Source organism: Pseudorca crassidens, chromosome 20, assembly GCF_039906515.1.
Source record: "Pseudorca crassidens isolate mPseCra1 chromosome 20, mPseCra1.hap1, whole genome shotgun sequence".
NCBI lineage: Eukaryota > Metazoa > Chordata > Mammalia > Artiodactyla > Delphinidae > Pseudorca > Pseudorca crassidens.
The window spans coordinates 20,111,071-20,183,159 of NC_090315.1; the positions used below are offsets into that span (position 1 = coordinate 20,111,071).

Consider the following 72,089-nt stretch of genomic DNA (forward strand, 5'->3'; position numbering starts at 1 on the left):
TTGGGGGATGGACAAGACCCAGTGGGGATGGAAGGAGGGTTGAGATGGTGTTGTACAGCACAAATGTGCAGAGGATGTGAGTGAGATCCGAGATCTTATGAAATGCTTTGTGGCCCAAGGCAGGAATGGGGTAGAGGTGCATTGGGTCAAGGAAGCACCAGTAAGCGTGGTGCAAACGTGGGTCCCAGAGGGATCTCCAGGATGAGAGTAAACCAGCTATATCTTCCCTGATGAATGAAAGGAGTCAATGGGACCCTGAACCAGGGAAGGGCTGAGTCAACTGGAGGTCCCAAGGGAGTAAATAAGAAATATATTGGTTTGGGGGAGGGGCAGAGGTGAACAGTGATGAGACTTTTGTGAGAAAAGAAGCAAAGTTTCTGAACCTCAGAGGAGAAATTATAGAATGACAAAGTCCAAGGATAAAGATCAATGCAGGATGAAAGAGAACTTTCCCCAGTGGATTAGGTGTTCCATGGAAAGAACAGCCAGCGGTGGGGACTCAACAGGGCAATCCTACTTCATACCCTCAAGTTTTCGAGCACCTTCAAACGAAGGTGATGAGAAACCCCCGCCTTCTAGTCATATATGTCAGTAGACCCCAGATGCTGCTGTTTGGAGCCTTATTGCTGCTTTCCAAAAAGTGACAGGGCCTGAAATTCATCCCTTATTTCTCTATCAAACTACATGGTGAATTTTCTAGTAAAAGATTCAAGGATCGTTTGAGGCCAATGGGATACTGTACATGCATATTTCATTAAAAAAATATAATGACATGACACAAGTCCCATATTCCAGTGTCATCATTTCTGCTTCGCTTGGGGTAGGAATTTCTTTCCCTGATATTTTCATTTTTATCATGTAAATGAATGAGTCACCCTGAACCTTGGTGTCACTCTCTTCTCTTTTTCTCTATTTCTAAATAGTCTTTTCCTCTGGTGCAGTAGAGGAAACACACAGGCACACAACATAGCCAGATGCATTCTGATTTCCTCTGTTCTACTGAAATCAGGTCTCTCCCACTATATGTCACATGATGATGGGGGAAGGATGTGCTAAAAGGATCAACCATTTGTGTGGGTCTCCTTCTCTATGACCCAGTAGAGCTGAATGCCTATGGCAAACCGATTGCTCTGTAGATTTGGTCCTGATTATTAAACACTGAATGTGAAAAGCTAAGCATATAGGAGGAAGAGTTATCCTCTAGTTTATGTGAAGTCAGCAGTGAAAATAAAAATTGTGGCATGTAGGTAGTTGTTTATTTGCTTTACCTTATAGTCCTACTGCAGAGCTTTATCTTCTGTGCCAAAGTTTTTCTCCCCCCCTAGTTATGACAATGGATTATTTCTGTAAGCAAGTGCTCTATCCATTATTAAATTGATTATTCAAATCTCATTTAAAAAAAGAAGCCAGATGGCAATTTTCCATTATTTGTTGCTACTGACAACCACCAGCCCTAAACTGAAAGATTTTCCTTTTTTTCTTTCTTCTACTGGCTAAACAGCCTGCTGAATTTTCATGCAGACCAAATGTAGATCCTATATTGGAAACAAATAGCCAATTACCAAACAAGATTGTCATTATTGATTATTTTAGAATCATCTTTGCATTGACAAAGCTGTTGTTCTTTTGATGATTCCATAATTAACTTATCTATATTCAGGCAGAATAACTGTGTTCCCTGTAGTCATTCGGATGTGAGCATTATTGTTGTTATTTAGTTGTCATGACAGCAAGAAACATGTTTTTACATGTCCAGCATCCTGGTTATTTTAAGATCCTAATAAGTATGCCTTGCTAATGAATCAGAATAATGGCGATCCTGCAAAATAATGATTTTTTAAATTCTAAGGGAGTCTTAAAATCTAAATGTGAGATAATTGCTTGTGCTCGTGATAATCATGAAGTATGTTCCTTTCACTACGCTCACTCACGTGCGTGCTCACACATGTGACCTCTCCCTCTTCTCTAGGTGAATGCGTTTGTGTATTTCTGTTTTGGAGTTAGCATCCTCTGTGGCGATGGGACTTCCTCTGAAGCACTTTTCAAAACCAGCATTTGTCAGATCATCTCATGGCTGGGGCCACGCTCAGTGTGTTAGTAGTCTTAGAAACCTACTGTGGGACTCCATCTCCAAATTCTTGAGTGGCTAATTTTTAACACTTTATTTTGGCGTGTGTCAATTTAACTGTTTAGATGTCTTCTGCATGTGTGCAAGTGGGATTTGTTTTAAGTAACTGAAACTAGGAAGATCATACTCTAATTGATTGGATTCTTGCAGGTTAACAGTTTTCCCTTTCATGACTCCAGTTTCACCCTATGTTTTGGGTTGGTTGATCTTGCCAAGAGAAATGACATTCTAGTTACATTAAAGAGACTGGCCTTCAGTATGAAATATATGGACACAAAAGTCCTTGGATGCATCCTCAGAAGATTAAAACCATGGCCTCTGTAAGTTCAAGAGGATTTTGGAAACTTTCCAATTCATAGCCAGCTAATTCCCTGAGTGGGGGGAGGAACTAATAAACATTTTGGCCAGTAGTGCTAAATTCAAATTCCAGCCAAAAGAATGAGAAAATTCTGCCCCCTTCTGCCTTCCTAAAATCAGGATTGTTTTGTCTCTTGGAGAATGCCTGATTGTTAGGGGAGGGCTGCGGAGGGAGATGGGCTGCCTCCTTTCCTAGTGGTTTCTGGAGAACTCTCATATAATTTAATAGCTAATAATGAGGTCCATACCGAAGGTACCCCATGGGCTACTTCACTCCACTCTCCAAAAATGAAACACCTCTTCAGCATCAAGAAACACTTCCTGGTAGAAAGAACATATTGTTCACCAGAAACATACTTTGGTTGTGCATTTCAGAATCTCTATTCTGGTAGTTGTAAGAAACAAAATTTTAACATATAAATGCTGTAATAGTAAAAATGTGTTAGCATACATGTTAAGTTTTTAATCAAACATTGCAAAAATGCATTAATCAGTATTTCATAGTTCATTACAGTCTGACTAATTTTGAAATCCCTCATGTAAATTGATTAAATGTCTTCTGCAGGCAGATAAATGGGCTTTTGTTTTAAGCAACCTTTACTGAGAAAACCATAATTCTCTGTGACTCAATTCTTTCACATTTGTGACTAGGCTAGCTGTAGATGATCTAGAATTTTCCTGTTTGCAACTGGACCTACAAGCCCATGGTAACATACTCTATGGCAGCGGTCCCCAACCTTTTTGTCACCAAGGACCGGTTTCGTGAAAGACAATTTTCCCACACACGGGGAGGGTGGGTGGTGGGATGGCTCAGGCGGTAACGTGAGTGATGGGGGGCAAGGGGGAGCGGCTGTAAACACAGATGGAGCTTTGCTCGCTCCCTCACCGCTCACCTCCTGCTGTGCGGCCCGGTTCCTAACAGGCTGCAGACTAATACTGGTCCAGTGCATGGCTTGGGGGTTGGGGACCCCTGCTCTATGGGCCTAAGTATCTAGTGAGTGTCTACTTGGTGCCCAAGATTGTGCCAAATGCCAAGAGAGAAGCGAGGGCAGCAGGAGACATGATTTTTTCCCTTATGGAGAGAGATGACTCATATGTGCACAAGTAAAAGCAAAAAATATACACACTTAATCAAGACTGGGCTGTGCAGCACAGCCTATAAGCTTTTTCTCCTTTCCAAAAATATAAACCAACTCGGGATAGCTTTAAAAAGAAAAAAGCAGGGTGGTTACTTATTGGCAGGATTTTGGAGGTATTTTCATGTTAGGTTACAGAGAGGGAAGGGGTATCTGGAACCAGAGATTCAAAGCTCTCAGGACTTCCTCTTTTTATCTTTGTCTCTCTGACCTGTTTCCCTCAGTGTCAGCCTCCCCACAAGGCTGGCAGCTCCTCCCAGTTAGTTCTGAGCTTGCCTTCCCAGTGGAAAAAAGTTTTCCCCACCACTTCCAGTTAGAAACTCCATAGGAATGACTCTGATTGGTTCAGCTAACTCACTTGGACCAATCAGTGTGACCTCTAGAAGGATTCTGATTGCTTCACCTGATTCACTTGGACCAGTCACTAAGGGCTCCCAAAGACTGTGATTGGTTTAGCTAGGTTCGTTTCCCCGCAACCTCAGACAACAGGGCTCGGAGAATAAATAAATCTAGGTCTCTTGCCAACTTCCTGGGCCATGATGGGAGCAATGGGAGTCAGATGTGCTGCTTGAAGAGGGGGACTTGGTCATATAATTATGAAGGGGGCTTCAGGGACAGGAGTGGTGAGAGCAATGGGGAATGTACATAGGTGGTCTGAGTATACCCATTTGGGGAGTGGTGGAAAGATCTGTCCCAGGAAGATAGTGTAGTCGGGTCAATACGAGATACAGGTGACAGGACTGTGTGTGGTCAAATATGGCTGGACTTAGAAGTCTTTCAGAGAACTTGCCCTTGAGTGGCCAGAAAATAGGGAAATATTGGCTATTACAGAGCAAAGGAACAGAAAGGTGATCTAGGCCAATTGGATGGATGGGGTAAGTGATGCAACTTGCTGGAGGCTGATTCTGGGACCAGGGAATGAAGTGAATAGAGATTGGTCCAAGAGTGGGAGTACGGTGGAAAAGAGAGGGTGGTGTGTTTATGTCAATCCCAGTCTCTCAATTTATCCCTCCCCGCAACCCCCCTGGTAACCATAAGATTGTTTTCTACATCTGTGACTCTGTTTCTGTTTTGTAAATAAATCCATTTGTACAATTTTTCTAGATTCCACATATAAGCGATATCATACTATATTTGTCCTTCTCTCTTTGACTTAACTTCACTCAGTATGACAATCTCTAAGTCCATTCACATTGCTTCAAATGGCATAATTTCATTCTTTTTATGGCTGGGTAATATTCCATTGTATATATGTACCACATCTTCCACACACTGGTATATATAAAGTAGATAACTAATGAGGACCTACTGTGTAGCACAGGAAACTCTTCTCAGTACTCTGTAATGACCTATATGGGAAAAGAATCTAAAAAAAGAGTGGATATATGTATAACTGATTCACTGTGCTGAACAGCAGAAACTAACACAACATAGTAAATCAACTATATTCCAATAAAAATTTAAAAATTTTTACATGACAATTGTATCTCAATAAAGTGGATAAAAAATAAAAAAAAAAAAAGAGAGAGGGGCTTCCCTGGTGGCGCAGTGGTTGAGAGTCCACCTGCTGATACAGGGGATGCGGGTTCGTGCCCCGGTCTGGGAAGATCCCACATGCCGCGGAGCGACTGGGCCCGTGAACCATGGCTGCTGAGCCTGTGCGTCCGGAGCCTGTGCTCCGCAAAGGGAGAGGCCACAACAGTGAGAGGTCCGCGTACGGCAAAAAAAAAAAAGAAAAAAAAAAAGAGAGGGTGGATTTAATGGCTTCCTCCCAGGAAGAGACAGCAGAGCTGGGTAGAAGACAAGGAGGGTGGGGATTGAATTTGAGACCTTTGAAGAATGGGGTGTTTGGGAAAGATCTATTAAGTGGGATACAATAATAAATAGTAACTATAATGATAGCTCACACGTTGAGGATTTTTATGTTCTAGGTACTGTTCTAAGTGTTCACATGCATTAACTTATTTGCTCGGCCCTAACTGGCGGTTAGTATTATCATGCCCATTTTGCAGATAATGAAAATAGGGTGTGAAGAAGCTAAGCTGTGTGCTTGCAATCACACAGGTGTAAGTGGTGGGGCTGGCTTGTGAGCCCAGCAGTCTGGCTTTACCATCTACTCAGAATGGGTTCAGTTGTTGCCAGGTTGAGCTTCAGGTGACATTGGCCCACCCCACTCATCGTGCCCTAGTCAGTAGGGAGAGGCTGGAAGAAGTTGAGGGGAGATTGGATTAGAAGAATGAACACAATCTGTGACTCACTGGCACTGAGACAGGAAAAGTCCAAAAGGATTCTGAGTCTCAAAATTGGAGAGCTTAGCAAAGACACCCTGATTCATCAAGGCTGACTTGTTTCCCCCCAAATGTGGCTTCATTTGAGTAAAAATCTTTGTCATGGTCTTGCTTTTTGGCAAAAGAAAGGCTAAGGAATGATTCCCAATGTAGAACCTGCATCCCTAGATCAGTGGGTTAAATACTTTGCAGTGGTAACAGAACGATGTTTTGGGATAATATTTTCATTAAAATAAAAATACATTAGAAGATTTGTAACTAGCACATGAAAATTATGAATTTGATAGAGCTCATTTCTTAGGGTGAGGATGGATTTTCTTTTTAAGTTAGGCAAATTTTTTTTAGTAAATTTAAGAACAGATGGTATGCAGACATGACAAAAATTTCCAAGATGGATTGAAAATGATAGTTTGGGGCCAAGGTCAGATTTCCACTGGCCTGGCCCCAGAGAGCAGGTCCCATCTTGCCTCTATTTATAATCAGACTCTTACCTTTCCACTTGTGCACATCCCTTCCTTTATGACAGCTACAGCTGACCCCTCACCATTCCTACACACCCCAGAGAACACCCTTATATTCATCCTTTCATCCTTGCTTTCCTGCCATCTGCACTGCCTCTGGATTCATTTCTTCTTATCAGAATCCTACCTTTCATTTCAGTATCCTATGGTTTTATTCACACATGGCAAGGGTGGCAAATGCAGAAGCCTACCAGAGCCATTCAGGTAATGTAAATTGAACGAAGTGGATCGGCTATAAGATTACAGGGTGTGGCAAGGATTCTGGGGAACTTGAGAGCAGATGCCTCACAAAAGGCAGTCAAATGTAATCTCTAAAAGGACTGGCTCTCCAGAGAGAATGCAAAGTCAGGCTAGATTTGCTTTTCAAGCTGTTCTTTGCTACTTCTATCTTATATTTATGGGGCATGCATTAAGTGTCAGACACAGGTGACAAAGGAGGTGCATTTACACCACGGGAGGGGTGAACACATGCTCCGTAGAGGTGTGTAAACTTTGTGAACACGGGCACCTGTGCCGTGGGATCATAGCACAGACAAGCTCTGCCCCCTCCTCCGTGAAGCCTTCCCTGATCGCCATTCTCTCCCTCTGCATTGGGGCTGATTTCTCTCTCCTTTATGCACCCAGGTCCCAGTGAAGAGGACCCTGGGGAGTAATAGCATCTTACCTAGTAGGAGAGGTCTCCAGGGGAATTTACAGCTCCCACATCACATGCTGAGACAGAGGGTATCTACCAGCTTGGATGTCAAGAAACGATCAGGGAGAATCAAGCCTCAGTTAGCTCTGAATCAACCCTCTGTTCAAGGCAAAACCCACCACAGGACTCTGCAAGGTGGCCCAGACCTGCCTGTGGAGCGCACCTACCAGCTGCCCAGGCTGGAGTTTCCTGGCTCTCCCCATCGGCTGGCCCTCTGTGATAACACCTGAAAGTAGTTGGTAACTCTTTTCCTGTGCCTGTCATCCTGGTCTGGGGCTGCTCCCACTCAGCAACTTAATTCACTCACCTGCCACGTCCCTGAAGGCAGCCATCCTGGGCCAGGTGCTGGAGGGAGATGAAGACCTCAGAGCCCCAACTCACAGGAGCTTGCAGCCTGGTGTGGGAAGCGGCTTCCACTCAGTGTGTACAATGAAGGGAAACATAATAGATGCTGTTCCCAGGGCGGGGTAGCAACAGACAAGAAAGGGGAAAACAAGGGCGGAAGGGGACAGAGAGAGAAGTCTTCCCAGAAGAAGCCTTCCAGGATCCAGGCTTTCCAGCAGGTAGGACTGTCCTCAGAGAGAGATCTGGGGAGAGAAACACCCCAGGGGCTCAGTGACCCCAGGCCTATGTTCCAGACCAAATTATAAAATGCAGTTGCAATGTATGTATGAAATTGAAAGTCTAATTATGAAATACAGTGTCGGATGTTCTCTTTAACATTTTATCCTTAATAAGACACCTTTTTTCAGCTGATAGTCTGGTAGTAGATGGTCTTTGAAGGCCCTCAAGGATCTTTTTTTAAAAATAAATTTATTTATTTATTTTTGGCTGTGTTGTGTCTTCGTTGCAGTGTGCTGGCTTCTCTTGTTGCAGAGCACCGGACTTCAGTAGTTGTAGCACATGGGCTTAGTTGCTCTGCGGCATGTGGGATCTTCCCGGACGAGGGCTCGAACCTGTGTCCCCTGCATTGGCAGGCGGATTCTCAACCACTGTGCCACCAGGGAAGCCCCCTCAAGGATCTTAAATGGTTCTGTTAGTCAGATAGAAAATAAAAACCAGTTTTAAGAAAAGGGCAAGGCAAGCTGTTTCTTTTACTGACTGATTTTGTGGCTGTTTTCACTCCTTTTGGTGAACATTATGGAAGTTTTGATGGATATTTTTTTCTTTTCATTCTTCACGAGGCTCAAGTAATTGGTGGGGTTTGAAGTGGCCGTCTTAAGTGACTTTTGTTCTTATCACCTGGATTGACTGACGTGATAGGTACCAGCAGGACAAGCCATCTCTGCAAGGGGCATGGGGAAGTGGTCGGTTTCCTTTGAACAAATCACAGGGACCCCTGGAGCTGGAATCTGCCCACAAAATGACCTCTGGTTTATTTTGTTTATTTTATTTTTATTTCTCTTTCAGATCCATCTGAGAAGAAAAAGCTCTATGTGGAGAACAGAGTGTCCCAGGATTACTTTTTTTCTTTTCCTTTCTTCAACTTTTCTGTCTGATCTCTTCATTGCCAAGTTCTGAGTCTATGGAAAAATTGATCCCATCCTCTGTGTGTCATTAATAAAATTATGATTTAAGTTTTGTCTCCAAGGATGTTATGATAGAGAAACCACAGATACATAGTTAAGCCCTTTCATCCTTTTGTCTGAAAGATAATGCTTATATCTGAGTAATTAGCTCATCATGTTATCTGATGAAGGAACAAGATGCAAAGGTGAGGCTTTTGTTTTTAATGATGTTAGGAATTTGTTTACCTGGATTCTTCCTCAGCAAGCAATGAGTCAGCCCTGGAACACATGCCTTCCACATTTAAAATATTAATAAATCTCGGGTGCCAAGTTGCTCTCACTGCGTGTCTAACATTTCCCTTATCCTGCCATCTAAGGGAAGATTTCATGCCATGCTTTAGTGCCAAGAGCATCTTCCGACCTAAATGGTAACCTCAGCAGAAAGGATGGCTCACAGGTTGGGTTTCGCATCTTGACAAATCAATAGCTCCAAACCCGCCACCCCTCTCTCTCACTCGGCTCAACATTCAGCTTCAAACCCACGGAGGCCATGTTCATTCCTGGGCTTGTCTGTGGGCTTATTTAATAAAGGAGACTTTCGATTAATTAGCTCCAGGGACTTACATCCAGGTGTGCTTGTATCAAGTTCATCTTCATGTTCAGAGGCAAGAATCAAACACGCGTGCGAATGGAGTGGGGGTGGGGAAGACTGAGTGAAGAGGCCAGATATTGTCCCTCTAGAGTGAGGTGAGGAAATGCTGACTGGAGAGGGGTCCCAGGGCATAGGCCTCAGAGCCCGGAGGATGAATGATGCCAGGCGTTGCTCCTGGCCAGAGGACTAAGTGCCCCAGCCTTCTCGTCCACCACCTTCTCCAATGGCGGCCTTCTCCTTTGTCTGGGATGTCAGAGCCCTGTAAAGGATGGGGCCTTATTTGGGAGGTTGTGATGGAGTATGAAGTGAATCCTGAATTGGTGGGGGTATTTCTACTTTCTGTGCTGAAGGAACACACAGCTATGGCCCCAGCAAAGGGCAGACGGGTGCATTCTGGGGTACAGTGTATGGTGAGCATTTGTTGATTCTGCCCATTCAGCCCCCAATATCCTTGTGACATTCTTGGGAGAAATGATACTCCGATTTCCTTTTAGAAAAAGACACTTCCTGTTCCCCCACTGTGGACAGCCTTAGTACGCCTGTCAATCAAAGTGCCATCCCACCCCGGCCAGGGGTCAGCGTGTGGTCCCAGCCTAGCCAGTCATATTCTCTCCTGGGACTTTGAATCTTGAACAAGGTGATGAAGGAACTGAAACAAAAAGATCGGTACAGATTGTTTCTAGAGGCCGCACTCGGACAGGATCATGGATTAACCCCCGCTACTAAGCCCCCAGATTTGCCTTGGTTCTGCCATTTGCTGACCCTGGTTTAACAGCCTTTCTTTTTGATTATGGAAGCTGAGGCTGCCCCACAGCATTCTAGGACACCCTCTTCTGTTTAAGAGTGGATTCCAGTCACTTACAACCAACCCTAACTAATACAAGTAGTTTAAGGGTCTGTGGCAGGCCTTCACGGAATATAACTTTTTATTTATTGGGGGAGGTGTTGTTAATACTAATCACACAGCAAAGGTTTCTTGTGATGGAGGACAGCTGGTTAAAGGGATTGGAACATGTGTGTTAAGCTGTGACAGAGACCATTTTCCTGATAATAAATATTACAATAATAATAGGTGATATGTGATTTCTTATTGTGTGGCAGTTGGTGCTAAGAACATGATACCAGTGACATTTTAACTCTGGCGTAATCTTATGTGGTCGGCAAGGTGAGCATCATCCTACTTTACATATGAGAAAATTGAGACCCAGATGGGAAGTCATTTGACCAAGGTCACCATAGAGCTGGTGGAGCTGAGACTTGAACCCGGGTTGGCTCTCTCCAAGGCTCTGGATCTCTGCTATTTCTTGTGCATTGATTCTCAAGTTCACCTCTATGTCCAGTCCAGTGGTTCTCAACTAGGAGTTATTCTGTTCCCCTGGGGGACATTTGTCCATGTCTGCAGACATTTTGTTCTCACACCTGGAGAGGAGGGTGCTCCTGGCATCTAGTGGGTGGAGACCAGGGAGGCTAGAAAGCATCCTACAACCCATAGGACAGCCCCTGACAACCAAGATTTTCCAGCTCCCAAGTATCAATAATGTTAAAGGCTGAGAAAGCATTCCTCTGCACAATTTGAGCCAACAAAAGCTGCAATTCTTGGACCAGAAATTGAGGCAGGTGAAACCCAAGAGGGAAAGAATTGTTTCCTTTGTAATCACTTGTCTCCGACTTGTTTGTCTTTCCTTTTCCTTTTTTTCCCTACCTGCTGTTTTGAGAAGGACACAACCATTTCCTCCTCCCTCATTCTGCCCCTTTCCTTTAGCCGTTAGCCACTTTAGAAATGTTTTTGCTGGCTTGGAGTCATCCAGCCTCTGCTTATTAATAATTTCCTTTGGCATCTGCTGCCGCCTTCATGTTAATGGCTCGGATCGGAGCGAGACCCACTGCGAGGAGGACCCCATCATGTTGGGCGTCTGCTCGTCCAAGGGGTTAACACCTTTTTTGCTTCCCAGAAAGTGGCCTAACTATGTGAAAGGGAGCTAAGTGCTCGAAGATCACACCACAGGGCTAAAGGCACCGAAGGAACCGTTATGATCTATCAGATAAATAAATATGCTTTTCCGAAATTGTCTAAAGCTTTATTTATAGAAGGGGCTCAAATGGCTTGGAAGGAATCTGCTTAAGAAGCTCTTAGCTCTTCTGGCAATCCTCACGAAGTCAAATGAAACACTTTAGCGTTGTTTTCTATGCCTTAATGATGCTGTGAGGAAAGCCAAGATGTCCCCACCCGCAGTGGGCGGGCACGTGAGGAGGAAGGATTGTGTCTTCCTGGGAGATAAGGAGCAAGATGGCCCTGGATTCTTCCCAGCCTGTGACATCTTCCCACCCCCAGGCCACAGCTCGTGCACCTGGGGGGAGAGGTGGGCACCTGCTGCTTGCAGGGAGCTGCCCTCTATCTCCTGGGAGGGAGCATGCAGCCTATAGGCCAAGGGCTGGTTTCGCCACCAGTAGACTCTAGTTGGCCAACTCATGCTTAAAATTGCTATCGGATTGGTTGCCAGCTCTAGGAGATTTCACACAAAAATCCTCATTTCTGGCTTTAATATTTTTTTTAGTAAAAGAGAATATTTGGCAGCACTGGTCCAACACAGCAACAGCTGCCCACTTTAGTCCCTCCATTCACAGCATCCTCACCCAATCCCCTGCACGGAATTCCCTGTCTGGCCCATGTAAGAACCCAAGTCCATGGTCCCTGTCCTGGAGAAGCAGCATTCTCTCTCTTTAGTCACCGTTTGAGAATAGTTAAGGAACAAAACCAAAAAAAAGGAAAGAAAAAAAGGAGGGGAGGGAGGGACCATGGGATTCTGGAAATGACAGAGCCATCGGGAAGGGCAGGGAGCTGGCCCTTGGGACTGTGTCCACAAGGATAGGAGGGGAGGAAGGAGGGTTCTGGGTGGCATTGGTGGGGCCAGGAAGGGGCATGAGGATGAAGGCGGGAAGGGAGGGATGAGTTTGGCCTGAGTGAGGAGAGGAGGACAGGCTGGATCAGAGGGTTCGTTTGGGAAAGGAAGGGGATTGTGGGCTTGAAGCCAGGAGCAGTGTGTTGACCTAGTGGTCCAGGCCACATGTCTCGTAGTCATATGCCCATCTGCATGTGTGATTTTGTGGGGGCCAGATTGGAGCAGAAAGGTTGGATGCAGGAAGTACCAGACTTCCTGTCAGACTTCTTTAGACAGTCAGCTGCTCCCATCTTTCCCTCTTTGATCCTTCAACCTCAACCCAAGATTAGGTCTTCTGCTTGGGAGCCCAGGACTCTGATGAACCCAAGTGCTGGATCAGGGTGGCATAGGAGAGGAATAACACACACTAAATGACCAGGGAGAGCCCTTGCTTGGTCCCGAGGCCCTGAAGCCTGGTGGCCCCAGCGTGGGCCATTTGGGGCTTAGGCCTTAGCCTTCTACCCTGGGTCTTCCAGGCCTCTGATTTCTGCTCTTCATGGCGGCCTTCATCTTTCTCTTCTTGGGCTGAGAAAAGACTTAGGGTCCTGTGTCTCCTGCTGCTGAAGCACTGCTCCAAAGCCAAGGGTCCCTGGAGAAGTGATTTCTATCTGGTGGCTTTACCTGCCCAGGAATGGCCAATGGAAAATTTGAGTAAGAGATAACCAGGATGTTCCCACTGACTCAATTGCAATCCCAGTCTTAATCTGCTATATACAAACGTGTATCAATTTAAAGCTCAGTTATGATTTTTTTGTGTAGGCATCACTCTGTTTGCTCAGGAATTAGACACCACATGAATGTAACCTTGTGGGATCTCCTATGGAGAGCCAGACGCTCCAGATACCAGGAGTTTGAGTCCAGCATGGATATGTTCCTTCTTCCATGTCTTCTTTTTTTTATGGCTTCTTTCATCTTTTTACAAAATTGGAGTATATTTGCTGTGCAATATTATTTAAGTTAAAGGTATACAATATAGTGATTCACATTTTTAAAGGTTATAATCCATTTATAGTTATTATAAAATATTGGCTGTATTCCCTGTGTTGTACAACGTATCCTTGTAGCTTATTTCATACCTAATAGTTTGTATCTGTTACTCCCCTACCCCTATATTGCCTCTTATTTCTCTTTCCCCACTGGTAACCACTAGTTTGTTCTCTATATCTGTGAGTCTGCTTCTTTTTTGCTATATTCACTAGTTTTTTTTATTTTTTAGATTCCACACATAAGTGATATATATAGTATTTGTCTTTCTCTGACTTATTTCACTTAGCATAATGCCGTCCAAGTCCATCAGTGTTGCTCCAAATGGCAAGATTTCATTCTTTTTTTATGGCTGAGTAGTATGACATTGTATACATACCACATCTTCTTTATCCATTCATCTTGATGGACACTTAGGTTGTTTCCATATCTTGCAATCATAAATGATGCTGTTATGAACATTGGGGTGTACGTATCTTTTTGAATTAGTGTTTTTGTTTATTTTCATATATATACCCAGAAGTGGAAATGCTGGGTTCTATTTTTAGTTTTTTGAGAAATCCTCCATACTATTTCCCACAGTGGCTGCCCCAATTTACAGTCCCACCAACAGAGTATGAGGGTTCCCTTTTCTCCACATCCTTGCCAACATTTGTTATTTGTAGACTTTTTGATGATAGTCATTCTGACAGGTGTGAGGTGATATCTCATTGTGGTTTTGATTTGCATTTCCTTGATGCTTAGCGATGTTGAGCATCTTTTCATGTGCCTGTTGGCCATCTGCATTTCCTCTTTGGAAAAATGTCTATTCAATTCTTCTGCCTATTTTAAAATCAGGTCATTTGTTTGATGTTGAGTTGTATGAGTTGTTTATATATGTTGGATATTAATCCCTTATTGATCGGTCATATCATTTGCAAATATTTTCTCCCATTGTTTGTCTTCTTGCCATTAGAAATTGTCTGTGTCTGATGCAACCACTTTCTTTCTTCTCTTCTTTTTTTAAATTAGCCAAACCACATGTGTGAGTCTTCATGGAAACAGTCATTTTCTTGGCAAACTTTGCTCCCGTAATGTGGGAATCCAGGGTAGGGCACTTGGAATCGATATGGAGAGGCAGAGGGGGAGTTTTTTCCCTGATGGTTCGTGCCATGGAACAGAGTTCAGTGTGATAAAAAGACCTTGCATGAACTGGGATCGGGTGGATAAGGGTCAAAAGGAAGCTCACCAACCTGCAAAACTGTTCATGATGGGGGGAAAACTCAGAGCCCTAGAACCCGCCTGGCCACGGAGATGCAGTCAATCCATCTGGCATATGAACAGGCTGGGCGTAGAATCTCATGTTTGAGGCTACAAGGAATACATGCATGATTTCAGAGACTATTTTTGACCAGGGCCATATAAATTTTATGTTACAGGATTTGAACAGATTAAAAACATTAAAAAAATGTTCTTCTTCTGCTTCTATTGTATTTTTACTTTATTGCTGGTGCTTCCTCCTTTGACTTGCTAACGGGAATGTATTTTTTCTTGGTACTGCCATTACCTCTTCCTGCTACTTTCCAGGTCACTAATTTTTCTGCTTAGAGTTCATTCTGTTTAGACCGATGTGCTGTCTCTTTTAATGAGGTTATTTCTGGGTTATTAGCCTTCCTGTTATATGATACCTTATGTGGAGGCCCTAATTGATGTAAATCAAACACAGCTTGCAGAAAGAAATCAAAGTCATTCTTCAGATATTTGGTGGCTCTCTGGGCATCTGAGGATTTCAGTATTTAAAGCTACTTTGTTGAGAAGAGGTTACACGTAGCTAATAAGACAAATAAATCCTTTCTTATTCGTAAATTAGCAGGTTCAAAGAAGTGGAAATTGAAGGAGAGTGTTGGCATTTTGGTTTGCTGAATAAGCTTTAGACAGAAATTAGACTGAAAAGTATTGAGTGGGAGGGGTTTCATTGTACAGTTCAATAACCTTGCCAACATATTTTTATTAAGGCATTCTTACATAAACCATTAAGCTTTAGGTTAATTTTTACAGATATTTTCTAGCTGTACATAACGAAGAGGGTTAGAATGAAGCAAAAGAAAGAATTTCCTTTAGAACTCTCAGAGATCTCCCAGCATAGCTGCATGCGGGAGGGATTTCTGGGGCTCTTTGGTTGTCAGACGGGCCTGTTGTTATGTTCACATTAGAAAGAGGAGGTTGCTATTTTCTCATTTTGCTCCTGGACATTAGCTCTGTCATGGGAGATTCTGACGTGCAGGCATATTATTTTTATCTCAAAAGAAAGAAAAATATGGTTTGCTCTCTTTCTTTCCTTAAGGTCTTGTTCATTCATTATGTTCCCTGCCTCAGGGAGAAATTGCTCTCTGCCTAGAAAGGTGTGGCCAGCATGGGACTCTTCAGAGGGAGAAGGTATTTCGCATTAGAAGCGAGGTTGGGTAGGAGAGGGGAAGTTGGGGGGATGGGGTAGTCCCCTGGAGGCCACATCCACTCAGGGAGGTCTTGGTGCAGAAGACGGTATTAGGAGGGTTGGGATCAGAGCCCCTGGGTTTAAAGCCAACTCTGTTCCTTAATAACCATGTGACACTAAAGAAGGGCTTTACTTGGTTATCAAGGCATAAGAAACTCAGAGGTGATTGGACCTGACCCAACTCTCTGGATACCCAAAGTCACCACTGCCTTAGCTCTCCTGAGACACACACACACACACACACACACACACTCACTCACACATACACACACACACACACACACACACACACACACACACACACACACGGCCCCTGGCTTGGCACAATGGTCATATCCCCTGCGTAGCTTTGTTTGGGGGAATCCATGAATGTGAATAAAAGCAACGTGTAAACTGCCAGACACCATATAAAATGTTTGCTGTGGGGTCTTTTTTTTTTTTAATTGGAGTATAGCTGACTTACAATGTTGTGTTACTTTCTGCTGTACAGCAAAGTGAATCAGTTATACATATTCATAAAGCCATTCTTTTCTACATTCTATTTCCATATAGGTGTGGGGTCTTGCTGACCACAGTCAAGGAAGTCTAAGGAGGGTCCAGCAGGATATCTCCATGGACTGCTGTAGCCCAGTGTCGGTGGGTGCTCCGTCACAGGGCACCTGGGGTTCACATTGGGGTTAAGGCCCTCGCGAGTTCTTTCCTGAAGCCCTGAACCTTGGTCTTTATTCTGCCTGAGAAGGTGGAGAGAGAGTGAAGAGGCCACAACACAATGGAGACGGGCGCTCCATCCTCGGGATCGTGGTTTTACCTAGGAAGAAGGCCACTAGGAGACACTGCTTAGCAGTGTTGGGGCCAGGGCCTGGGCTGTCCCCTTTCCTGCCATGATGTCACTGGGGTCAGCTGTGCCCATGAGTCCTGCCAGCCCCGGGGTGAGAGGGCCATCCAGTTTCAGACTGACTGGTCAGAGGGCCTACTAATTCTGTCTTAACTCTTTATTAAGATTGATAGTAAATTTCATCATAGGTCTTTTAAGTTTCCAGAAGAAACGCTCAGCATTTTTATCACAGAATCATGGAGGATGAGATGATTCAAAATCCTCTAGTATGGGGTTTCCCAAATTTCCTCCTAAAGGATTATCCACTTTACATATTTTGTTTAAATAAACTTCCTTTTAAATGTTTAAACTTAGTTTTAAAGGAAAATCTATACCAATTTGGTACCTGGAACTCCATCTCATTTGCCGTAAGAAGGGGAAAATTCTGAAATGGCTACGACGCCATTCCCATCAGCCTGCTTAACTGACCACAGAGGCTCCAGCCACACCCAGAGCCACTCACCCAAACAATACACACACCCACAATAGCACAGCCTGCCCAACACACACCCACCTCCCACACGTGCCCACACAATGCACAAACACAAAATAACACACAACACACATGACAAACACATGGTACATACAATAGATACAACACATGCACAGCACACAGCACACAATACATACACCATACACCCCACGCACACACACATTACATCCACAGCACACTCATACACCCACCATACGCAAATACACAGGCACTAATTCTGCTGCACACAGAACACACAACCACATAACATCTGCAACACTAACGTACAACACAGCAACATGTGACACACAACTCACAGCACATGCAATCTGCACACAGATTACACACACTCCACATTTTTATGAAAAAGAAATGTGGAAGGAAAACGCAAAATGTTAGCGGTAGTTTTCGTTAGGTGGTGGTATTCTGGGTGGTATTATCATTTTCTTTGTTGTTCATTTCTACACTGTCTAAATTTCATAGAAGCAGAGGGTATTGATTTGTGATTTTAAAGAAAGTCACCATTTTCTAATTCAGTGGTCTCTTCCTGTGGCAGCCCTGGCCCACAGGGATCAACGGCCTGATGCCCGTCATGCTGTGTTTCTGGCAGAGGAAGGTGCCAGTGACCTGAGGAGTCCAGAGATTCTGAGAGGGCATCACTCAGCCCTGGGTTCTCCATCTCCCCAGTCCCAAAACCAATTTGGCTCCAAGGATGACAGGGTAGGAGGGCCCAGGCTCTGGATCCCCGCAGGGTCTCCAGCTCACTCCCCCACCCTCCCCTAGCTCCTCTTTCCTACTGTTTCATTCCAGTTAAGCTGTTATTTTGTCCTCAGTACTCTGGTTTGACAGAATGAGCTGTTACTGACCTGATGTAGATTTCATTTCTACGCCTGGCTGCTGTCTCCATGCAACAGACTCCTGGCTGTGGGCAGGTACCTGACTGCAGACTCTATATTTCAGTAAATAATCAATTGTCATTGTGAATCAGGCACTGTGCTTGGCTCTAGGGTTGTGGAGGTAGATTCTGGCCCCCTTGTAAGAAAAGGGCAGGCTCTAAATTACTAAAATATATTCATTGGTTAAAATTGCAGAGGGCTGGGCTTCCCTGGCGGCGCAGTGGTTGAGAGTCCGCTTGCCGATGCAAGGGACACGGCTTCGCGCCCCGGTCAGGGAAGATCCCACATGCCGCAGAGCGACTGGGCCTGTGAGCCATGGCTGCTGAGCCTGTGCGTCCGGAGACTGTGCTCTGCAACGGGAGAGGCCACAACAGTGAGAGGCTCGCGTATCACACACACAAAAAAAATTGCGGAGGGCTGACTTGATATTCAGAGACTTAATATGAGCCACGATGACGCATAATATTCAAACAGAATTGCAATTGTGGATGGCAAATGTTTGTCTTCTGCATTCTCACACATCACCTCCACTAGGCAGGAGAACACAAAAGCCTAGATGTTCACATTCTGGGTTTACAACTTGCTCTTTTTTGTCTGTACTCCAACTAATTTCTTCTGGACTCCCATAGTCATGCTGCTCTGCCTTCTGATGGCAACTCAGGTTCCCTGAGAGGTAAGCTTTGCTTTAGTAATTTGAGAACTTCCGAGCTCCATGCAGCCCTTTTGAGGCAGTGGTGTTAGGCATGTGAAGGCCCAAGGAGTGAAGGCCCTGGGACATGTTGCAATTATGAGGTGAGAAACCAGGACAAGATACTTTAACACTAGGGTTTCCAAAATCTTTGCCATTTTCTCTCCCTGAGTGAGGCTTGAACATTGTGTCAGTCTCCATTGGGGTGGCAGGTACTGTGTGATGAATAAAACCAAGTTTCTTATTTTGTCTATGTTTCCCAGAACCCAAGGAGGTCTTGGCCATTAAGTATATGGTGGGTGTTGTTGATTTTGTAAATAAGCTATGAAGGTGTAATGACACACAAGGATGCACCCACCAGATGGACTTTAGGGATCCCAGGGAAGAGGAAGGGCATCTTTGGAGTGAGACCTTTAAACTGGAGCCTGAGGTTTAAGCTTGGGCTGAGAAAAGATGAGGTGAGAAAATATTTTATGCCAGCGGAGCCACAAGCATGGAAACCCTGAGGCAGGAGAGGATGGAAGATGTCTAGGACCACAAAGGAGCCCAGTGGTGACAAAAGAAAGAGCAAGGGAGATGATATTGGTTGAAATTGTAAACCTGGATTGGGATGAAAACCAGGTGGCCATATTAGGCTTTGGTGTTTATGAACAAGGCAACTTAACACATGAAAGATGTATTTTCAAAATGTATTCAGCAGTATGTAAGGCATTCAACAATATGAAAAATAATACAAGCCACACCAAAGAGATGTGCTCAACATCTCTTTGCCTGCAGATCAACTCTCTACCCTTCTCCACCTGACCTGTGCCCCAGAGGACTGACTCTTCTGGGCCTCCTTCTGGCTTCCTGTTGGGTTCAGAGATTAGAGGAAGCAATGTGTGAGGGTATGTTTATGCCTCTGGCTCCCGCCCTACAGCCAGGATTTTCCTGAATTCAGGTCCCTGGAACTGCTCCCCTGTCCTTGTCTCCTTAGCCCAGCTGGTGAGAAAAACCCTAAGAACACTGTGGTCTCCCAGAACCCTGTCCTCACCTTTGTAAACAGTCCCTTGATTTATCCCGTTGACTGTGCCTGCTGTTTCCTGCAGGTGCCCACCACCTGGCATCAGTGCATTTGTGTCTCTCCTCATTAAGTCCCCTTCTAATCTCAAGAGTAAACTCTGTACTTGATGCGGCGTGCTCATTCCTCTACTGGGTTTATACTCTTGGTCCACTATGTACAGCAGCCACTGTCAGCACTCTGCCCATATCCCCTTGCCCTTCCCATTTCAGTGTGGTGTTGGGATCAACTCCCACTTTCCAGCAGTAGCATTCTGCGTTTTGCCTAGACTTTCTCTGGCCATCAGAGTCTACTTTGTCCCCATTGTGGTTGGCCAGAATTACTGGGGAATTAATGCCTCTTCCCAGCAGCCCTCAAACAAAGGGGCAGGAATTGGTATATAAATACTCCATCCAGGTCCCTCATCCTTCTGGTGAGATATCCTGGGGCACTGAGTTTCTCTGCAGGATTCAGCTCCAGTTACCTTGATGGTAGCTGGCTTAATAGTGCACCCTTATTGGCTACCTTCCCTGCCTTCTCACTTCCCTTCTCTCCTATGGTGTTTGCTAGAATCAGCTCCCAATAACCTATCTGCACTTAAGCTCTCATCTCACACTACCCACTATGATAATATGTATGTGTCTCTAAGTAAATACCGTGGTATGCTTACTTTTTGGTTTCATAAAATTGATATTACACTATCTGAAATTTTTTATACCTTGCTTCTGCTCTACATAGTGTTTGTTAGATTCATCTATAATGGTATCAGTTTCTGTAATTCATTCATTTTCTTTTACTTTTCATTTTTTAAAAATTTTATTGAAGTATAGTTGATTTATAGTGTTGTGTTAGTTTCAGGTATACAGGTATAAAGTGATTCAGTTGTATATATACATACATATATATACATTCTTTTCATGTTCTTTTCCATTATGGTTTATCACAGGATATTGAATATAGTTCCCTGTTCTCTACAGTAGGACCTTGTTGTTTATCCATCCTATGTATAATAGTTTGCATTTGCTAACCCTTAACTCCTAATCCTTCCCTCCCCCACCCTCCCCATAATTCATTCATTTTTGCTGCCTCATAGTATTCCATTAGATGAATAGTCATTCTCCTTTGATGAAACTACAAACATTTTTTTTGCAACTATAAGCAATAGTTCTATGAACATTCTTATATTTATATTTCCTTATTGGCATATAGTTGATTTACAATGTTGTGTTTATTTCAGGTGTACAGCAAAGTGATTCAGGTATATATGCATATATATGTATATTCTTTTTCTTATAAATGTATATAAAAGTTTTTCTCAGCTAAAAACCTAGGAGTAGAAATTTGGGGTCGTGGGATATGTAAGTTTCAAATATCATTTTTTTCCAGAGTGGTCATTTTAATTCATAGGCATATTGTGATTCCTATTATTGCTCTATATCCTGCCAACACTTGATATTGTCAAACTTCTCAAAACTTTCCTATTTATGGGGAAGAAATTGGTGAATCATTATAGTTTTAAATTGCATTTCCCTGATTAACAAGAGGTAGAGTATCTTTTCATATTTTTATGGATCATTTTTATGAATGGCTGCTTTACATTTTTGATTTCTTCTTCTTTATTTTTTAAAATAATTATATATTCCAGATATAATAATTTGTTGACTAGATATGTTGCAAATATCTTCTCCCAGTCTATGGCTTATCTCCTCAGTTTTTAATAGTGTCTTTGAGTAAACAGAAGCATTACAAGATCTTAGGGGTGGAAGAAGTACTATGATGTGGCTGTGCTTTCATAAAGGTTTCCTTGGTGCTCTGGGATGAATAGACTGGGAAGGGGTTCAGACAAAGTGGATGGAGGAAAACCCATTGGACATCACTGGCTATAGCAAATAAGGAGGAAAAGTTGATGGTTTGAACTAAAGTGAAGACAATGAAAATGAGGAGAAATGAATACAACCAAGAGATAATTTGGAGTTGAATTCATGGAGTTTTATGGAGGTAAGAAAGAAGTAGGTGTTAAAAATTACTACCTAGAATTCAGATTCCAGCCAAGATGGGGTAACAGGGTCTGGACTTATGTTCCTGTCAGAATAAAAGGACAAAATCTACATCAAAAAATGGCATTGAATATTAGGCAATAAAAGACAAATATTCCTAAGAGAAAAAATGAACCCTATGCTTGCCCCAGCTCACTGCCTGGAAAGAGGTTCCAGGCCACAGTGTAGGCAAGAGGAACTTCACGGCAAAACAGACAAATATACAATTACAATCAGAGATTTCAACATCCTTCAATCATTAATTTTTTTGAAAGTTTTTTTTTTAAATGTGGACCATTTTTAAAGTCTTTATTGAATTTGTTACAATTTTGCTTCTGTTTTATGTTTTGGTTTTTTGCTGCAAGGCATGTGGGATCTTAGCTCCCTGACCAGGGATTGAACCCACACCCCCTACATTGGAAGGTGAAGTCCTAACCACTGGACTGCCAGGGAAGTCCCTCTCTCATTAATTGATAAAATAAGTTGAGTGAAAATCATCAAAGACATAGAAGACTTGAAAAACATTGTCCACCAACTTTACCAGATTGACATTTATAGAACATTGCATCCAAGAACAGTACATGTGACATTACCAAGATAGAACATATTCTGGACCATAAAAATGAACTCAGTAAATGTGAAAGGATCCAGATCATATAGAATATATGTTCTTTAACCACAGTGGAAGTAAATTAAAAATCAATAACAGACAAATATGTGAAAATCCCCAAATATTTGGAAAATAACAAACAACACACTCTAAACTGTTTGTCAAAATTTAAATAAAAATGGAAATTTGAAAGTATGTTGAACTGAATGATGAAAACACAGTATATTAATGTTTATGAGATGCTGATTAAAGCAGCATTTAGAGGGAAATTCATAGCACCAAACATCTATGTTATAAAAGAAGAAAGGTCTCAAATCAATGACCTCAGATTCCAAATTAAGAAACTAGAAAAAGAAGAGGAAATGTAACTAAGAAGAAATGAAATAATATAGATCAGAGTAGAAATCAATGAGTTAGAAAACAGAAAAAAAATACAAAAAAAATGAAACCAAAACAAGGTTCCTTGAGAAATTTAATACAATCAGCAAATCTCTAGCTATTCTGATCTGGACAAAAAGAGCAAAGGCAATAATTTCCAACATCGGGATTGAGAGTACAATTTCTACAGATATCAAGAAGATAGTAGGACAATATTATAAACTTTCATAACTTTATGAAACTAAATTAGCCAACTTAAATGAAATAAAAAAATTTCATAAAAGACACAAGCCACTAAAGATTTCTCAAGAAGAATTAGATAACTTGAATAGCCTTATATCTATTAGAGCAAATCAATTTTTAGTTAACTTTCCCACCAAGAAAACTCCCAGCCATGAAGTTTCACCTGTGAGTTCTGCCAAACATTTAAGGAAGAAATAATACCAGTTCTTCACAAACTCCTGCAGAAAATGGAAGAAAAGAGACTATTCTCCATCTCCTAGACCAGAATAACCCTGATACTAAGAATCAAAAACAGTATAAGAAAGTTGCAGTCCAATACTCCTCATGAACATAGATGCAAAGGTTCTTAACTTTACTTTTTTTTTAAAGCAAATCAAGTTCAACAAGTAAAAATGGTAATATATCATGAGGAGAGATTTGGGAGATAGCTGGGGATGGGGGGGAGTTGAGGGAGGGGTTTTCATAGTTGGAGACATTTGTCTAAATTCTTAATAGGAAGGAATCAGCACCCACAGAGCAATAATGAATCACACAATCTTTTCTAGATCATAATTTTTCAACTCTGGTCATGCATTTAAATTGCCTGGACAACTTTGAAAAAGTGCTGATGTCTCAGCCACTATCTTTATCCCCCAAATCTCCCTTCTGGAGCGAGGCTGGGACGTATTTTTTAAAAATAAAAGCTCACCAGGTGATTCAAATGTGTAGCCATTTCCTATAAGACAGGGACTGGGATCCCAAGCACAGCTGAAGCAGTTGGTCTTAGGTATGAGGAAAGCTGCTCACTCTAACAGGGAGGAAGGAAAGAAAATAGAAACAGTTGCAGGTAAGTTTGAGAGTTAGGTGGGGGAACACTGAGATGGGTCCTCTTGGTTGGTTTATATTTTTATGACTCTTTACACAAAGTGACTCTATAATTCTAGACTCACCAACCAAATATTGTCCGATAAGGAAAATGAGGGAGAATGAGAGTGAACGACTTATCCATGTTTACACAGTGATTGAGTTGGGATAGGTAACTAGATCTCCTGGATCCTGTGACACCATGGCATCACATGTCTAAAGGGACCTAGTCTCCACAACCCAATCAGATAAACAGCTGGGTTTAGGATGAGTTTGAGAAGGAGGCAGTTAGGAGTATGTTTGTCAGTCTCTGGAATTCTCTCCTTCAGCAAACTCCTAGGAGTTGGACCTTAATTCATTTCAAAGTAGCAAGGATTGATGAAGACTAACAGATCACCAGGAGACAAATAATGGCTGTAAACACACAAAGGACTTACCTGAGAGAACATAATCATTTTTTCTTATCACTATCTCTTTATATTGGCTTTACCATGAAATTAATAATTTGCATTCAACTCATTCTAGAGTTTGAGGATAGTGCAACTTCTGGGTCTAAGAAGATAGATTGATGTGTGCTGCCTACATGTTTGTCTTTTAGAATAAGGATGACAATTTCACTGAAATTCCAAAACAAGCAGAACATCATTGGTTGCATTTTACTTTTCTTGCTTAACAATTTAGAAATTGACTTCTGCAGCTTTTTAAAATTATTGATTAGCATGATTGGAGAACTTGTTTCAAAGAGAAACTTGATGTTACTGACCCAAGCCCAAATATGACTTTCCAGCTCTCTTTCATTTCAAGAATTTTTCATCTGTTGTCACAGTCAGGAAGATGGATGGGGTGTAGGAAACTGTGAAACCTCAGACCTAAAGGTAGTGAGTTTCTTTTTTTTTTTAAATAAATTTATTTATTTTTGCCTGCGTTGGGTCTTCGTTGCTGCCGAGGGCTTTCTCTAGTTGCTGCAAGTGGGGGCTGCTCTTCGTTGCGGTCCACGGTCGTCTCATTGCAGTGGCTTCTCTTGTTGCAGAGCACGGGCTCTAGGCAAGCGGGTTTCAGTAGCTGTGTCATGCGGGCTCAGTAGTTGTGGCACAAGGGGTTAATTGATCTGGGACATGAGGGATCTTCCCAGATGAGGGCTCGAGCCCGTGTTCCCTGCATTGGTAGGCAGATTCTTAACCACTGCGGCACCAGGGACGTCCCCAGGTAGTGAGTTTCCTGAGACATTTATAACTCTCTGCTTAGAGATTTCTCTGCCCAGAAGCCGTGGAGGTTGAGACTCCACAGAGGATTTTGACTAAGCTTGGGGGAAAGATGGGAGGGACTTTTGATGACCAAATATATTGAACAGTTTTAGCACTTGCTATTTCAAGTGTATGAACCAGCTAGCACTTACAAACAGGACAAAATCAAAATTTAATGAAAACTTAATAAACCTTCAAGCCAGAGAAGTCTTTAAACTATTCAGAAACAGGTATTTAAACTGTTGTATCTGCCTGCCTATGAAAGAAATGTGGTACTGCCATTCACCTGGGAACTATCTTCAGTAGTAAGTTTGGATGAGATTCCATCTGGTTTTCTTACCTATTCTTTTTATATGTGCCGTGTTGCAGGTGCAGGGGAATATGGATGGAGAAAAAAATGCACGTGGAACTATATTAGATTGGAGTTTGCCATTTCATTCTTTTGGCAGGTTAGCAGATGCAAAATGAGATTGTGGGGTCTTGGGGGGGGATTCATTTTGAGGACTACAACAAATGAGCAAGAGTTTGCCAAAAAGAGAGGATTATCAGTTAAGATTTTAAAACTTTTACTGAAGTACCATTAACGTACAGTGAAATGCATAGATCTTAATGTGAAGTTTGATCAGTTTTGAAGAAATGTGCATATCCATATGACAATATAGGGCATTCAACACACTCCAGAGTTGCTTCATGACCCTGCCCAGTAAATGTTGACTGCCTCTCTTCAGAGGCAACCACAGTTCTGATTTCTAACACCATCAATTAGTTTTATCAGTTTCATATAAGTGGAATCATGCAGTGTGCATTCTTTTTTTTTTTTTTTTTGTGATACGTGGGCCTCTCAGTTGTGGCCTCTCCCATTGCGGAGCACAGGCTCTGGACGCGCAGGCTCAGCGGCCATGGTTCACGGGCCCAGCCGCTCCGCGACATGTGGGATCTTCCCGGACCGGGGCACAAACCCGTGTCCCCTGCATCCGCAGGCGGACCCTCAACCACTGCGCCACCAGGGAAGCCCGCAGTGTGCATTCTTTTGCTCAGAAAAAAGTTTTGAGATTCTTCCATTGTTGCATGTATTAATATTTTATTCTTGCATTGCTGAGGAGTACATCACTGTATGAAAACACCACTATTTATTGGTCTATTCTATTGATGGGGGATATTTGGGTCTTTCTTCGTTTTCTCCTCCCTCCCTCCCACCCTCCCTTCTTTCCGCTCTTCCTCCCTTCCTTCCTGCCTCCCTCTCTCCTTCCATTCCTCCCTCCCTCACTTCCTCCCTCCCTCACTTCCTCCCTCCCTCCCTTATTTCCTTCCTTCATCCCTTCCTTTTTCCTCCTTCCCTCCCTCCCTTTCTCTCTCCCTCACATCCTCCCTCCTTCCCTCCCTTCTCTCCTCCCGTCTTCCCTCCCTCCCTCCCTTCCTCTCTTCCTCCTTCCCTCCCTCCCTCACTTCCTCCCTTGCTCCTTTCTTTCCTCTCTTCCTCTTCCCTCCCTTCCTTCTTCCCTCCTGCCCTCCCTCCCTTCCTCCCTCCCTCCCTTCCTCACTTCCTCCCTCCCTCCCTCCTTTCTTTCCTCTCTTCCTCCCTCCCTCCTCCCTCTCTCCCTTCCTCCCTCCCTTCTGTCCTTCCTTCCTTCCTCCCTCCCTTTCTCCCTTCCTCTCTTTCTTCCTTTCTTCTACTAACATTCTTGTGCAAGTATTTTTGTGAATATACATTTAAATTTCTCTTAGGTAAATACCAAGGAGTGGAATTTTGGGTCATGGTGTAGGTGTGTATGTAATTTCATAAGAAATTGCCAGAGTAGTTTCCGAAGTAGCTTTACCACTTTTACCATCATTAGTGTATGAGAGTTCCAGGTGCTCCATGTCCTCAACAACAGTTGGTGTGGTCATTCTTTTTTAATTCATCATTTTAAAGTTTGAAGTGGTATCTCATTAATGTTTTAGTATGCATGTCCCTAATGATAATGTTGAGCCCTTTGGTATGTGCATACTGGCCATTCATGTATCTTTGTGAAGTGTATGTTCAAGTCTTTTGCCCAGTAGTAATGGAGTGTTTTCTTATTATTGCATTGTAGGATTTCTTTGTATATTCTAAATGCAAGTCATTTGCCATATTTCTCCTTGTCTTTGCCTTGTGTATTCTTTTATTTATCAAGATCTATTGATGAGCAGTTTTAACTTTTGATGGAGCTAAATTTATCTATGTTTCTTTTATAATAGATGCTTCTGGGTTCTCACTAAGAAATCTTTACCGGCTCTGAGATCATGAAGGTATTCTCTTAACTTTTCTAATAGGAGATTTATAGTTTTAGCTTTAGGTTTAGACTACAGTTTACACTAAATTAATTATTGTCAGTGGTGTGAGGTAGGTCTTAAAGATCATCTTTTTTTTTCATACAGATATTGAGATGTTTCAGAACTTTTTGTTGAAAAGACTATTATTTTCCTATTGAATTACTTTGGTGCCTTTGTCAAACATCTGTTGACTCTTAGATGTGGATCTATTTCTAGACTTATTATTCTGTTTTATTGATTTTTTTGTTTTTCCTTATACAAAAACCACAGTGTTACTATTTCTTTGTAACAAGCATTAATAACTTTTGTTTTTCTTTCTCAAAATTGCTTTTGCTCTACTAGACCAATTTTTATATAATTTTTAGAATCAGCTTTACAGTTTGGATTCTTGTATATTTTTTGGCATGGAATTGAATGAAAAGATCAAAATGGGAAGAATTGGCATCTTGGAGGTATTGAGAATTTCAATCTAAAAAGTAGATTAGTTCATTGCTTATTTAGATTTAAAAAATTTTCTTTCAGTAGTTATATGTAGATTTTAGGGCAAATTTCTTGTACAACTTTTGATAAATTTATCTCTTAAGTATTATGTCTTTTTAATGCTATTTTAAAATTGTATAAGCTAATACTTTTATTGCTAATATGTAAAAATGCAATTGTATTTTGTATATTCACCTTGTATATATATTGTGATATTGCTAAATTCACTTATTATTTCAATTAATATTTTAGGGGGTAATTTTCTTAGGATTTTCTCTGTATATTACAATGTTATCTGTGAATATGTATAGCTTTATTACCTCTTTCCCATTTGTTATGCCTTTTCCTTTTTCCTTTGCCTTATTGAATTGTCTGGGGTTTCTAGTAAAATGAAAGCAGACATCCTTGGCTTATTCCTAATCTTAGTTGGAAATGTATGAGTTGTTCACCTCTAGGTGTGTTTTTGGCTGTAAGTTTTCAGCAGAACCCCATTAACAGATTGAGGAATTTTCCTACTATTTCTACTTTGCTGAAAAGAGGTTGTGTTGAATTTTATCAAAGGTTTTTGCTCTGGATCTATTAGATGATTATACAATATTTCTGCTTATTTTTTAATGTGGTAAATTGCAATTGATTTTCAAATGTAAAACCAGTCCTACATTTGGGGGAATAATATTACTTTTTTGAGATGTATTATGTTTGTAATATATTGTTGGATTAAATTTTATAATACTTTGAAAGGATTTTATCATTTATGTTGATGAGGGATATTGGTGTGTTCTGTTCTTTTATTATAATATCCTCTGATTTTGGTATGAGGATTATGCTGACTTTATAAAATAATATGTAAAATGTTCCCTTCTCCTCTACTTTTTGAAAGAATTTGTGAAAGTTTGATATTATTTATTCTATAAATATTTGAGAGAGCTCACCAGTAAAGCCATCTTATTATGGAGCTTTCTTTGTGGGGGATTTTCATTGGTGAAAGTAATTTCTTTAACAGATATAGGACTATTCATACTTTTACATTTCTTGGATGTGCTTGGATAGCTGCATGTTTCAAATATTTTTCCATTTCATCCAAATTTTTGAATTTTTGGCATAATATTCTTGTATTATCCTTTTAATGTCTGTAGGTGCCATAATAATGTCTCTTATTTATGATATTGGTAATTTGTGTTTCTGTTTTTCCCTTGATCAGTCTTTCTAGGAGTTTAGCAGTTTTATTTATCATTTCAAAGAAATGATTTACTTTACTGATTTCCTTTGATATCTTTAGTTCTTCTGTTTACTTTTGATTTAATTTATTCTTTTTCTAGACTTTTCAGTTGGAAATTAGGTCTATTGATTTTAAACCATTTCATTTTTCTAATATAAGCAATTAATTCTATAACATTGCCTCAAATGGTGCTTTAGTTGTATACTATAAATTTTAAAACATTGTGTTTTCATTATTATTCCTTTTAAAATATTTTACAATTTACATTGTGATTTTTTCTTTGATCCATGACATATTTAGAAGATTTTGTTTAATTTCCAAACACTGTGGATTTTTAAAAAAGATGTATTTCATATTTTCTAACTTTTAATTTAATTCTAATAATTCTATTATAGTCATAAAATTATTCTGTATTTCAAGGTATAACATTTATTGATTCTTCTTTAATCTCTCAACATATGGTCTATTTTGGTGAATTTTCTATACTCACGTGAAATAAATATGCATTTTGATTTTGAATTCAGTGTTTTATGCAGCTCTGTTAGGTTAAATTGGTTGGTAATATTCAAATATCACTTTTTCTTATTTATTTATTTAGTCTACTTCTTCTATCAACTACTGGAGAGAGAATTAAAGTCTACAGTTATAATTCTAAATTTGTCTGTTTCTCCCACTAGTTTGTCTATTTTTGCTTCATGTATTTTGAAGATCTGTTGTTATATGCACATTCACTCAGTATGTCTTCTTGATCAATTAACCCTTTGTCAGTAGGAAATGTTTCTCTTTTGAAATATTTTTATCTTGAAATCTTCTTTGTGTGATTATAATATAGCTGCATCGCCTTTCTCATTCTTGTTGTTTATATATCATTTTATCATCCTTTTACATATATCTTATCTGTGTCTTTATATTTAGACTGTTTCTTGTAGACAGTATATAATTTGGTCTTCATTTTTTAGTCTAATATTAATAGCATTTAATATTATTAGTAATATTGTTGGGTTTAAGTTTACCATCATATTGGTTCTCTATTTTCTTATTGTTCCTTTTTTTCTACTCTAAGACTAATTGAAAAATTTTAGTATTTCATTCTTTATCCTTTATTCATGTCTGAACTTCTTTGTTGGTTTTAGTAGTTACCCTCTCATTCTTCCTGCTGTTGTTGACATACATTTTACTTCTACATATATTGAAACTCCACAATACAATGTTATTTCCTTTCTTCCAACAGTCAAATGTTGTTTAGGAAATTAATAAATGAGGAAAATGTATTTAATATTTAGTCCATGTATTTGCCATGTCTAGGGCTCTTCATTCATGTAGGCTTAGGTTTCCATCTTGTATCAGTTCCTGTTAGCCTGAAGAAATTCCTTCACTTCTTGTGTAACAGGTCAACTGGTGATGATTTTCTTAGTGTTTTTTAACTTGAAATATTTTTATTTTATTTTCCATTTTGATTAGTATTTTCACTGGATATACAATTTTAGGTTGACAATTTTTTCCCTAGTTTTTAAAGATATTATTCCATTGTCTTCTGACTTTCAATATTTCTGATAAGAGGTAAACTGTCATTCTTATCTTTATTTCTCAGAATCTTTTTCTCTGTGGTTTCTTTAAAGATTTCTCTTTTTATCATGGATTTCTAGAAATTACCATATAATATTCATTGGTGTGACTTGCTTTTATTTTATCCTACTGGAAGATCATTGAGATTTTGTATCTGAGGTTTATTTTTTATTAGTTAATTTGAAAAATTCTCAGCCATTATCAAATATTTTTTTCTGTCTAATATTTTTCTCATCTTCCCCTGGTGCTCCAGTTCAACATATTTTAGAATACTTGATGTTGAATCACAAGTCACTGAGGCTCTTTTCATTACCCACGACAGCAATACCATACCCCATGTAATTACTGGGGTAAATTCAATGGATGCATAATATTGAATTGTAAAAACATGTAGTAATTTACTTATTGTGGTAGGTAGCTTCTGATGTAGATCCCCAAATATTTGCCTACTTGTATTCCCATTCTTATGTAATCCCTTCACCTTGAGTGTGGGCTGGATCTAGCACTTTGCTTCTAATGAATACAATACAGCAAAATCAATGAGAAGTCACTTCTGTGATTAGGTGACAAAAGACTCCTAGCACTCTCTTGCATTTGTTCTGCTTGTTCATTATAATGAAGCAAGTTGCCATATGGAGAAGCCCACAAGGCAATAAACTGAGGGTAGGCTCTGACCAAAAACCAAAGAGGAACTGAGGCCCTTTGTCCAAAAACCTGCAAGGAACTGAATCCTGCCAACAACTACATGAGTGACCTTGGGCATGGATCCTTTCCCAGTTGAAACTTCAGAGAAAGACCTCAGCCTCAGCTGCCATCTGAGAGCAGTCTTTCTCATTTAGATGATCCAAGTAAGCCATGGGCCGATATCAGAGACATTGTGATATAAGCTGTTGTTTTAAGTTACTAAGTTTTGGGGCAATTTGTTATACAGCAATGGATGACTAACACACTTTACCTGTCTACCATTTTTGGACATGTTCCCTCCTTTTATTTGCTGTTATAAATAATGCTGTACTAAATAGCCTTGGGCATATTACTTCATTTTCAGAAATGAATTTCCATAAGTGAAAATGATGAGTCAAAACACATGAGCAGTATGCACTCTGATAGTGCATATAATAAAATTTTGGAATGATACAGAGAAGATTAATATGGCCACTACTTAAGGATGATAAACAAAGTCATGATGTGTTCCATATTCTTTTTACAAATGATTAAAAGCAGTTCAATGAAGGAAGGATAGCCTTTTCAACAAATGGTGCTAGAATGAGGGGCCATCTATAGGCAAGAAAATGAAACTCAAACTAAACTTCACACCTTATACAAAAATTAGCTCAAAATTGATTATGGAGTTAAAACATAAAACCTTTAGGAAAAATAGAAAATAAAAATACTTTGGCATCTAGGACTAAGCAAAGAGTCTTTAGATTTGACACCAAAAGCACAATTTATAAAAGAAAAATTTGATAAATTGGACCTCATCTAATTTAAAAACTTTTCCTCTGTGAAAGTCCAGGTGAAGAAGAAAGAAAGAGAAGTAACAAACTGGGTGGAAATATTTGCAAACCACATAGCCAACAAAGGAGTAGTATCTCGAGTATATAAAGAACATGTAAAACTCAATAGTTAAGCAAAACAAACACTCAAATTAGAAAATATGCAAAAGACACAGACATTTCAATGAAGACGATATGCAGATGGCAGATAAGCACATGAAATGATGTTTAACATTAAGAGCCAGCAGGGAAATGCAAATTAAAACCATAATGAGATATCACTGTATACAGATCAGAATGGTGACAATAAAAAATAGTGACATTACCAAATGCTAGCAAGGATGTAGAGAAACTGGATCACTATTATTTTGTTGATGGGAATGTAAGATGGTATAGCCATTCTTGAACACAGTTCAGCAAGTTTCTTATAAAACTAAACATGAAATTGCCCTAGGAACCCCAAATTACCCTCTTGGGTATTTATCCCAGAGAAATTAAAACTATGTGCACACAAGCACCTGCATGTGAATGCTTGTAGTGGCTTTATTCATAATAGTCCCAAACTAGAACAGCTCAGATGTCTTCAGCAGGTGGAGGGTTTAATTGTGGTACATATATACAAGAAATATTACTCAGCAATGAAAATAAGAAAACTATTGATACATGCAGTCATTTGGATGGATATTCAGAAAATCACCTGAGCGAAGAAAAAATCCAATCTCTATATGTTACATACTACATATTTTATATATTGTTCTTCAAATGACAAAATGTTATAAATGCAGGAGTTAGGGACAAGAGATGGAGAATGGGAAGCAGGAGAGTATGATTTTAAAAGGGCAGTACAAGAAATTCTTGTGATGATGGAAGGTCCTGTATCTTGACTGTGGTGGTAGATATGCGAACATATACATGTGATTAAATTGTATAGAACTGAATATATAATAATACACAAATGAGTACAAGTAAAATTGGGGGCATCTGAATGATATGTGGACTGTATCAATGTCATGGTCTTGGTTGTAATATTATACTATAGTTTTGCAAGATGTTACCACTGGTGAAAACTAGGAAGAGGTACATGGGATCTCTCTGTATCAGTCCTTTCAACTGAATGCAAATCTATAATAATCTCAGTAAAATTTCAATTTTAAAATAGAGTGAGCATTTTTATAATTTTAAGTATATTGACAACTTTTACACCAAGAAAACACACTAATTCATAACTATACTCACCAGATAAATGAGCAAACAAAAAAATTCACTCTAATTGCAATTTTAAAAGGTCTTTCTAAATATCGTGTACTAAACAGGGAATCAAAGCTGAACCTGTACAGCATTTATAAACATTAAGTGTTAGAAATAAATGATTGAATCATTCAATTAAAGAGACTAGAAAATGAAAACAAAACAAAACAAAACAAGACAACTCTGATGGATGCAAAACTGACCACAAATTCCTCCTGTCCTGGCATCTAAGCTCTTAGGTGGTGTCCTCTCATAATGACTCTAGTCTTGGCCATGGGACTTGGGTTTAGCCAACAGGACAGTGGAAAACACACTACAGGCAGAGACTTGAAACATACATTCGGCCTCACTCTCTTGCTGTGATCACCATGGGAGGAAGCCAGGGCTGGGCTGCTGCAAGATGAGAGCCATGTGGCCCAGTCACCCTTGTCACCCTGGCCAACAGCCTGCCAGCTGCCAGAAGCCTGACCAAGGACACCTTAGAACTTCCAGCTACCAGCTGACTCACCAGCTGACCACAGATGCATGAGTGAGCCGAGCAGTGGTTAGCTGAGCCAGCCTGAACTGGAAGAACCACCCAGCCAACCCATAGAAGCAAAAGCTACATGAAACATGGTTGTTTTTAAGCCACTAAGTTTTGGTGCTGTGGCTTGTTATACAGCAAGAACCGTGGCCTAAAAACATAGGGTTAAGAAAAAGAGGCAGTTCTCACACAAAGTCACAAGTCATGTCACTGCTCTTCCATCATCCTTGCTAATGAAATAAAGTACTAGGCAAATGGTCTTTAAAGGTATGTATGGGGCTATGGGCTTCTAAGGTGCCCAGAGTCAGGCTGAGAGCAGGGAACCCCCCCCTAGACTGAGGTCTGCTTAGAAGCATGCCTCTTCTCTCTGTCGTAAGGGATAGCATTCATTCTGGTGGCTTCCATGTCAGTTTTCCCCACCAGGTAATGAGCCATTTCATCTGAAACCAGAAGAAACAATATGGGAGTGGTCGGAGGCCTTACAGCCTTCACTGGCTGTCAGGGCCTCTGCTCTCAAAGCCATGGCTACGTGGACACAGGCCAGATAATGGAAGCAGCCTGTGCGATGCGGAGTTGGGTTGAACCAAGAGTCAGCCCACAGACCTCAAGGCCAAGTGGCACACAGCAGGTCCTCAGCACATGTGTGGATGAAGGTCTGCACATGGTAACGATCACGGGCACATAAGGTGTGGTGATGCTATGGGCCTGGGATTATTCTGTGGGGGATTCTTCAAGTTTCTCTAGATCGAGAGTAAATGTGTGCAGAAGAACCCAGAATCATTTGCAGGTGGGCTTGCTGAGCTGGCTGGCTTAGTCTCAAACCATCTAGATGGAAGTCAAGGATTTCTGCAGGGACCCGTTCTTCCACAGGTGTTCCTGCAGCCTTGTAAACAAGACAGAAGGGACAGTATGAAGTAAAAAAAAAAAAAAAAACCCTTAAGGACAGACAAGATGGTCCAGAGGCAACACATCTGTTGCAGTGGGATTAGAGGCTGCCAGCAGTGTTTATTTGGCTTTGTGCAGCTGAGAGGCGGACCTGGTTGGAGGTTACAGAGCTTGCTTTCCGAGTGCCTGTAGCACTGGGACAATTAGAGACATGTCTGGTCCTGCAGGATCAGGAGCTATGCTGTGCCTTTCTGAGGGAGCTGGTGACCTCTCCTGGGCCTGTGATGATCACTGCCATTAGGGCACCATCATCCTTGCCTTCATGTCATCCATGAGCTTACGAGATGGGTGAAGGCCTCCAGAATCTGAAAAGATGATGATACATGCAAAATTCAAAATGAAATTTTCTTTTTGAAAAATTACATTTACATGTAAGTGGAAATGAACATGTCTTCTTTTTTGATTTTCCAGTCTAGAAGTTCTGGGTATATTCACTGAAGCTGGGTTTTCCTTCCAGGCTGGGCCCCAGCTCCGGGTTCCCTCTGCTTGCTGGGCCTGGCAGCCCTGCATGACCCAGCCATCTGTAAATGCAAGCTCCAGGGCACAGGACCTTGGCCTGCTTCATTGTTATACTGTCCCTGGCCCCCAAAGAGGTCTGGAAACCATAACCCTCAAGTTGTTCACTCACAGTAACTCACTGGTCAGGAAATCCAAATCCACACGATTTCTGGAGATTCCTCAAAGTGGTTAGTCTCTCTCTTTCAGGATTGTTGGATTCTTCAAAGATCTGCCTTTGTGCATCTCTGTGGCATGGGCACTAAGATGGATGACTCACATGGTGACTCACACTGTCAGCATTTGCCAATTTTTAGGTTTCTGAGTCCTATATTGACTTTGTGTTAAAAAACTTAGAAATTAGGATGGGCAATTGTAATAAGGAAGAAAGAAAGAAAGAAAGAAAGAAAGAAAGAAAGAAAGAAAGAAAGAAAGAAAGAAAGAAAGAAAGAAAGGGAAAGAAGAAAGGAGGGAGGAAAGAAAAAGAAAATGAAAGAAAGAAAAGGAAGGAAGGAAAAAAGTAAGGAAGGGAGAAAGAAAGAAAAAGAAAAAAGAAAGAAACGGAAAGAGGGAAGGAAGGAGGGAAGGAAAGAAAAAAGGAAGGAAGGAAGAAAGGAAGAAAGAGTAAGCAAACAAATAAAAGTCTACGGGGCAGGTTGGATGGACATGCTGCTGCTGCCTAGCCAGGGACCTGTGTGCAGTGCCCCACCCAGCCCAGGAACTGCACACCTTCCCTTTGCAAACCTTGGTCCTTCTACTTTCAAGCTTTGTTGTCAAACCTGAAGCGTGGCTTCATCTCACCATTCTCCTCCAGCTTCCAACCAACTGGATGGCACTTGGGGATCTGGTAAATTGTCCATTCATCTGCCCAGCTTCCCTCTGTTCCTCACATTCTGCATTTTCATGGGTGGCCATTTTCAGCCTGGGCGGCCACCGGCACAGGGAGCTTCAAGGAGGCTTGTCCCAAACCACAGTGTCTGTGAATGCTGGCATTGTCAAGATGATCCCTGTTACATATCTGCTCATGAGAAGAGGAGAGAAAGCACCTTCCCTTAGCTTTGGGTTGAATTAATTTTAGTTCCACGAGACTGCAAAAGTCCAGACCCATGATGCCTATCTAAAAATCTAACCATATCAAAAGAAAATCTTTGCTGTATAAATGAGATTAGCTATCTCCCAATTTTGGTATATAAATTGGTTCTCCATTTAGACTTCCTCCCCTGCAGTACTCCTTCATTACAAACCATCATCGCATCAGGATAACATTGGAAAAAAGAAAAGCAACACAACAAAATACTCAATTTCATTAATCTGTTTAGCAATACCAATATAATGAGGCATAATATTGATTTTCTTACTTAGGATTTAAAATCTCTACTTCTTTGCACAGAATTAAATGCTTCAAACTGATATTCCACCTCTTTACAGTCGCATCTTTAATTTAGTTGTTATAATTAGGCATTAACGGGTGTCAGTAGGATAGCCAGTTAGAGACCATTCTGTTCTGCTTGTCTTGACTATCACAGTTTAGATGTAAAGTAAATTAGAATGAAAGACTATACAGTCCAATTACAGATAAAAGCAGCAAACTGCACTGTTGTAATTAGATGCCAGGACTATTTTTCTTAGACTTTGTATCTCTGAAGGCCCTTCTTGTAGCTACTTGGCTGAAGGCACTGCTGAAAGACTTCAGGATGGATCTGAGTTGTTGCAGCCACATTGTTTCTTGCAAAACTTGAACTTCTGACTGGGTTTTCTTCCTGGGAACCTTTCTCAGCCAGAGCCCATGAGGACTTGCTAGAGTGTTTCTCCCTTGGGGCCAGGGGTCTGCATGCATCCCTGCCTTTCACTGCCTGGGAAGCTCAGGTAGTTGGATGAAACAAGTGCAAAGGTCAGTTTCTATGTGAATCTATCTGGCTGTTCCTACCCTCATCCTCCTATCCTTCCTCCTTTTCCCCTCCTCCTCTTCCTCATTGATGTTGAATCTTGGGTATCGCACTGCCTTTTGGGTCCAGAATGCTGGTTAAAACCATGCCTTTTGTGGAATTTTCTAGAAGTGAGTTAGGTGGTGCCTTCCTGTAAATGCTGCTTATTTTTGAAAACTGACCAAGGAGAGCTTGACGTGGCCACTGAAGAGTGACTTGGAGGTAGCATGACGCATTCATTCATTTCACAAACATTTATCAACTGCCCAGCCTGCCAGGCATGAGGCTAGACCATGGGCTCATGGACACACCTGCTGGAGTGGGGCTCAAGGTCTGATGAAGGTGGGGCAGCCATGGAGTAGATAATTGATGATATGATACAGCATTGTATCAATTGATTATGATACAGCATGAAAAGTGCTCGCTGGGCTGAAAGCTGTGCATTCTAGGGTCAGAGCAGGAACACCCATCCCCATGAGAGGTGAGAACTCCCTAGTCCCTTAGGCTGTGCTGCCTGACTTTTTTTGAAGGATTAGGGGGAATTATTTAGGTGGGTGGAGAAGTAGCAGGGAGGGACTTCCAAAAGGAATACATGTTTAAGTCAAAGGTACACAGGTGGTCTCAGATGGCTAGAGCGTGGTGGGCAATGCAGCTCTACAAAGTAGGCAGGGCCAGGCCATGAAGGATCTTGTGAACCTATAAGCCAAAGGAGGTAACTCAGGATCTGTCATGGGAAAAAGTCCACAAGGACCTCCCTGTCCTGGGATAGACTCCCCAGTTCTCAGTCCTATTGAATTCCTGGCACACACTGGCATCTCTGACCCCCATTGCCACATGGTCATTTTAACTTTACCCCTAGGCTCTCAGTGGAAAGACCCCCAGCCCCAGACCTTGGTGTGTGAGACTGTTAGGAGGGACACATACTGTCTTGATAGGGTGTACATGCTGAGGCGTGTCGGCAGCCAGGAGGGCTGGGAAGAGTGAGGACATCCTTTCATTGCAGGGGCATAAATGGTTACTGAGTACCCAGCTGATACTCCTCTAGAGGAGAGCCAAACCCAGTACCAGCAAACGTTTCTTACCCCTGAGGACCTCTGGATTCCGGGCCTGGTGATGAAATTTCTAGGACTCAGAGCCACCCAAGATGCGATGGGCTGAGGATCTGTGCACATCTTGTCATTGAACATGTTTTGCGACTGGCTGGATGACCCTTACCCAGGACCCAAATGGTAAAGGGAGGACATGGCCTAGAGTGGCCTCTGCTGGACCTCCTCACCACATGGGTACCTCACATCACTGGATGCATGTGCAGAAGCTACGGTTATTTCAATCCACCAAGCATTGACTGAGTCGGACACCAACGTCTACTGGGCGTGCGTACATGAGAGGTGCCTAATTTTCATCCTCCTGGAAATTCACATATCCTAATGCTTCCTGGTGTATTTTGTAAAGCATCCCTACATTAGAGTGAGGCAGCTGCTCTGGACCCTCCCCAGGCTGGACCTGCAGTAATCCATGCTTTTCTCAAAGCACCTCCCCAGCCATTCGACCTCTTATGAAATTCGCTGGTGCCTCTCCATGCAAATTCGGGCTGGAGGCACTTCTTCTCAGGTGGTGCGAGCAGGGGAATCCATGCTATTCATATTTAAGTCATGCAATTTCAAGTGCTCAGCAAATGAGAAGGAAGGCATCTGAAGAGTTTGAACTGTGTGACCTCACCACCAAACAGAGCTCAGGCTTGGGTGTGCGTCTGATCTTGCCTCACGTAGGTCTCAGGTGAATATGCCTCTGGGCACACCCTTGCTCCATGCTAAGTGGATATTAGGGTTTAAAGAGATGTGATTTATGCAATACGGCCCATAAACATAAACCAGGTACTGTAGCTTATCGTCTCCTGCAGAGGCAGGAATCAGTGCTCCCAAACTGATAACTACTTGAGAGATGAAATGTCACTTTCCAACTTGGTTCTTCACAATGGACCTCAAGGGTAATTCGACTATGTAGGATATTAGCTATGGGTAGTGACCTTGGGACTCAAATTCCATGAAAGAAGTAATTCTGCTTTAGTGAACTTCAGTGCACGTGGGATCTGGGTCATCGTGAGTCTGACCTCTGTGGGAACATCGGTCAACTCTGCGTGGCCTCTGTACTGGTTTTATCAAATGCTCGTCCTCCACGCTAAGATGGCCCTTCAGAGGAAAATGCCACATGATATCCAATCATGCTTTCTCCGGGAGACATTTTTAAAGTGAGCTGATCCCATCTAGGAGAGAAGGATTGAGTAAAATAAGGTCCCACCATGACCTCTTAGGGCACTAGGATGCACTAAGTCTCCTGACGTTTAGGTCACACTCTGTGCGCCACTAAGGAGGCATTTAGTTGTCTGGGTTGGCTCTGTGAAAACCTACAACCCCGCCCTTCAATATCAGTGCACATGTGCACACACACACAAAGACACATACAGACACATGAAGACACACACACACACACACACACACACACACTGGATATCTAACCAAAATCAAAACCAAAGAGGAAACCTTATTCCCTGCAAATGTTCTTGGAGACACCAGTTTTAATTTAGGAAGATTTTTTTTTTCCATGATGAATTAATTTCCTAGAGATCATTTAAGGTGTGATCCAAGCGTATATTTTCTTTTGCAAACAGATCTGACCTGTTACTAATTTTGCCTACAATTAGTTTGGTGTAATTACTGCCACTTACAATTTAGTCTGCTTTCACTAAAAAAAATTATTGTTCACGGGGTCATAAAACTCTTTAAAAATTGCTTAATTAAAAATGGAGCCTTGGGAATGTTGCACAAGATAAGCCCAGCCATTAAATCCAGGACTTCCTGGGTGCATGAGGTAGTAGGCTGTGCTGGAGGCTCTCCAGCACTGTGTGTGTGTGTGTGTGTGTGTGTGTGTGTGTGTGCACGTGTGCACATGTGTAGAGCAGCAGTGTTTGGGAGAGAAGCCCCTTTTATAGGTGTCGTCTTCAGCCCTGGGTGTGTGCTGTGTAGCCTGGCAGGGCCTGAGTCACCAACTCAAAACAGAGAATACTCAAGATGCTCTGTCTCCATCTCCTGTGTTTTTTCTGCTGAGTCAGAATGGACAGATCTAACCAGAATAAAGAAATAATGAGAGAGCGGTCTAGAGGAACTAATACTAGCCTTCAAGCCAATTTTGACATTCACAGAGAGATGCTGTCTGAGCTAGGCTGACTCTGCCACGTCCTCTTGATAGAGACCTCACAGTTAAGGTGTCCACAGCCTGGTAGGCTCATATCCCATGACAAGCCTCCTCCCATGAGCCATCCCTGATGGTGTGCAGTGACAGCTCACTCTTCATTATCTCAAAGGCACTCAGCCCCTCCCCCTTGCTCACTCTTCTCTTTCCCCTCATTACTGGGCTGGAGAAAAGTGAAACCAACAATCCTTGAAAGCTCTCCAACAACACACGTCTCTGAAGTCTGAAGAACGCACTAGCTGAGTTTGTTCCGACGTCCTGCGTGGGCACACGTGTTCTGATGTCCTGAGCATGCGCACACGTGTTCTGATGGCCTGGGCATGCGCACACATGCTCTGATATTCAGGTGCTCTCATGTTCTGGGTGTGCACGCCTGAGCCAGGAGAGTCTTGTAGAATTCCTTAAAATTAGAACAGAGCAAAGGGCAGAGAGTGAGGAGACCCTAAGGACGATAGATGACATGTGTGCGGAGAATGAGGATTCCAGTCTACAGCAGTACCTGGAGAGTCGGTCACAGCCGAGTCTTCGGAACTAGACGTCTAAGCGTGTGGCTGACAGAGACTGACTCCCCTGAGACTGAACCTGTGGCTCCGGCCCCCACGTATCAGAGCTGCAGCCCAGCTTTGCTTTTTCAGTGGAGAATGGACAGTTTCTGCGTGGAAGGTGAGAAATGGAATAAGGTGAGTGAGAAGTGGAATGTGAGACTCCAGAGGAGCCCCTATGTCCAAGAGCATAAACCCTGGCAGGATTAGGATGCTGGACATTTGGGAAGACAACTTTCCTCAATGTATCATCACATATTCCCAACAAGCACCAGCATTACCCGGAAGGAGATTAGCACCAGCATTACCCGGAAGGAGATTAAACTTGTGTAAGATATGGTCCTCAAAGTATGCTGTAGGTTCTCCACCTCTGAATTTAAATCTAGCAAAGATCTAAAGATCGTGTTAGCACCCTTCTCTAATGGCTTCCCATTACATTCAAAATAGAATTGTAACTCCTTGCAGACCCCATGAGGCCTTCCTGAGCCTTTCTGTCCCCTAGACTCATCTGCCCATCTCTGGGCAGCCACATCAGCCATCCCTTGAAGGAGCCCAGTCAGCCTTCTGCCTGGAGGCGTCCCCCAAACCTCTTCATGACTCCATTCCAGTAGGGGATTCTCAGAGAGGCCACCCTACTCACCTTCCCCATCACTTCCAGCTCCCTCACTTGCTTTCCTTTTCATCGTGGCATCTGGGGCCAGAGCTCGGATGGGACACTGCCACTTACCAGCTCTGTGATCTTGACCAAATCACCTAACTTCTCTGTGCCCCAATCTCTTCGTCTAAAATGAGAGATCATAGTACTGCCCGGTACCATGGATGTGAGGATTCAACAAGGCAACACCTGTAAAAAAGGGCTTAGAATGGCATTTGGCAGAGAAAAAACACTCAAGAAGTGTTGGCCGTTTTAATTTTTATGATTATATTGATATAATATTTAATTACATAATTTGTATAATATACATTTAATTTGTAATAATAATTATCAGTAGTCTATTATTCCTGGCGAACCAGCGCAGAAGCTTGCACACAGCTTAAGCTAGCGATTGAGCAGTAGGGTCCCAACGTGCGTTCCCTATCCTGCCAGCTAAACGACACACAATTACGTGTGAGTGCTGAGTATTGTCTTTTTATAAATGTATGGCCCACAACTTCGTTATCTCCTGCAGCACTTTTTAAAGGTAAGGTATACTTGGCAAAAGTAACTAACAATAGTGTGCCTAACTTAAGTCAAGAACCCCTTGTGTGACTGGCCCCCATTGTTCCAAAATTCTGGGTGAAATATGATTTTATTTGCTATGGAATTCACAAGGGCGTTGCGGAAGGACAATTTACCAGTCCGCAGAGCTGGTGACTTCATGCCCGATGCCCAGGATGCCACAGAGCCCTGGCACTTGAGAGAGGGTCATGATGAATGGACCTCTTTTGTTTATGTAACTTAAATCCGGGCATTCTCTCCAAGGTAGAGAAGGATTATCTTTAGGAAAAAAAAATAGTTCTTTATATGCAGTGTTCACTTCTCTTAAGGGAATAGGATCGTTTGGAAGTGGAATTTGTTTCCAGAAATTAGTGCTGAGACTCTGTTAAACTGAGTTCAATATTCTGTTTCAATCCTGATGTAAAATCCTAACTTAGAAAGAATATGTTTTATGAAATGAGACATGGATGACTCAAAGGATGCAATAAATTGAGTCAGTGATTCCACATTCATAAAGAAGCAAACAGTGTGGGGTTTTAAAGCCTTAGATAGCTTATCTTTGTTTAGAAATAAAATCAGGAGGTCTCAGAAGCATTCTGTTGGTTTGGGGAGGGCTGGAAAGAGGAATCTGAGTCCTGGGTTCACCTCTGGAAATTCCAGATTCATCCATTGGAACCCAGTGGGCCACAAGCAAGTCCTTGGTCCGGCGTTTCTGGGCATTGACATGGCCAGTGTTTTTTCAGCTTGTCCCTGTACACTAAACATGTACTGACCACCTACTATACATGGAGAACTGTTCCGTGTGCTGGGGAAACAGTGGTAAATGAGAGTCCTAGGTGTCTTCTAACAAATATTTCTTGACCACCTTCCAAGTGCCCAGGGCTCCTGTGTGGGGCCCAGGGATACAGCACTTCCCTCTGCTCATTCCCAGGTGGATGGACAACCAGTAAAAGCATAAATGATGTATAGTCACAAGTGACAGGTAACATGATGAAAATGAAGACAGACAAGGGCCTAGGAAGTGATGGGGGAAGGCAGGGAGGTCTCTCTGAGAATCCCCTCTGGAGACAGAGTCATGAAGAAGTGTGGGGACCCTCCAGGCAGAGGGTGGGTGGGCTCCTTTGAGGTGGCTGCTGTGGCTGGTGTGAGATGAGTGGCACAGAGATGGGTGGATGAGCCTAGGGGACAGGAAGGCTCAGATGGCAGTGGCTTCATGGGGTCTGCAAGAATTCTCTTTTGATTGTGATGGGAAGTCCTTTGAAAAGGGTACTAACATGATCTTTATTTAGATCGTTGCTAGATTTAAATTCACAGGCCAAACAGGTTGGGAGCCTACAGCATACTTTAGGGACCACTCCTGCAGATGGGGGCCAGGCAGGCAGGGGAATCAGGAAGGGGAAGGGGGTGGGACCCCACAGGGAGGGGGAGGGGCATCGGCAGACGCAAGCACTGGCCTGGCCTCGCTGCAGAAGGTGGACGTTCTCTTGCATCACAGAGGAGGGCAGCCCCAGAGAGAGAGTGCATCGGCACACACATGGCACCAAATGAGGCTTTCCTCAGACCATTATGGGCATTTATGTGTCTGATATTTTTTCAGCTTGTCCCTGGACGGCAACGTCACATGCTCAATTTCTAGTGCTCAACGAGGACTCTAGAAATCCTGCCTGCCCAAACCCACAGGGTGGCTGAGACCTTTGGATTTACCAGACAGCCACTGTGGTCTTCCCTTCCCTTCATGGGCAGGGCACACATGTCCAAGTCCAGTTGTGTTTCTCTGCATGTTGAAATCTGAGTTTTCACAGGCATCAGGAGAGCGACCATGGCTGCGTAACATGCCCCTTGGCTTATCTTCCCGCCTTTTCTGTACCCTGGGAGCCAGGGTGGCTCTGAGCAAGAGGAGCAGAAAGGGACCATGCCCTTGGCTCTGCCCCGTGTGCCCTCATCAGTAGGGCTGTGCTGCAAGGCTGGGCAGCCCCTGGTTTCCGAAAGCAACAGTGTGCTGGCACTTTTCCTGTTCCTTGGCCTTTAGCAGAGACCAGCCACTGTGGAGGTGCTCACTGGAGGCTTCCCAGCACCCTGCGCCCGTGTTATTATGGCAACTTCAGAGTAGTAAATAAAAGGAACAAACGAAATAAAAACACAAAATGAAAAAAATAATTAAAACAATAACTATTCCATTCATTCTGAGCACATCATCTGAGATTGCATTAGAAAAAACTACAATAAAAACATGCTTTTAATCTGATAGTAAAAAAGCCCAATAAAATAAAAATGAGCTCCATTAATGAAAATAATGGCTCTTACCCCAGCCAGTTAAAATGCTAAGCTTATGTGTTTTGGGGTTTGGGGGAGCTGAGGACTGTTTTTTTTCCCCACAGCTGGTGATAGATTTGCTTTTGTTACATACTGGAGATGCCCCCCCCCCCCCCCCCCCCGCTAATTAGTATTGCTTAATATAGAATCTTACCTTTTGTATGAAGCCCAAAGAAATTGTGTAGGAAGACAACCAATTCCTGGGGAAATGGGTAAAAGAACTGCTCTACTTAAGGTTTGGACTTCAGTTAGGAACTCAGATAGGTAGCTGTATGTGTATGTGTGTGCATGTGTGTGTGTGTTTCTCTTTCTCCCTCCTTCATTTGCTCTTAACCTCCTCCCCCCACCAACCCTCCTCCTCATTACTTCAGTTTGCTTTTGCCCCTTTTAGGGAATGACTTTAATTTACTTGCACATGACAGGTAAGTCCTACCTCAGACTCTTTTTTTTTTTTTTGCGATACACAGGCCTCTCACCGTTGTGGCCTCTCCCGTTGCAGAGCACAGGCTCCGGACACGCAGGCTCAGCGGCCATGGCTCACGGGCCCAGCCGCTCCGCGGCATGTGGGATCTTCCCGGACCGAGGCACGAACCCGTGTCCCCTGCATCGGCAGGTGGACTCTCAACCACTGCGCCACCAGGGAAGCCCCTCAGACTCTTTTTGGGTGAAATGGAGGTATAAATAGATAAGGTCACAATAATAGGAGACCTCAGCAAGACCCTTTTCCTTGCTAGAAAAATTGAGCAGCTTTGCTCAGGACTTCCTCCTGCGCCGTGCATCCCTGCATCTGGCATCCTGAATGGCCTTCCTTCTTCACAGTGGCCTTCTCCTGGGCTTTTCCCCGCGTTCCTCTCTAGCATGTATTATGGGCCGTAATTTGTAATTGCTTGTATGTTTATTTGCTTCATTTTGAATCTGTTGACTGTAGCTACAAAAGGAGAAATGACACCACTCACAGTCCGTGTCTTGACCTCTGAAGACTTTGCTGAGAGCCAACCTCACCAAACTCAGGAAGAAACTCATTCAAAGAAACTCTGTCCATTTAATCAACTCCTCTGCTGCCCTCCCAGGGCCCTGATGCTATTACTACAAGTACTTATTTGTTCAAATGAATATTAACATTGTAATTTAGTACCTAATTATGCTTCTCTAGTCATAACTGGAAATGTGGTATTAAAATTCTTACATGCTCTTTGGCTATCAGCATGTACTTTTGTCAATAATCTGGAATTGCCGGAGATTTCTTTCATGTACAATCTTTGTGCTCATATCTCTCCCTGTCTCTGATCCTCCCTCGTCGTTACAGATTTACTCTCTGCCGTGGCCGGCTGTGTTGAGCACTGTGGTCTTGCTTGAATAAAATAGGGCGTCTAGAGTTCAGCTCCTTCCTAAAGAAGTGTGTGCATAGATGCTGTTCAAATGGCTTCATCTTTTGTCTGATAATAGTACCAGCCACAGAGCATAGATTTTAGGATTCCACCACTGGGAAAACCATGCCTGCCACGCATAAGTGCTCAATAAATTTTGCCTAATTAATAATTCTCGTCTTGTCTCATAGTTCTAGGCTGGTAGCCCTCATTCCTGGCTGCACATAAGAAAACATGTATCTTTAAAAAATCATCATGCCTGGTCTCATGTCAGAATGGTGAAATCCATGCCTCTATGAATGGGGTTTCCAGATGGTTCCAACAGGCAGGGAGGATTGAGATCCCTGCTCCAGGCAGAGCCAACATATGAATGCTTTAAAGAGCCACTGTTCTCTCTATAATCAGTTCCAGTGTATAGCAGCCATCGACAGATGATCGAAAAATTAGTTTCTGCTTGGAACTGCTCTATGAACTGATTAGCCATATCCCTTTTAGTGGTGATGGAGAAAGGAATGTAGGCTTTATATTGGTAAAATTGTTTTTGAAAAGAGATTTATCTGTAAATATTTTAAAAGAATGTCCTAATAGGAATTATTTGCATCTGTAATGATATTTGTTGCTCTAACCTACAAGTGTTTTGTGCAAGTTCTCCCATAAGGCAGATCCCCCTGTTGGCAGGACTGGGTGTCCGTCTACCAGGATGCAGATGGCTCATAACCAATAACCCTGCTGTTAAGAACACCATCCAGGCCTTCTGTTTTGAAAACATCTATTTACAACTGGGAAAAAAAGAAACACAACAACTGGTATGTCTAAGTCACCCTCTTAAAAAACGTGCATTTTCTGACAATCATGTTTAGAGATCGATTTGCTGAGCAAAGAGGATCCATGTCCTTGAGAATCATGGGTAGCATGGACCTTCTGTAGGCAGACTTCTTGCCTTACCAAGAATCTTCACCCATGTCCTTGTATGCCCTAGATAGCCCTCTTACCAAGGCAGAGTGAAATTCCCGAAACACTGAACGCAGCCTTGTTATCTTCATCCAGGAGCTCTAGCATCAGTTCAAATCAGAAAAGTGGATTGGGTTAAAGGCATCCCATGCATGAACCTTTGTATAATTTGAGCTGATTCTGCCCAGGGCCACACATCAGGAACAGTTTTATTTCTTCCTCACCAATCTATATGCCATTTCTTGCCTTATTGCAGTGGCTGCAATTTCCAGTACCCAGTTGAATGAATGGTGAGGGTGGACATTCCTGCCTTTCTTCCCTGTCTTAGAGGGAAGAGGTTTCTTTTTTTTGGTAACATAAATGGTTGTTGAGTTTTATCAAATGCCTTTTTTTGCATCAGTTGATATGATCATGTGATTTTTTTCTTTAGCAAGTCGATATGGCAAATTACATTGATAGATTTTTGAATGTAGAACCTCTTGCATATCTGAAATAAATACAACTTAAATCCAACTTGATCATGTGTCTGATTCTTTCTTTTATAACGCTGGTTCATTTGCTAATATTTTGTTGAAGATTTCTGTGCTTCAAATCATAGGAAATAATGGTTTGTAATTGTCTTATTTTGTACTGTATTTGTGTAGTTCTAGTATCACGGTAAATAAAATAAGTTTGGGGGTACTTCTTCCTCTTCTATTTTCTGGAAAAGATTGTGTAAAATTTTGTTAATTCTTCTTTAAGTATTTGGTAGAATTTTCCTTTGAAACTGAGCATTTCTTTTTCAGAAAAATTGTAATGACAAATTCAGTCTGTTTAATGGTTAGAGGATTACTTAGGTTATCTATTTCTACTTGGTTTTGGTAGTTTGTGGTTTTAAAAGAATTGGTCCATTTCTTCCAATTTGATAAATTTCTGAGTGTAAAGTTGTTCATATATTCCATTCTTACTCTTTTAATGGCTGTGGGATCTGTTGTAATATCCCATTTCATCCCTCATACTGATGATTTGTGTCTTCTCTCTTTTTATCTTGGTCAGTCTTGATAGAGGTTTATCATTAAAAAAATTTTTTTAAAGAACAGCTTTTTGTTTTATTGATTTTTTTCTACTGTTTTCCTGTTTTCAGTTCATTGATTTCTGCTCTGATCTTTATTATTTCCTCCTCTTTGCTTGCTTTGTGTTTACTTTGCTTTTCCTTTTCTATTTTCTTGAGGCAGGAACTTAGATTACTGATTTGAGACTTTTCCTTTTTTCTAATGTATTTAGTGCTATAAATTTCTCTCTCAGCATTATTTTAGCTGCATACTACATATTTTGATATTTTATATATTAATTTTCATTCAGTTATATGTGTTTTAAATTTCTGTTGAGATTTCATATCTGACCCATGGAATATTTAAAAGTGTATTGTTTAATTTACAAGTGTGAGGTCAGGGGAGAATTTTGTTGGCTTCTTGAAAGAGAAAATTGCCAGTTTGGCTTCTGAGCAGGTAATATTATATGAGCCTTGTAGGGTTTTATATACCTTTGATAAATCTAGATAAATACAGAAATGCCTCTAATAGGAACATAAGGAAAACATTTGCTTCCTTTACTTCTTTGACACCTCTTAATTAGGAGCACTAGCAAATCTACTCATTTGGTCACACATTTCTTTCAAAGCATTTCTCATCGTATTTTGAGCACTATACTCTGTACTCATGTGCAGGATCTTCCTGGGCCCATGGTTCACAAATTCCATCACTCACCATGTCACTGTCCCTCCCATTCTGTGGCCTACCCTGTTTACATAAATTGCTGAAAACAGATCTTCTTATAGGGTATGGATTGTGCAAGTCATGAGATGTGGTGGTACTTAGCCAGTGACTTGGAGATGTAAATATGTGAGCTGCATCCACGACCAAACACAGACAGTTATTGAGTAAGATTATGGTTACAGCATCCTTTACTGAAAGTGGTTTCTTTTAGCTATAGATATTTAGATAATTGCCTCTGTTTTTCATTTAGTGGGATGGTGACAATGTTTGGATGATGAGAAGGAGGAAGAGGAGATGATGTTCTGAGACTCTAAGTTCATGCCCTGCTCATATTCCTTATCTATCCATCCACTCATCTATTGATTTTTCCATCTATCTGTTCTTGGTGATCACACTTGCCGAGCTCATTATCACATCGGTATCGTTGCATTTGCTCTTCCTCTTTTTGGAAAGTTTTTTCTCTGACTTTTCATGTGCTGACTCCTTCTTGTCTTCTCTTCAACAAAGTCTGTCCTAATCATTCTATCTAAAAGAATTCCCTCTTAGTTATTATCACATTATCTTGTTTTTTCTTTTAAGATACTTTTCATTCTTTGAAATTGTCTTATGTATTTTTATCCACTTATTTATTTTCAGTCTTCCTTGCCAGAATACAAGTTCCATGAAGGCAGAGATATATATTTTGTTTCCCAGAATATTACCAACACCTAGACCAACATCCATACAGCTGACAATTCATACATACAATTATTTATTAATTAAATTAATAAATGTTAATTTTCTGACAATATAAGGTAGTGATTAAAAGTGCAGACTCTGCAGCCAGACTGTCTGCATTTAATTCTATGTATGCAAACTTGGAAATAGCATGCAATGACCTTGGGCAAGTTATTTATCATTTCTGTGCCTCAGTGGCCTCATGAAAGGAAAAATGGTATGAAATGAGAATAGTACATAACTCAAACTTATCATCATCAGGAGGAGTAAATGAAATAGAAATTTAAAAAAGGTACAGTACCTAAAATAGCATCTGGAAACTCTGCATTTAAAAAAACTACTACGGGCTTCCCTGGTGGCGCAGTGGTTGAGAATCTGCCTGCCAATGCAGGGGACATGGGTTCGAGCCCTGGTATGGGAAGATTCCACATGCCACGGAGCGACTAAGCCCGTGAGCCACAACTGCTGAGCCTGCGTGTCTGGAGCCTGTGCTCCGACAAGAGAGCCCGCAATAGTGAGAGGCCCGTGCACCGCGATGAAGAGTGGCCCCCACTCGCCGCAACTAGAGAAAGCCCTCGCACAGAAACAAAGACCCAACACAGCCAAAAATAAAATAAAATAAAATAATTAAAAAAAAAATAAAAAAATAAAAAAAAAATAAAAACAACTACTACTACTAAATAATAGCCAAGGGCCATTTTTGGAAAATAAAGTAAAAACCAAGAAATACAACAACAACAAAAGAAAACAATCCCTACCTCAAATTTTAAATATAATGAGTACTTCTGAGAGATTCTCAAACCCTAGTTAAGTAGAAAAGAACAAAACAAGCCATTAGCCTTGACCGCATCACTAACTGACTTGGTGATCTTGAGCTCGTTCATTTCCCTGAGTCTTTTTTTTTAACTGAAGTGTAGTTGAGTTCCAATGTTGTGTTAATTTCTGCTGTACAGAAGAGTGATTCAGTTTTATATATATATATATATATATATATATATATATATATACACATTCTTTCTTATATTATTTTCCATTATGGTTTATCACAGGATACTGGATATACTTCCTTGTGCTATACAGTAGGACCTTGTTGTTTATCCATTCTATATATAATAGTTTACATCTGCTAACTCCAAACTCCCACTTCATCCCTCCCCCACGCCCCTCCCCCTTGGCAGTCACAAGTCTGCAGAATCTTCTCTGAGTCTTAATCCCTCATATAGGAAGATTAAGGTTTGGACTAGAGAATCCCTAGGAGCCCCCAGATTTAATTTTTTTTTTTTTTTTGCGGTTCGTGGGCCTTCACTGTTGTGGCCTCTCCAGTTGCAGAGCACAGGCTCCGGACACGCAGGCTCAGCAGCCATGGCTCACAGGCCCAGCCACTCTGTGGCATGTGGGATCTTCCTGGATCTGGGCACGAACCCGTGTCCCCTGCATCGGCAGGCGGACTCTCAACCACTGCGCCACCAGGGAAGCCCCAGATTTAATGTTTTGAATCTCCACTTTCCAGGTGCAAGTTGTTGAAGAGTCCCCACTACCTTGTGTCTGGCTCTGGGCTGGTCATGTGTAGGAAGGAGAGTCTGGGCTGCCTTGAGGCCCCTGGGGACAAGTGCACCTGCCTCTGCATGGGGCCTTTCAAAAGCAGACCTCCCAAACCTGTCACTGTGCCAGACCCCATGACTGCAGAGAGCCACAGCATGGAAAATGACCTCAGCCTTTTGACAGTCTGGCCCCAAAGCTCACTGCCAAGCCCCAGATTCCAGGCTTTTGGTAGCCACCCCACAGGTGCAACCTTTGTTGTGATGAGTGAGTTGGGGCAAAAAGCATACCCCCATGCACACACAAGGCATTATTGATAATAATTAATAAGCCCCTGGCAATTATACCCAATGATGTGTAAGGTCAGGATGACATGCACTGTCAGTCAACGGTGGTACTGGAGAAAGGGTGAGTGGCAGAGCCAGGAGTGAGTACCACCTACTGCAGGATTAATCACCCATCAGAGAAGGGCTGTCACTCACTCTCGTTGGGCCCAGGGTGCAGTATTGTGAGGCCTGTCAGTTTCCCTGGACCAGGAGGTGTCTGATGGTGGCAACCTATGCAGTGGAGCTGGCTCAACACTCCACTCAAGGCCCCAAGACCCCATGCTTGAGCTCGTGAGAGAGCACATCCACCCAGGCAAGGAGCAGCCTTCCTCAGTTTTTGATAGCACAGAGGGGGTCAGCACTGCTTTCCCTGGAGGGTTTGCCAGGGGGACAAGGGAGACAAGCATAAGATGCTGAAGATGTGGCCAGCCCACAGACTCCTAGCTCCGTGTCAGGAGTCCTAAGTCCAGGTCCAGATTCCTCCACTTGCTCATCCTGAGACTTTAGAAACTCACATAATCTTACTGTGATGGGATGCTATTGCCAAGCATTAACTAATTTCTTTTATAAACAGTCCCAGCAATCTTTTCCATTCTCCATCTCAGGTCCTTCATCCACCCACCATGTACCCCCAGGCCAAGAATTCTAAGGCACACACAAGCAGGGAACTTGAACTCGACCTTGCCTAGGGCCTCAATCATATGCTCCTTGTTCTGCAACTTCGTGCAGCTGGACATTATGACTTGGCCAATGTGGACCCTGACCACTGCGCCCTGGGGCTTTCCAAAGGCACCTTGCATACCTGTCTGGAGCTTAGATTGGGGACAGCATGCCAGTCATGAATGTCCACTGGAAAGGGCTATGTGCAAGGTCCCTTAGGGCAACCCGTACAGGCCACAGGCTGCATGCACTACCGAGGAGGCTGCTGTTTGCAGCCTTTGTACACCGATTCCCCACGGGGAAAAGAGTACCTTCGGCTTAAGTGGCTGCAAAGAAAATTCATGTTTATTGAGTGTACTTTACATACAGCAAAATTCACCTTTTTAGGTGAACAATTCTGCAGCTTTTGACAAATGTATGCAGTTGTGTAACCACCAGTGCAATTAAGATAAAGAATATTTATATCACTGCATAAAATGTCCCCATCCTCTTCTAGTCAACCCCTCTCCTTACTCTTATCCCTTTTGTTTTTCCCCTAGAATGTCATACAAATGGAGTCCTACAGTGTGTTTGCTAATGACCTCTTGATTATCCCTGTAGTTTGGGTGAAGCTAAGCCCATCTCCCTGGCTCACAGGTGGGGGTTCAAGGATGCCAGCTGGGCCAAGGATGCCAGCTGGGCCAGTGAGACTCAAACCCAGGACTTCTGTTGTAACTAGTGCAGAAGCTGAGCTCCCTTTCCACGGGCCTACTGAGCTCCTGGAAGACAAGCTTAGAGTTGCTGAAGGCCATCTTGCAAGGATGTGGGAAGAGGGTGCTCATGAATAAAGCCAAGAGTCAGAGAAAGATCCAGCCAGGCCTGAAAATGCAGCCCTGAATTTATCAGTTACCTGAGCAAATACAATAACTTGCCAAGTTTTGTTTTTCTATGTCAGTCGGGGTAAGTTTTCTGTGACAGAAAAAGTCCTAACGAGGTTCCACATGCAAATTTTTTTTTTTTGATGCCTACTATGAGCAAAGGCATAGAACATGAATTACCTGCATCAGTCTCAAAGCAGGTACACCAGAACAGGACTCTGATGAAGCATAAATGCAGATAAATTAAGAAGTTTTTAAATATACATATATTTTAGTCTGAACATTCTGAATAAGTCTATACAGTTTCAATTCACCAGATAAATTCCTAGACCCAGCTTCTTCATCTGACCCATTGCTTCTATTCTCAGTGGACACAGACTTTAATTTTCTCTAAGGAGCAAAAAGCAGTGGAGGGGACATCACTATTTTGAGTAAGTCCCCAAGACCAGGTCATAATTTACATAAGTGGATCTTTTATTCTGCCTTTTACAAATCAGCTTCTATAAAATTTTGGTGGTGTAGTGTCTCTTCATACACATATGGGTAATGAAGAAGTAAAACTGCCTTTATTTGCAGATGACACAATTTTCTAGATAGAAAGGTCTAAGGAATCTACAAAGAAGCTACTAGAGATAATGACTGAGTTTAACAAGTTCCAAGGTACAATATGAATACACAAAATATCAACTGTATCTTTTATATTAACAACAGATAATTGGTAAGGTGAAATTTTAAAATACCATCTATAGTTGTATTAATAATACCAAATGTACATAAAGATAAATTTATAAAGATATGTACAAGACCAATAAACAGAAAAACTACAAAACATTGCTGAGAAAAATTAAAGAAGACCTAATAAAAAAGAGAGATATACCATCTTCATGGACTCATTATTGTTAAGATGTCAGTTTTCCCCTAACTGAGCTACAGATTCAATACAATCCCAGTTAAAATCTTAGCATGTTTTTTTGATGAATAGAAACAGACAAGGTGATTCTAAGGTAGTTCTTTACTTTGTAAAAGCACAAGGAATAGAATAGCCAAAACTGTTTTATGAAGAACAAGTGTGGAAGTCTCACAACATCTGATTTCAAGACTTAATAGAAAGCATCAGTAATCATAACAGTGTAATTGGCATAGGAATAGCCATATAGATTAATGAAACAGAATAATGTATCCAGGTATAGACCCATCCCTGCATGGTCAACTGATTCTTGACAAAGGGACAAAGATGATTTATGGGAAAAGGATAGTCTCTCAACAAATGGTGATGAAACAATTGGATATCCATATGGAAAAAATCACGACCCTTAAATTAACTTGAAATGGATTGTATTATATTCATAATAAACATACAAAAGTTCATTTTTTAACCTAATAATAAAAACCACTTAAAAAATCAAGAATATAAACATCCAGGGAAAATTTCAAAAAGACAGCTGAACAAGGAGATTGAATATCTAAATTCCCTTTAAATTAGATTAGGGTTCAATGTAATCCCAATCACAGCGTGGAAAGGATTTTTTTTCAGGAGGGGATAAGAAACAAAATGTTTCTAAAGTAACATTAAATACCTGGAAGAAATTAGACAGGCAAGCAACAGTTAAAAAACTAAAACCAAAGAATAATTGGAGGAAGGGGAACTAGTTCTGCCAAATAAAATGTATTATAACATAAGAATCTTTACATTGATTTGATACTGGAACAAAAATAAATATACAAATCTAAGAAGCAGACTAGCGAGATCTAAATCAGTTTTGTTAGACGATCTTAATATTTGAGGACTATTCCCCAAATGATGCTGGGGTAGTTGGAAACCTACACAGGGTAAGGAAGCAGATTTTATTCTCGCATCATATACCTGATAAGTAAAAGGGTTGAAAAGTTAAATGGTAAATAAAAATCAAACTATAGAAAACTAGAGGAAAACATCAGTATATATTGAAATAATCTCTTGGCTGAGAGATGACTTAACACTATGGAAGAAATCATAGTGGGTCAATGGATGTGGCTATATTGGAATTTAAACATTTTACTTGTAAGTGAATTCACAGACCGAACTCATAACTGGGAAAATATTTTCTGCAAATATGATAAACAAAGTGTTTTTACCCTACCTACGAAAAGAATTCATATACATAAATTTATTTTGTATTTATTTAAAAAATGTATTGAAGTATAGTTGATTTATAAGTTGTGTTAATTTCTGCTGTACAGAAAAGTGATTCAGTTATACATAAGTATACATTCTTTTTCATATTATTTTCCATTATGGTTTATCACAGGATATTGAATATAGTTCCCTGTGCTATAGAGTAGGACCTTGTTGTTTATCCATTCTATATGTAATAGTTCGCATCTGCTAACCCCAAACTCCCAATCCACATCTAAATAAATTAAAAAAATTAAGATACCCAAAAGAAAAAAATGCCTAGGCCACATATAGAAAGTTGAATCATAAGAGAGTAAAGGTAAATGACAAACGAGCATATGAAAGTATCAATCTCATGAGTAAATTTTAGGGATAATAATAAAAACAATAAATATGATACCATCTTTAGCCATCAAACGTATAGATCTTTCAGAAGTGTCATTCCCACCACCAGCAAGGGCATATGATAGAACCTGGACTTGGGGGAAGAGTAAATTGTCACATCTATTAAGAAGGCAGTTTAACAATATTCATCAGCAGTTTTTAGAATGTTCATATTTTTGATTTAGTAAATTTACTTTTAAAAATGAAATTCTTAATTTTAAAATGTACTAACTTGCCTCATAAAAATAACATAAAATATGGACAGAGGTTCCCACATTATTCATAATATCAGAGAGAGAGACAGAGAGAGAGAACTGAATTCCAACAATATATAGGGAATGGTTAATCAATACCTTCACATTCACACTCTGGCATATTAAATAGGCATTCCAAATGTTTATAAAGCGGGTTGAAAGATATGGGAAATTGTACGACTAAATGATAAATTGAGAAAAATATTTACAACACTTGGTTAATATACATAATACGCAAAGTGTATCCACAAATTAAAAAAAAAGACAAGTTAAAGACAAGACCCAATTAAAAACATGTCAAGGGCTATCAACAGGCAATTCACAGATAAGGAAATCCCAGTGGTCCATAAGCTGATGAGAACATATTCAACCTCATGGAATTGGGAAGTAAAAATTAAAGTAAAATTGAAATACTGTGTGTTACCCACCAGGCTGACAAGAATGTACAAGTGATAACATTAAGTGCTGGCAAAGCTGCAAGGATCTAGGCAGCCCATATATTGCTAGTGGGAATATGACTTGCTTCATTCAGCCTTTTGGGAAAGTAATCTTAGAGTAGCTATTAAAATTAAAATATGCATATCCTTTGACCCAGCAATTCCATTTTATAGCTCTATTGTATGGAAATAAAAGCATTATTTTTAAAGGAAGGGGGGAGAAGACATCTTCTGAATGTCCATTAATAGAGGAATGATTCGATATACATTCTGTGTGTCAGAACTATGGAATCCGATGCTGTTATGAGAGACAGATGGATCTGTTTTCCCAAAGGGATACCATGATAATTCACTGAGAAGAAAACAAGTTATAGAAAAACAAAAAATATGATATAGGTAGGAGAGTAAAACCCTATTTTTATTAAATCTTTCATTTTCTTTTTAATTTTTCGTGTCTTTTATTTCCCTTTCATCTTTTAACTCAGTTCCTCCCTCTCTCCCTCCATTCCTTCCTTCCTTCCTCTTCCTCCTTCTCCTTCTCTCTCTCTCTCATATACCTGTCTTCTTTCTTACCTTTCTTCTTTCCTCCCTTCCTCTCTCTCTCTTTAATACTTCTTCATCTTTCCGATGTCCATTATGTTTTATGGACAAAAATGCAGTATGGATTATAGCACATGCTGTTAGCATTGGTTATTTTCTGAGGATGGAGTGGAGGGAAGGAGACAGGTTGTTAATTGTGTTTTTGTTTTTCATCACTGGTTACACAGAACACAGGGTGACTTTATAATTTTGGAAAAAAGATTTTAAAAAAGAGATTCTATGACATGATTATGCTCTGAACTCTGTTTTTGTTTTCTCTTGGTTTGTTTGTTTGAGATAAAGGTAAAAAAGATAAAAAATAAAATCTCCAAAAGGTCATTTACTCTGATGAACAGAGTATGTGGATGAGTTTTGCTCCTTTATACTATAATGTGCTTTCCAAACATAAATAAAAAGCATTAATTACAACATTTAAAAAAGCATATTAATGAAGTCAGTTTGCTCATCCTCTTTCATTCAAGGGAGACGTGGATTTTGCTTTTTCCGAGGTGTCTCCAGGGATGAACTGCCATACCCAGTTCCCCAAGCAGTTGGGAGAGGACATTGCTGCCCCTGGTTTCTGGGACCCGAGGACCCACCCACAGGGGGAACAGAGGTGGCTCGCCCTCACAGTGGAGCCCAGACAGAGCCCTGCTCACGAGGGCATGTCCTCATCCTGCATCCGTGGGCCCTGTGCACCATCATCAGCCCTCCTGTCAGCCCAGGAGGTGGCCCTGCAGGATTTGGCCATGGAAAGAAGAGAGAGCCCATTCCAGAGGCAGGAAAGCAGTGAGTCAGGGTGGTGGGGATGTTAAAGGAAGAGCTGTGTGGAGGAACCGTTGGCTCTGTGTGTGTTTGGGCCAGAGCCTGTCCTTCCAGGGCTGAGTGGGGCCAGAAACTTCTGGAGAGATCTCACTTTGGGGACCTTCTGTTCTCGGCATAGATGAGTAACTCTTCCAACCCGAGCAATAAAGTGGGGAAGTAGACAGTAAATAAGCAACAGGCAAAATTAAAACCAGTGATGAGGTGCATGAATATTGTGGTGTGACAATGCTGGAGACACATTTGTCTGGGAGCACGCATGGTCTGGGAGAACATAATGGCAAAGTGGTTGGCGTCCTCATTTTCCTCCCCTGAGTTTCCGCTTAGTGGCCCTGGAGGCTGGCACCTGTGCCCAGATGCTTTTAAAACCTTGGCAGGGAGAGGCAGGCCCATAACAGAGGGAAGCCAGAGCTCCAGTGCCTTCTCAGTTGGGGGGGGGGGGTGGCTCATGAGGGCCGGGGATGTGGCCCCCTCCACCACTCTTGCCCCCCTGGGCCAGGGAGCAGAGGCAAAGTCGACCAGAAGGTTGCCTGTGGCAACAGTGTCGCCCTGTATCCTTCAGGGGGACAACTGTCCTGAAACTTCACCCCAAGGGAGATCTCACACATGTGGGACGTCTCATGAGTCTGTGCTAAAGAAAGGGCTGGAGTTCGTTTGAATCTGCTGCACCTCTCTAGGGAGCTGCTCCCCATTTGGGTCAGGGCTTTCACCCAGAATTGCTTCTTCCATGGGCCTTTAGAAATGCCCTTTGGGTGCGAATGTCCTGAGACCTAGAGGGAACAAGAAGCTGAGCTGTAAAGGGAGGATGACAAGACTTGGCCAAAGGGGGCTGGTTAGGATGAGAAGATGTCAAGAGCCAGTTTTAGAGAAGGGTGTCCTCAGAGCCCATCCACCCTATGCAGGTGATGGGGAGTCAGGGAGCAAGGGTTTGATGGACATGTGGTGTGTACCACAGGATCCCAAACCTCCCACGCTACATTACTAAGAAAGGGGTGAGGCCAAGACACCACTGCAGAGTACTTGGAGGTGGGCAGAGGGGTTTATTAAAGCAAAGGTGACTGCATCCTCAGATCACTTCTCCCTCCACTGGGTGGCCAAAGAACCTGGCTGAGGTGGGGGCTTCTAGGGCTGGCATTTTGTGGCTTTCCTCCTGTGGGCAGGGGCACTGTCATGCCTGTCCACTACTTCTGAAGTGACAACAAAGTATACTTTTCTGCTGGAAATTTTCAGCTAGATTGCTCTAAAACTGGGTAATGGGTTTGAGCCTGATCAACTTGTAGAAATAGTATACAGCTGGCCATAATTCCTCAATGTATGTATACTTATGTTTTTGTTTTTGTTTTTGTTTTGCGGTACGCGGGCCTCTCACTGTTGTGGCCTCTCCCGTTGCGGAGCACAGGCTCCGGGCGTGCAGGCTCAGCAGCCATGGCTCACGGGCCCAGCCGCTCCACGACATGTGGGATCTTCCCAGACCAGGGCACGAACCTGTGTCCCCTGCATCGGCAGGCGGACTCCCAACCACTGCGCCACCAGGGAAGCCCAATGTATGTATATTTATGAATTAAAATATGCATGTATGGTGAAAGAGAAATAAGTTACATCATGCAATGCATTCATAATTGACATATGTACTCGTAATCTGTCTTCTCCATATACACATATGAAGGTGTGCTGTACTTTAAGTAGTTTTCAGGGACAGTTTTAACTCAGCATGATTCTGACCGTGTGCTGAGTCTGGACCTTTATGTGTGATGGAATTCCACTGTAGCTAGGAAGCTCGGAAACTCCTCTGAGCCATTGTTTCCATCATAAGCATGGGAGAAGCAAAGCCCAGAGAGGGGAAGGTATTTGTGCAAGATCAGGGGACAGGGCCTAGGGTGAATTATGTGGGTGCACCTTCCATCCATCCATCACCATCTTCCATGCCTCGCTGCCTCCCCAACTCTCCATGCAACTCTGCCCAGCTGAGGACCATACTGTTGCCTCCACTCGCGGCCCTGATTCACACAGCCCAGATCTGAGCACCTGCTCCGTAAACAGTCCACTCCTCTGCCCCAGCCACGTTTCCTAGGCCTTCAGAGGCCGCATTCCAGATGCTAACTTCTGACAGCGCGTGTGTGTGTGTTTATGTGTGTGTGCGCGCGTGCACGTGAGCACATACGTGCACCTATGCTTGCAGATGATCTAGATGTGCTGGCATGGGCCCATCCCCTGCAGGGCCAGGGGCATGAGCTGGTCTGTGGATGCCCCCAGTACAGTGGCCCACAGAGGGGCACTCTGCACGTACCTCAGGCGACATCCTGTGGATCTGGGCCATGGGAGAGAATATTTGACCTGTTGGCTGGAAACTGAGCTGATAATTGACATCAAGAGGGAATTGGCTCTTTTAAGACAAATGCTTCCAGATGCCAGGATCACTGGGTCCAGGTTACTACCTAGATGGATCTGGGTGGGAGCCAGAAAAGGAACAGCATTTGATAAATTCAGAAAGGCAGTTAATCATCAAGTAGCTAGCATGGTCAGATTCCTGCAAGGTCGGGCTTACTTAAGGATGCCCTAGTAGCGCAAGGAGTATGCCAGGACCTCAGAGAATCAGGGAACTCCACTATCTTTCCAGTGACAGTCGGTCCAAGCTTGGGGTGCTGTGATGTATGTTCGTTGCTGCCAGCAAGAAACCTGCTCCCAGATAGGGCCCAGCCATGTGGGGTTTGGAAAGCCTCTGACTGAATCAGGTTTTCTGTGTAGATTACAATTGATGACCTGTTTCCTGGTCGCTGGGAAGCCTTCATGGGCAGGGACTGTTGACACATCGGTTTCCAGATGCAGCTGGAACCAGTCGAGGTAAGTGAAAAGCAGGGAAATGCAGTAGAATTGAACCTCTGGGAACCTCAAAGGGGCCTTCTGTTTAGCATGTGATTTGGGGCCTTTAAATATTTTAAGGATTCGGGCAGATGATCTCACATTCGAGGGAGCCCTTCTGACACCACCATGTTAGGAGGGCAATAAACCTATGCTGTTGTTTATAGTCCGGTCGCAGTTGATTACATGTGCTCTGAAGGGAACCCCCAAGTATATTCTGGAGTGATAAGTCACCAGGGGGTCCTCGTTTTTCACCTGGATGACCACAGTAGCCTCTTGAAAGGTTTCCCTGCTTCATTCTTGCCCACACAGTAGCCAGAGTGGTGTTTAAACATGGAAATCAGGTCATATCAGAGCCCTTACTTAAACCCTCTAATGCCTTTCCATTGAAATTAAAATAAAATCCAAATTCCTTATTTCCTACAAGGCCTATGTGAAGTGGCCCTGCCTACGGTTCTGGTCTCATCTATCCCCCTCTGCAGCCATACTTCCTGTTCCTCGAAACTGGCCTGCCTCAGCACATTTGCACTTGCCCCTCTCTGTGCCCGAAATGTTCTTCCCGGGTTTAACCATTGTTATCACCTTTTTGCAGCCAGCCATCAGCTCAACGTCCACCTCTTCAAAGAAGTTAATGAAAAAAGCACCATCCTAGTTGTTTTCTTTCCCATTGCCTTGTTTATTTTCCTCAAATCATTGGTCACTTTCTGACATTATCATGATGATGTTCTAACTTGTTTACTGTGTGATTTCTCCTAGAATAGAGGCTCTGCAAGAGCAAGACTTTGTCTGTTTTGTTCACTGCCTTATCCCCAGCATCTAGAAAGGTTCTTAGCCAAAAGTAGGTCTCCGTAAAAATATGACGGGCAGTTGGATGAATGGACAGACAGATGGATGAGTAGATGGATGGATGAGTAAATGGATGGAAGAGTGAGTGGGTAGATCAAATGGATGGATGGGTAGATGGATGAATGGGTGGTTATGTGGATGGGTGAGTGGATAGATGAATGGGTGGGTGGACGGATGGGTGGGTGGATGGGTGGATGGGAGGACGGATACTAGGGTTGGCTTTTGTGACCCAGGAAGAGTTCAGGGTTTCCAGATAAATGTCATTGCAACAGGATTCCTTGAGAGGGTCAAATAAATTGGCAAAAGATCAAGCCAGAGCCATTCTGTCATTTATGCTTTTCTAGTTTAGAGAATACTTGTTCCTTCAAATGTTGTCTACACGAAGGACTAGCTGTCGGGAACTCATAAGTTATTTTCCTGGGGATATTTTTTCTTCCCTTTTATTCCAGCAACAAGGAACTAGAAATAAATTCTGGATGAGCAAACTTTGATAATGAACTTTCTCTTTCCATTGTAACATTGCAATAGTGACTGCCAAATTTTTCACCAGATCATCTCCTGTCACTGAGTAGAACACTAACTTGAAGAAAATATTTTGTTATACAACTAAAAAATGGACTCTCCTGAGAATGAACTCTTCTTTGGAAATGGTGTATTTCATGATGAGATGCCACTGAGGGGTAAATAAAGGCTAAGTGTGCTTGTAAATTATTTACTTTAGCAACTTTCAGGCAGGATGCATAGCTACAAATAACAATATTAATTATTATGGGGGATGATTTCCTTTTTAGTAACATTTATTATTTGTTGATAATGAACATAATAAAAAAGTTATTTGAGGAACATTTAGAAGTGTATAAAGGAGACTACTATACTCACACTCTAACCCCACCATTCACTCTGAGATGAATATTTTAGCTAACTTTTCTTTCTGTCAGTTTCTGTCTACATATATGTAAACATATATGCATATGTTACGTGGTTTTAAGTACCCTCTACTTACAATTTTTTACTGCTTTTGTTCATTGGAACGATATTCTGTATATTTCCCCAGGTCATTTAAAGACTCTTGGCAAACATTATTCAATTGCTCCATGGTATTTAATTGTATAGACCAGCCTTGTTTAATAGACATACAACGTGAGATGCATTATAATATGTAATTTAAAATTTTCTAGGAAATACAATAAAGTTTAAAAAGCAGGTGAAATTAATTTTAATCATACATTTTATTTACTCTCATATTTATAAAATTTTGTCATTTCAACATCTAGTCAACATAAAAATTATTGAGATTTTACAGTTTTTGAACTGTCTTTGAAATGCATTTTACACTCAATTTAGATCAGCCACATTCCAAGTGTTTAGTAACCACATATGTTGCATGGCTACCATGTTCACTAGCCCAGGACTAGTCTATTGAAAATTAGTATTGTGATGGTCTATATGTAATGGAAGGGATTTTACATTACTTCTCATATTCTAACTTAAAAGGCCATCTTCCAAGGATAAAAGCAGCCTGAAATTAGAGTTCCAGTTATCATCTATCAGGTCTCAAGGTGATTAATTCAGCGTGATAGCTACAAGATATAGCCTCAATTCCTCAAAATGCTAAATGAAGTGGAAAGATGTTGAAAACAATGTTTTTCAAATTACGCATTTGATACCATTTTGCCTCTTTTCAAAGATGATTTCCTAGGCTCTAATGGAAGCTGATGTCTCCCAGTATATTAAAATCATATTCAATGCAAGGCAAATGAATTGAATTAGGTCGGATGGTATTGATTATTATCAGTTCGACTTCAGCTCTGGGTCTGTCTGCTCTCTTCAGCAGAATCCTGGGTCCTCCAGGGAAGCTCACTGATGTCACAGTCCCCTCCTCCCTCCCCTCCACATATTGGAATAAAATGCTTATCACTGGGTACAGTGGCAGGGCTGTGCTGTTGCAGACTCAATTTTAAAATGTATTCCTGAACCAAAGGAATTTGAGACGGATCTGACGGATGCAACTGGTCCTCAAGTGATGTTTTGAGGTAGAAACATTCTGATTGGGTGTGTGAACAAGACATCATGAAGGAGGGAGGAGAGGGAAGAGGAAAGACCATCTCCATCCTGAGGGACCCTCTTGCCTGGTTATGAAGTCCAGTCCAGCAGCTCACAGGAGCCAGAGAGACATCCCAGAGCCCATCTGAGCTAATGGAGGCTTACCTGTTGGCTTATGGCAACATGGGTCCACCCAAAAGCTCTTACTGGCCGCCTCCCATATGTCATGTTTGGGTCCCGGGGGCACAGCAATGAATCAGATGGTGTGTCTGTCTTGAAGGTGATTCAATGAGGGAGATGGACAAGTAAACCCTACACTACAGCTTATCTCGTGTGATAAGAGATGTACCTGGAATGCTGTATGTGGCACATCCAGTAGGTTGCTGAGCCCTCAAGGATGGCTTCCTGGAGAACAGGACTGACTAGCAGTGTGACCTCAGGCAGACTCCATGTGACTTTCACAGAGTCACTCTGTGACTTTCACTCTGTGACTTTCACTCTGTGAATTTCACAGAGACTTCCATGTGTCTCTGTGAAATCAGTGTAATAAAAGTAACTTCCTCACTGGGCTGATAGGGGAGAAGATGAGATAATTCCTGTTTAACACCTAACATGGTTTGCCACCCAAAGCAATCAATCACTGAGTATTGGCTGCCGTTACTATTATTGCTGTTGTTGTTTTATTAGAATTCAGGAACCGCATGATAGAGCATAGACTGTGGGTGATGGGGAGACGTTTAAAGCAAGGGAGAGATGTGCGCAGATCTGCAGTTTTAGACAATTACTTTGGTATAGGGGCTGCAGCATCGCCTTGCAGGAGGGTCACTGGGCTGCCATCCAGGTGGGAGTGGCATCTATGTATTTTCATAACAAGGGTGTTGCTTTTATTAGATTGTTAGTTATGATGAATAAAATAACAACATTTAAAAGAGGTGCATTTATTCTCATGTAATTTTTTTTTTATGTACCCTTTCTTCTCCTTGCCATCATCCTTGTCATCGCCGTCATCATAGGATGTGTCTTGGAAAGATAAGGGCATGGGGGAGATGGGTGCTCCCACCATTCAGCCCACTGCTTGGGAGATAGAGAGGTGTGTGAGCATGGGAGGGGAGCTGGGAACAAACCCCAAGTGACAATATAAAGTAGCCTCGACACCCACTCCACGGAGGTCCCGGCAGCTCTGCCCAAATAGTGGCTCCAGATTTACACAGCTTCCTCCTTCTCCTTTATCTCAGTCATCAAAAATTTAAGGAGATTTAAAAACCACTGGGGTGTTATGCAGAAAATACAGCCTCGGGTCACTGATGGAATTCATGCCCAGGTTCTGCCAAGGCAGAGCTGGAGCCCACCCTTCCAGGGTGTCTGGGCTGTCACTCTGCCCATTCGTTTTCTTGACTGTAAAAATTAAACACATGCACAGGAGGGCTTGGGAGACAGAGTTATGGGGGATGTAAAGTGCCTTCCTGGAGAAGGCACTATACAGCATATAAACTTGGCCGTCCCGTAGTGGAACACCCAGTCCCGTGGTGCCGAGAAGGGGTCCTGGAGATGCGGAAGCAACAGGCAAATGGCAAAGGGAAGAGGAGGCCGGGAGTCTGCTGGCCGGGAAGGGGCTTCTGCTGGACCAGATTTTCCAGGAGCTGGGCTGGTCCCCGCTGAGTGTTCCCCTGGCTGGTGGTAACAGGGAAAGGAGGAGAAGCCACATCTGGGGGGACAGGTGCCAAAGCAGCTGTGGGGTGACAAGGGTGAGGCAGGAGTTCCAGTGCAAAGACAGATGGGGGGGGACACCCGGGTCCCTCTCACGTGAATGTTGAAGGACAACCATCATTCACTTTCCTAAGCATGGCCCCTTATAGTCTTCAGAGGAGATGTGGAGAAATTGCCAACCTGCTGGTGAAATCTCGAGCTACAGATACATGAAGACCAGAGGCAAAAATTACATCTATGAAGCAGGAAATCCAAGTGACTGAGGCTCCTTCCCACAGGGCATCGGGAGGTCTCCTCAGCTTCAGGGCCCCCCAGAAGGCCATGGCCACCTGATCTGGGAGGCCTCGTGCAAGGGCTTGGAACCTTGTCTGCTGGGGGCTGGCTCCCCCCCATACTGGGAAACTCACCAGCAGTTCCACTGCAAGGACATCTGGAGAACAGAGGCACAGATGCCTCAGTGTGTCTTGGAGAACGGATGTGGCACGAGCCTGCTGGTGGAGGTCCCTTGGTCAGTGTGTGTGTGTGTGTGTGAGAGAGAGAGAGAGCCAGGAAGAATGGAGGGAGAGGGAGGGGAGAGGGTAGAAACTACAAGTGCCATAAGGACTAATATGTGCTTATTCACTGTTCCTTGCTTTAGATATTTCTAGAACACCTACTATGCACCTGCACTGTGCATACCAGACTCAGTCCCAGCTTCACTGAGCTCACGGAGGGATATTAACCAAAAGATCACACAATTATTTAATCTACAACTGAAGTAGCTCGTTTATTCTGTGCCATATCAAATGTACACCGCCCACCTCCACTGGTGCCTCCTTTGTTTGGAAACTTGCCTGTGCATCTTTCAAGGAAGCACATGGATTTCATGATGGAAAAGCTAAGGGAGAAAAGCATTTGCTATGTCTAATTATTTATTTTTTTAGGGATTTAGATCTGGTACTGATGAAGGTGCCGATGCTCGTGGGCACCTCTGAATTCCGGCTTTACTGCTTCTTCTGCCTAGAGGAAGCTGTAACCCCCTTTTAAAAAGATATTTAATTTCAAGTGTAATATTCATAATGAAAAGTGCACTGATTATAAGAGCCCAGCTCAACAGACAGAACGTACCTATGTAACCAGCACCCAGATTAAGAACTAGGACATGAGGAAACCTGGGCACACCTCCCCAGCCAACATCTTCCCAGGGCATCCCCGTCCTGACTCACGTACCCCATGGGTCAGCCTTGCTCTTTAACGGACTTAGGAGACATGTGATCTCTCTGTGTCTGTTATTTTTCTTCAGCCTTGTGTCAGGGAGATTCACCCATGTTGTGTGGGCTTTGCTGGGGGGTGTCTGAAGTGTCCCTCCATTGAGTCTGACCAAACCAGGAAAGGTGGCAATGACCTTGACATCTAGGGGATACAGGCTCTGATGTTACCAGCAGGTGTGCCCTTTTCCCTTGCTCTGGCTCCGTTGGGCCTCACCACCATCGAGCAACACAGGGCCCTCAGGGTACCAGTAACCTGGGAGAGAAGTTTTGCGTCCCTCCTGTTAGCCTTTCCCATCCCCTTGCTCACTGCCGAGGAAGTACAGTTAAGAGACTCACTCAGGAGCCAGACTGCCTGGGAATGAACTGCCCTTTGACCTTTGGTCATTTCACAAGCTGTCTGTGCCTCAGTCTCCTTGCCTCTAAAGTAGGGTTGGCAATAATGGCACTTACTTCCTATGGTTGCAGCGAGGGTTTGATGTGAATGTTGGAAGTGAGAGCTGCCATCGTTTTTGGACCAGCGCTAACTTGGGGATATGGGTCAGGAATTTTTATTCTTTCTTCATAGGTGAAGACACAGAAAGCTAAAGAGGGGAAGCAAGCTACATCACTTAAGGATTCCCCTAATGAGTCTTTTCTAAACAGGACCTTAAGGTATCATGGAGAGATATGCAGAAGATGAAACTGCTGTGACGATGCTGCACGGAAGCTGAGTGTCCCATCGTGTTCAAAGGCTGTGGACATCCTTTATTTCATATGCCCCTGTGGCAATCCTATAGCATCAGATGCACAGCGAGAGTTGGCCTCATTATTCCCATTAGATCCCATTTCACAGATCAGATAACTGAGGTCCTGGAAGATCACATTAGCTACCAAGTTGTCCACCAGGGTGTTCTGACTCCTGATGCACCTGCCTGTGCTCCTTTCTTCCAGTTATTCCTCCAGCATGTAGGGGAGGAGACTTAGGAGGTATTCACTAAAACATGGTCTCTTGAGCAGAAACTCCTAGTGTGAACCCTGGCATATTTTAAGGCTACGATTTTATACTCTGCTTCTCAGTAGCTCTAGAATTTTCTCACCCTCTGTGGGGAGCTCTGTGCCGATTAGCTTGTGACAAGTCCACATATTTAATAGAATGTTTCAATAATGCTTTCAAAATAGGAAAAAGAATGCTTACATATAGAAGGAATAAACAAACAAAATATATTGGTTAAGTTGCTCCAGTTAACTTTTTTGAGCTTCCTGGCAGCCAGAGCAAGTGAAGGTTTAATGCTAGCAAGAGGCCCTCTTCCAGGGTTTCTTGCACACGATGCTTTTATCTTTACGTGGTTGTTTTCCCCCTGGGCACTTGTAAAACTTAAGACTGGGGCTGGCAACTTCGCTCCTGGTAGTCTTTCTGGAGACGACTGGGAGTCGGTGGGTCCGGGTAGCTGTGTGGTGGACAAGTAAGACTCCACTGGGGAAGCGCTGGCCCAGGCTCGGTGGGTGCTAGCAGTGACCTTCATGACCATCACAGTCATTCCTCAGGGTTGTGGGGTCCTAAACCAGGTGTCCTGAGACAGGATGATTACCAGAATCACCTGGGAATACCTTATTTCTAAAACATATACGTCCCTTGGCCCCGCTTCAGGTGTCATGACTGTGACCTTGGCGCTAGGAGGTTTAAATGTCATGTTTCAGAAACCCTGGAGCTAGAAGGTTTAAATGTCAGAAACCACACATTTATATATACCTGTTACTTCCTTCCAAGTAGTAGATAGAGCAGCTGAAGAAGCTATACTCAGAGTGTCAAGTGACTTGTCTGAGTTCTCAGGATGGGAGGGAGGGGGTATGAAATAAGCCTACTACTGCCAGTTCCCATCTATTCCTTCCCCAACCTCCCCAGAGAGGGCCTGGTGAAGAGCATCTTCCAGGGAAGCAGGTGTTTAGGAGAGGGTTGCTGGGCAGGGATGTGGTGATGTGAAGTGAGGACTCTCCCCACCCCAGGGAGGCAGATGTTTCTCTTGAAAGTTTTGGTTCTCATTTATGAAGAGTTTATTTCACAGTAGTCTGAGGTGCAGTCCTACGAGGAGCTAGACGCTATCGAATGCTTAGCAGGAGCCAGGCAATGTTCTACTGAAGTCTTAGGTCAAGGCATCCTCCCAACAGCCGAACGGGGGATACGTTATGATTATACCCACTTGACAGATGAGGAGACTAAGGCAGAAAAGTTGAACTCAGTTGATCACGACCAAGTAGCTTGTGGGTGATATAATCCGGGTTTGAACCCGGGCTCTTGCCTCTGCACTGCGAGTACTTCCTGTGCTGACCCAAGTCAGAGGGAGGGCTTGCCCACTTTATTTTTTAACTGGACTACAAACAATTGCAGTGTTTATGCTGCCCCAGGTCAAATAGTTCCAGGATGTATGTTTTTATAGTTTCTGTAGCTGATTTCATGTATTCTCAAGTTTCATTTCCTATTATGTTTCTGAATGGTACAAATGATTATTTTTTTTTCCTTTGGTGCCCTCGGGCTGTGAAATTGGAACATGGATGTGATCTAATACAGTAAAGTGAGGTGCCTATTTCCATCTGTGTGCCCTCCCTGCACTACTCTCTGTTGTGCTTGGGATGGCCATTCGTACTTTAGTATGAATTGGGAGATAGTGGGGCTAGGCCTGCTGTTGTAACATTTCGGTGCATGTGGTCCACCTCTGGGGGTGGGAGTTGGGTCCGCGGCAACCACTGGAATCCCTGAGCTTCTCTTTCTCAGCCCGAGGATTCCCCTGTTTGTCCGTTGAGGGTGGTCTCTCCAAACACCCCATCTGGAGGCACCGCCTGCCCCTGACATGTGCACAGAGCACAGACATGTCAACTCTAGCCAAAACCCTGGCTCAGGGAATGCTTTCCCCCAGACAAGTAAGAGAAAGAGGCCACGGTTGCTATTTCCCTGGGCAGGGGTGGGGGAGATGTCATGGCTTTAGAAAAAGAAAATGAAGCCTCACTCTTTAGCAGAAGACAGCGAGAAGTCCTTGGCTGTCGGAGCGGATGCCAATTTCCTTATAAGGGTCTGGCTGGGCAATGGGGGAGACCAAGGAAGGGCAGGAAGGATTTTTGTTTTGATATATTTTTAATTCTGGAACAGAAAACGGGCCCGGTTGGGGACTGGATCCTCGTCCCACGTCTCTTGCATGAGAAGGACACACATACATCACAGGAGCAGGCAAGCGAGCGGGTCATCTGTCTTGGGGGGACTTATTGTCCACGTGCTCAGGAAAAGGTATTAATTAATCCAGCTGGCCACACAGCCTTCCTTGTTTATTAGGGAAAGTCACGGCATTTGGCCGGAATGATGGGTTTTAAAGATTGGAGATTTAATAAGAGGACAACATCTGCTTACTGTTTTGTGAGAATTCCGTGTTTCTTTGCAAGGGTCTCGGGAGCAGGTGTGGTGCATAACAGAGGTGAGCACTCCTTTCGTCACTCTCTTGTCTTATTCCTGTCAACACTGGTCCTCCTGCCCCACCCACACAGAGCCCCCCAAAGGGGTGAGCCCCTGCCCCTTTGTTGTATGGCTGGGGGCCCTCGGGGTCCTCTCCAGGTTAAGGCAACACAGCCTCAAATTCTAAATTCAATTACCCTAGTGTATATGGAAGAGCTATTATGTGCCAGCTGTGGTGGGGGCCTGGTTGGCCCTCAGGTACCCATGAAAAAGTGTAGTCTTTGTCTAGCAGCAGCTTGTAGGACAGGGGATCCACAGACACTCAGCTCCGGAGCTCAGCCAGGGAGGACTACCCTTCCACATAAGGCCTGGGGGAGACCACTGAGACTTCCATTGCACAGATTACTAAGAGCCCTCCTCTTGGCTCTGAGCTGCAGCCTCCTTCCCACCTCTCCATCCCCACTCTGGGTTCTGAGGAAGGCATTTTACTTAGAGATCATCTCAATTAACCCCATCTGTGTCCCTTATCTACTCTGATACAGACCCCTGAACTGACATCTGTAAATATTTGTGTGTGTCTTGAAGGCTTGGATTGAAGAAGATTTAGATTGCAGGAACACAAATGATGTCACATCCCGAGTTGTGTATCCGATTTGTAAAAGCCCTCAGCTGTTGCCACGGCTGCAGATGTTTTGAGCATCAACTTACAGCTCCTCAAAGCCTCAATGATCCCCCCAGAACCAGGAGCCCAAAGAGGGCGCACATGCTTCTGGACAGTCACAGGTGATTTTAAGCCATGCAAAGGAGACCATACTTTATTTAAATACTTATTTATATTTAATTCCGTTGCTACCATCTCTCCGTAGCAAGTGATGCTCATTTCACTTTTATGGTAGTCATATAGCTTTCCTTTAAAAAACTATTTTTTAAAAAAGTGAGCCATGGGTTTCCCTGGTGGCTCAGTGGTTGAGAGTCCACCTGCCGATGCAGGGGACACGGGTTCGTTCCCTGGTCCGGGAAGATCCCACATGCCACGGAGCAGCTGGGCCTGTGAGCCATGGCCGCTGAGCCTGCACGTCCGGAGCCTGTGCTCCGCAACGGGAGAGGCCACAGCAGTGAGAGGCCCACGTGCCGCAAAAAAAAAAGAAAAAAAAAAAAGTGAGCCATTTTAAAGGAGAAATGTTAAGTAGACAGCAGAGCAAGTGTTCAGGGATGTGCCAACGCTAGAGAATGAGATGCATAGGGACCCAGGTGTCTCCTTCCTGGTAGAGCTGGTAAATCTGGGTCCTGCATCCGAGTCCTTCCTAGGTCCACCTTGCAGCTTTGGGTGGTCAGTCAGTTTCGTGAACCTCCATTTCCTCATCTGATAAGTGGGGATGGTTTACATTAGCCTCTTTTACTGCCTGAAGATAATGAGAGATGGATGAGATAAAGTGAATAATAATAACTGTATCATTGCTGTTATTTACGTTAGTATGTGTTAAATGACAGCTACCACGTGCTGAGCTCCCACTCGACGCCAGCCCCTTGCTAGCCACCTGTAGAGATGGCTCACAGCATCCTCTGCCAGCCAGTGCGAGACAAGCATTACCCAAGTTTTAAAAACAGGTCTTTCAGGTCTTTTCAAGGTAAGAAGTCAGGGATTCTCACACTCCCCATTGTAGGATGGCAGAGAGCAAACAATGAGAAGACAAATATTCTCTATTTCTACAGAATTAATTAACCTCACATTTTGAAATGTTGATTTAGTTCTGAATTTAACTGTCTCCTGTTTTCATGAAGCTTCTAAAGAGAATAAAAATATCTGTCCAGCAAAGTATCTTTAGCCTATGACCTACTTTCTAGCAACCAAAAGACAGAAGAATTCAGGAACATGGCCTTTATGATAGAACATTAGGAGAAATAGTAGAAGTACACTGCATCTATGCTGATGGTGGTTATATCTGGGCTATAGGATTATAACTGTATTTTCTTTTCCCTTTCCTTTTTAAAAAAGACTTTCTACTTTACTGTATTATTCCAAAGGTCTACACATTAAAACCAGTAAACACACAAGAACGTTTCAGCGTAGATCCCAACCTATAAATTTGCTGAAACTCCCTCAGGGGTCTGAGAAGCCAAAATGATCTTCATAATAATACTAAGACATCATTTTGTGTTGACAGTGAGTGAAACTGCTGGTGCCTTAGCATGAATCGAGAAACTAGCAGGGCTTGGGGTCCTCACCACCGCGCGTGTGCAGAAGGAGGAAAAGCCACCCTCACGTGGGATGCAGTGGAATATTACTCAGCCTTCACAAGGAGAGAAATTCCGACACATGCTCCATCACGGATGAACCTTGAAGACGTTATGTTAAATGAAGTAAGTCGGTCACTAAAAAGACAAATACTGTATGATTCTAATTATATAAAATTCTCAGGATAGTCAAATGAGTAGAGACAGAAAGTACAATGGTGGTTGCCAGGGGCTGAAGAGGCTGGGAGAATGGGGAGTTATCGTTTGATGGATCCAGAGTTTCAGTTTTGCAAGTTGCAAAGAGTTCCCCGAAATGGATGGTGGCGATGGCTGCACAACAATGGAAACTGCACATTTAAAAATGGTGAAGATGAGGGGTGGGTTAGGGAGGGTGGGAGGGAGACGCAAGAGGGAGGGGATATGAGGATACATGTA

General features: G+C 42.5%; 1 long non-coding RNA gene and 2 other non-coding genes across 3 annotated transcripts in view; 2 read left to right on the forward strand and 1 right to left on the reverse strand.

The window, feature by feature from the left end:
- LOC137215046 (uncharacterized) overlaps positions 1-8,695 on the forward strand; it is a 176,109-nt gene extending 167,414 nt beyond the window's left edge. Inside the window, exon 4 of the long non-coding RNA XR_010939134.1 lies at positions 8,535-8,695. This is a non-coding gene — a long non-coding RNA (uncharacterized lncRNA). The remainder of the gene's footprint in view (positions 1-8,534) is intronic.
- Positions 8,696-31,658: 22,963 nt separating this feature from the next.
- On the forward strand, positions 31,659-31,763 carry LOC137215819 (U6 spliceosomal RNA). The gene has a single exon (XR_010939450.1). It is a non-coding gene; the product is annotated as a U6 spliceosomal RNA (small nuclear RNA).
- Positions 31,764-52,005: 20,242 nt separating this feature from the next.
- LOC137215827 (small nucleolar RNA SNORA70) lies at positions 52,006-52,140 on the reverse strand. Its single transcript, XR_010939458.1, has one exon. It is a non-coding gene; the product is annotated as a small nucleolar RNA SNORA70 (small nucleolar RNA).
- Between the last annotated feature and the right edge of the window lie 19,949 nt (positions 52,141-72,089).